This window comes from Dermacentor andersoni, chromosome 6 (assembly GCF_023375885.2).
Source record: "Dermacentor andersoni chromosome 6, qqDerAnde1_hic_scaffold, whole genome shotgun sequence".
Lineage (NCBI taxonomy): Eukaryota > Metazoa > Arthropoda > Arachnida > Ixodida > Ixodidae > Dermacentor > Dermacentor andersoni.
In genome coordinates this window covers 46332964-46390261 of record NC_092819.1, presented here as the reverse complement: position 1 = coordinate 46390261, position 57298 = coordinate 46332964, and the positions used below count along the sequence as shown (strand labels likewise).

At 44.8% G+C, this 57298-nt stretch overlaps 3 protein-coding genes across 3 annotated transcripts; 1 reads left to right on the top strand and 2 right to left on the bottom strand.

Annotated features, from left to right (window-relative positions):
• Positions 1-11706: 11706 nt before the first annotated feature.
• On the bottom strand, positions 11707-37250 carry LOC126522023 (protein arginine N-methyltransferase 6-like). The gene is made up of 13 exons (XM_050170796.2): positions 36951-37250; positions 36818-36865; positions 36610-36743; positions 36501-36542; positions 36322-36422; positions 34832-34879; positions 33430-33498; positions 31829-31902; positions 28964-29046; positions 28718-28827; positions 24276-24385; positions 21076-21183; positions 11707-16475 (listed from the first exon to the last, which is right to left on the bottom strand). The coding sequence occupies exons 1-13, from the start codon at positions 37019-37021 to the stop codon at positions 16391-16393; spliced, it is 1083 nt and encodes a 360-aa protein (XP_050026753.1). The 5' UTR covers positions 37022-37250; the 3' UTR covers positions 11707-16390.
• A 207-nt stretch (positions 37251-37457) lies between these two features.
• Positions 37458-45046, top strand: LOC126522025 (pre-mRNA-splicing factor ISY1 homolog). The gene is made up of 9 exons (XM_050170798.2): positions 37458-37631; positions 37750-37772; positions 37865-38031; positions 40091-40203; positions 40940-41001; positions 41916-41971; positions 42201-42448; positions 43914-44006; positions 44863-45046. Exons 1-9 carry the CDS (start codon positions 37629-37631, stop codon positions 44971-44973), a joined length of 876 nt encoding a protein of 291 aa, XP_050026755.1. The 5' UTR covers positions 37458-37628; the 3' UTR covers positions 44974-45046.
• Positions 45047-54519: 9473 nt separating this feature from the next.
• On the bottom strand, positions 54520-56847 carry SerRS-m (Seryl-tRNA synthetase, mitochondrial). The gene is made up of 2 exons (XM_050170795.2): positions 55901-56847; positions 54520-55516 (listed from the first exon to the last, which is right to left on the bottom strand). Exons 1-2 carry the CDS (start codon positions 56675-56677, stop codon positions 54995-54997), a joined length of 1299 nt encoding a protein of 432 aa, XP_050026752.1. The 5' UTR covers positions 56678-56847; the 3' UTR covers positions 54520-54994.
• Between the last annotated feature and the right edge of the window lie 451 nt (positions 56848-57298).

Genomic DNA, 57298 nt, shown 5'->3' with positions numbered 1-57298 from the left:
CTTAGACTTCAAGGCCTGGCTGACAACTAGGCCTCTCCTCTACAGAGACGGGGACTGGGGCTTTGTGTTTAGTGCAGTTATACTCACCTTACCGTGAGCAAGCCCCCCCCCCCCCCCCCCCCCCTCTATTGTCGGAAATGCAGAATTGAAAAGTTATAGAGATCATTCCTGTGGCTCAGTGACTATATACGGCGTTCCGCTGAGCACGTAGTCGCGGGTTCGACTCGAGCCCACGGTGGTCGCATTCCACTGGAGCAGAATGCAGATAAACTAGCGTGGCAAGATATGTCATAGTTGGTCAAAATTATTCCGGAGCGCATCACCACAGCATCCTCCCATATAGTGAAGGTGTTCACTGTAGTGCGCTATAAACCATCACTCCATGGTTCAATGAATATCATAACGCTGGAATCACACAGGATCCGTCTTATGAAGTCTCCCTGCTCGGCGGAATCGAGGAAGAGCTTAGACTCGAAGCTGGTCTGTGGCTACGGCTGTAAGGATCTATATCATTATCCTCTTTACAGTGATCTCGCGTTTCTTGCCCCGTGATGCCAACTAGTAGCGATGGTGAGAATGTTGTCAATAAAGTAAATGACCCTACAGGGATGTGTGTGATTCTTTTGTTTCTATCTCTGTTCGACTGCCTCCTATATGCCATGTTTAACAATGTATTCTATTTTAACGCTGTCACTTGGAAAGAAGTTAATGTACCGAAGGCGGCGGAATCAAATAATGCATGGTAGCATATTCCTTGACCAGTTACAGTCAAAGCATACGCTCAAAACCACATACATGACATGAATAAGATTAACTGTTCTCTGCTTCAAACTGCAAGGACAGAGACAGAGGTACCGTTGTACAAAGACGCGTCTGAAGCACATGAATTGGCATAGGATCAGTTTTATGAGAATGAAAAACATATACGCGGAAAGGAGACGAATAACGCACGAAGACACAAACGAGCTCAAATTTCAAATCCATCAAATTTCAAGCCCAGTAATGGATGAGCAGGCAAGAAAAATATAAGAGTGCGTAGTCCGACGACCATGACAACAGTTTGCTTTATCTGGATTACGTAGAATTATTGCTGGCGTCTTCCTCTGGTGCGCCCTGGCACTAATTCCGTTCATTAATCACTCGAGGTCACCTGAGCTCTGTAGCTTCGCGAACATTTAAGTTCACATGCAGTATAAAACCACACCCATCCAGCTCAATATCTTGGCATCCTTATAGCAATACATTGAAGGGGCTGGTGAACGCTTAAATTTAGCGCTAGGAAACTATGTCTAAACGTTCGAGCCGTTGGTGCCGCCACCGTCAGCGGAGTGCCCTCCCATTCGACGGAGTATGCGCGGTTCGCGCGCGAGGAGGGTTCGAAGGTCTTCAAGGACGTAGAGTGCGTGCGCTTGGTTGGAAAAAACGACGTAGCAAAAGGGACGCACCGCAAACGCTACGTTCAGTCACCTCGGTGGAAGAACCAAGCCAGGGAGCGTATGGCATGCTACGAAGCCAACGTTCTGCCTTCCGCTGTTGGCATACGCGTTGCGCATTGAGAGCGTCAGCAAGGCTTGACGCTGCGCTTGGACTCCTCTGACACGGTGCGACATCTTGGCGCGATCCAGCACGCAAGGCAAGGTGTTGTTGGATAATAGCTAAGGTTAAGCCCAGGATGCGAAGCATACTAGAGTAGAAGCACTTCCAGATACACTCGCAACTTCATCCTTTACCTCGGACTCTGTGGAGGAACGCTGCTGTTTAGCCGCATACTGTGCACGTCGCTTGGCAAGCCGAACTTCTCGTTCTTCGGCCGTTTCCGTGGCTCTTTGTAACTTGCGCTTTGCGGTCTGACGAGCGGTCCTTTCCTTTCCCGCCATCGCGCTATGCAACTGGCCTCGACGAGAGCGCACCGCTCTTTTATACAGCTGTTATGACGCCAGTGCCCTAGCGGGAGGAACGGGAGTTAGGCCGCAGCACCGGCTGTGCGACCGCAGGCGAGCGCAAGAGTTGAGCCCGGCTTGCAGCTGTTGTGACGTCAGTGCCCTAGCGGGAGGAGCGGGAGTTAGACCGCAGTACCATCTGTGCGACCGCAGGCGAGCGCACGAGCTGAGACCCGGCTATGTAGCTACGCGGCCGCAAGCGAGCGCACGAGTTGAGCCTCCACTTTTGCAGCTGTTATGACGTCATATGGTAGCTACGCTGCCGCGCGCGGCGCAGCAAGGAAGAGCGTGGTTGTGCGGCTAGTATGCTTCGCATAAAAGGAACAGCGACCTGGCAGCTACAAAACACCTCACAACGCTGGCGGGACGAAGAACGCGGTCTGTAGTGGCGCACACGTCGCATCTCGATGGCCCACGATATGCGCCAGCCCTACGGGAGAGGGGGAAGGGGGGGGAGAGCGGTCCGTTGTCCTCAGAGAAAGAGGTACAGGCACGGATTGCATACAATCGCGAACTGACATAATCTGCACATTGGCTCCTTTGATTTGTGCAAGCACCCTGCAGAATTCCCTGCACGGCGAGCGAATTGACATTCGTGCTGTCTTTCGCTTCAACGCGAACTAAGCGGCGAGAACACAGAGCGCACGAACCTATCAGCCCCTCAGCCCGCCAAGACTATGTACCCATCGCAGATCGCTTTCAATATGGGTAGGGCCAGCGCTCAGCCGAGCCGTGCGCAGCCGCCAGCAAAGAAAAACCTACCTCCCCCTCGCTCCCTGCTCTCGCTTTGCCTTGCCCGCGATTGAAGACGGCGCGCTTCGTCGCCGCCTTCCTCCCTTGCACGGACGAGATCGAGCCACCATTCTCAGCCTCACCCTCGCACGCCCTCGCTCGTACCCACAGCACGCGGCACGCGGCCACGATGTTATCGCGCTTGAACTTTGCGGCACGTATTGCAATTTACGAATTGTAGCCGTTGAAATTGTAAGACGTATCCAACTGAAATGAATCTCCAGGATGACACCATTTTCGAGATATTTCTCAAAGTGTGGGACGAAATACGCGAACGTTCCCGTTACTTTAGCGCTTTAATGCATAAAAAAGTGTTTTTTTAATTAAAAGATAAATGGAAAAACAGTGCATTATCACGGCGAGTTTTATGGCGCATATTTCCAAACTGGTGTCATTCTTGAAATTAATTCCTAGTGGACGCGTCTTGCAAACTCACCGGCTACAATTCGTAAATTGCAATATGTGCCGTAATTATCTAGAAAATAATTCGTGATATTTTTAATTAGATGAATATGTGTTTCGATATCTCGTGCAAGTGATCTCAGACTCTCTTAATAATCCTGCACAAGGACTATAGAATTATGTTATCTGCAACAGGCGATTCTTTAAAAAATTCCGGAAAACTTAAAGATGATAACCGCGTATAGTGGTATAAATAAATGTGTGTACTTATGTGCATTTAATATGTATTTTGTTCCTTTGATGTCATCAAACTTGCAGTGCACTTGCAGAGCTGCTACTGTGTTCTTGAAGATTGTTTGCTGTTGACGTTTCCAGTATGTAAACAAGGGTGAGGCTTTCTTCGTTTTCTTTTTTTCAGCCAACTTCTCTTCATTCTTTTCGATCGCGCTCCTTCCAGTTATAGACGACCATGATGGTATTTTAGGAGGAGGCCTGTAACGTGATAGGAAAACCAGATGTGAAAAACGCGATCATAACATGCTATGCACATGGGGCACTTGGCTTTCTCGGCACTGTTGGCACAAAGCGACGTACGGGGCTATTTAGAGACGTAATGCCTACTGGCGATCATCAACCATTCAAAGTTATGCTTGAGCAGGGTGTACGCTGTTTTCAAGAAAGCGTGAAAGGGCGCGCGAGCAGCGTGAACCGAACAGCTTACTTGAAGTGCGTTTACGTTGTTTTTAATGGCGCTAAGCATAGTGAGCCGCGCGAACCGAAGAGGTAAAGATTATCGGTCGCATGCGAGAAGTCCAGTCACGTGAGAGGTCCAGGTAACGGCGCGCAAGTAATTACTGAGCAAGAAATTGTGCAGAAATTCTCGATCATTATTTGAATATAAGCGAATAGCCCGAGAGAGAGAGAGAGAGAGAGAGCCCTTTAATGAAAGACAGATTTTAGCCGGTGTATAGACATCGCTGACATGTTACTCTGCGTGTGGAAGGGAACTGGGGAGAGAAAGAGAGAAGGAGACAGGCGAAAAAAAGGAATAAGTTAAAATAAAATTGGGCACTGAGTTTTCCGGCTCATGGCCAACGGCGTGCTATGGTAAAGTCCTTCAATGTATGCACCGTCCTATATTGAGGTGACAGAATTCGCTGCGTGAAAGGTGCATGAGGGTGACAGAGTACAACTAAAGTTTGTCGAGTTGACGAATGTTTTCTAAGTATGCGCATAAAAAGTTCATCGCACGCCTCTTCTGTGTGAGGCAGGCTAAAGGGCCAAAGACACAGTCAAATGGCAAAGGTATCTGTGTAAGCGAATGCATGAAATGTTCATAGAACGCACGTTCGTCGGCATATATATGCTTGATACTCAAACAGGATATGCTCCATGGTTTCAATTGAGCCACAGTTGTTGCAGTGTGGACTTGTCACTTGACCGAAGCGGTACCCGTAAGCCGTTTCCATAGGCGGTGTTCAGGCGAAGACGATGACACATAGTTTCCAAATGACGAGGAATGTTGGGAGTCGATCTGAGATTTGAGTCGATTTAGTAAAGGAAAGGGTAATGTTGGGTCGGCAAGCTCCACAGCCGATCCTTTTCTTCAGAAGCAAATCTTTTAGCTAGTTGGGAAGCATACTATCTAGCGAAATAAATCCGCCTATAGTTTTGGTGTTGAAGACCTTTGCGCACCGCTTCATCTGCTTTTTCGTTGGCCAGTACACCACAATGAGCCGGTAACCACTGAAATTTGATACTGTGACCTGATGCAATAACCAAGAGATGTAAGTACGCAATGTCGAAAGAAACAGGCTGATGTTTTTTTTTTTTTTTTTTTAACAGACTGCACAATGTTTGTAGTGCTCCTTTAGAGTCAGTGAACATCGCCCATTGATCAGGCGCTCGGCGCAGTATATAGAGGACAGTTTCTTTGATGCCGTGAAGCTCTGCTGTCGTTGAGGATGTCCTCCGCTGCAGCCAATAAGATAGCATTTGTCTTGTCGAGGGCACATAAAGACCACAGGAGGAAATCTCCCGAGTGGTTGAGGCATCAGTGTAGATGTGGGTGTGTTGAGTATATTTCTCGTCTAAGTCTAAATAGAGGAGAGTGGTCTGCAGCAGCGCGGCCTGTGGCATTCGACTCTGTCCCATTTACACCGGGTACAAACTGGTTTACATCTAGAGGGGAAAGTGTCCAGGGAGGAAAAGTCGGAGGCAGTAATTTCTGTGGCTGAATAGTCGGAAGAAGGTGCAAGATTTGCACAGCTTGGCCAAAGCCAGACTTACTGTGGGTTACGTGGACGCGGTACATGAAGTGCTTCTTTTCTTGGAGCCCATGCCGAAGATGGGTACTCATTGTTTCTTGGGAAGCAATGACATCTAGCGGTAGACATCCTGCTTCCGCTGCTGTTCCGGAGGCTGAAGAGCCCTTCAGGAGGCCCAGACAAATCCGCAGGCAGTTGTTCAGCGCGGCTTCCAGAGTCATCTTGTTTGCTGATGGTAATCTCTGGAGCACCGGTAGGCAATAGCGCAATGTACCTTCAATATAGGCTTTTTCAAGTAGTACCATTGAGCAGCAGTTGCAGCCCTATCGTGTTCCCGCCGTGAATGTGAAAACTTGCAATGCTGCAGCAATCCTCGCACGTAGTTTTTTAAAGCGAAAGCTTTACTGGCCGCGAACTTGCGATTTCGCCGTGGCGGTGCTCAGAGGAGGCACATAACGTCACAACGCCCCCCCTCCCCCCGCCTCACCGCGGATATTTCTCTCTCTCTCGCTCCCTAGTCACTACTGCGCAGCGCCGCGCCTTTCCGCTTCCGCCGTTTGGTATGACGTCACACCGCGTACCTCGTCGTTGCGCTCGTCTCCGCTCGCTTCGCCAGCTGCGTCGCATGCCTGATAACAGAACTCCCCCACCTGCTCATCCCTTCCCCGCAATTCGATTGCGCCAGCGTATGCGCCCTTTCCCTCGGCATCTTTGTATCGCAAGTCCTACCGCCGGCCACGCCAACCGCCGACAACCACGAAAACAAGCACCACGCACAACGTCGTTTTTGTTCGTCCTTCCTACATGCAATGCAACAAAATGTCTTTCCAAACTCCGTTCGGTTGAAGGCGCAGCGACCGGGCATAATACTGAGGTAATTTCTGGCGCCTGCGTTTGCACCAAGTTTAGGTCTATGACCTGCTTAGTTTGCACGTGTTGAATAAAGCGAGAAATTAAGAGTCCGTCCACGCTGCGTTTTCAACGTGCGTATACACATGGTATACACCGAAGACGCTTGGAAGGGATAGGGCGGCGAGAGGTCACGTGACACAAGCGACCCAATCACCGTGACGGCGGCGCGCGGAAAACTAATGCGATACTGATATTATATATATATATATATATATATATATATATATATATATATATATATATATATATATATATATATATATATATATATATATATATATATATATATATATATATATATTCTTTCTTTTCTTTTTTCAGTGATTATCAGGGAAGCGCAAAGGAGGAATCCCCGCTGCAGTATACACCTCATACATAACTTATCTCGACGGTGGAAATTCCTTGTGTCGCTATATTTATTCAATACGAGACGCGTTACCATCGACAGTCACCGTGAGATGGGTTCCGCCAATTTTTGAATACAAATAGCAAATATCGAATATCGAACAGTCAAATGCAGGCGCATATACGTATATATAGCAGGAATATTTATTCGGTTCTGTCAGGTACCGCGGTTGTATTGAGTAGAGCAAGAAAGACAGCTGTCACGGACAAGTGATCAATCTTAAACATGAGATCCTCACTAATTATCAATTGCACGAACAGCCAAACCTTAGAGCCTGGTTGCAAACAAGCTTTCCAATACCATTGAATTGTTGCCGAAAATGATTAGAAGTTGGGAAAAGGAAATATTTCACCGACGATTACGATACTCCGTAATGCGAATTTTGAGCGCAGCTGTTAGGGCGTTTTGAAATCGCGGTATATTAATTGTGGCAAAGAATTCGATTCCGAACGACAGCCTCTGCTCGGGCAGATCGTTTAGCAGCAGCGACAGGCGAAGCATTCAAACCGGTTGCATCGCTCAATGTTCAGAAAGAATAAAGAAAGCGTGAACACGGGAACGCGCGCGCCGCAGGCGAAGTAGCGCATGCGCTGTGGGTCTGAAGCCCGAGCCAGCGCTGTTTCCGCACTCGCCGCATGCCTGGTCGCCGCCGGCTCTCCGCTTTCCTTCTCACCCTTTCGCCATACCGTCCTCCGCTTTCCGCCTCATGGTCCCGCGGCATCCTCCTCTCAGCGTTCCTCCTTGCACCTATTCGCTCTCGCTGCTTTTTTCATCCCCCCGCTGGCGCCGTGTTCCCCCTCATCTTTCGCTACGCTCGTTCGCTCGGTTACAAGTGACGCCGACGCTAAAAGGACCCGTTGCAAGGAAAACATCACAGATTGTAGCGTGAAAGATAAAACTGCTACATTATTAGACTGGCAGAAACACTAAATGAGAGGCTACAAGGAAAATCACAGGTTGTCATGCATACGCGGCTTCCGCCGAGATACAAAAAAACAGAGCCTACATCGCGCATTTTGTCTCTGCATTGCTTCGAAAACTCTTGTCTTTAACTAACTTCTGATGACTTGCGACACTTTATTTAGTATAGGGAGAATACCTATGCTAAGTAGTAATCAGGCTAATTACCATTCGTTTGTTGCGATGTACCGGGCTTTCCACAATATGCCTTCGAAGTCGCTTGAAATTACGGAACCTGAGATAAGTATTTCCCCTTGATTACTTTTACCACAGAAGCGCACATTTGAAAATGATTCGGTGTAGTTAGACGATTATTCAGATCAGATTAGTTAACTTTCTAAACAAAATAGACATGCGATTGGTCCAAATCAAAAGCTTTTAGCGTGCCATCCGGGCATCTCGTATATATCGTTTCGAGAAATTAAAAAAAAAAAGTTGACGCCGCTAATTTTTACAGCGTAATCAACTCCGGTCGATTTCAAAAGCGATACCATGCAGCCGAAAAGCGCGACTGTCACGCCCTTAATAGACGACCATGCATGAGCGACCCGACTGCTTACGCCTTACCGTCGGGCGAGCACGAAGTCAGCGCGATTGAGGCTTGTTAAGGACTATTCTATATGTCAACGCGACGTTACAGTAACTGGCCAGTACGAGTTCAAGTTATCCTGTTTCACCTTTGTTTATATAGATAAGGGTTATCCTGTTTCCACGCCACCCAATGAAAATTTTTCTTTGCTTTCGGCACTTGCTCTATGGCACTATACTGACCTCTTGCATAATGCCGACAACCCGCGCTCACATCGGGTTTTCTTCACCGCCGTGAAGGGTAGGTGTGCGGGCGAGCGCACTCCGACGCGCGTAGCGAGTTTGTGGTCCAAGCGAGTTGTGATACAGGCCGTGCCGGCCGTTCGTCCGTATTTCACGCTAACTGCAACAGTCAAGTGCAATTGAAAGGAATGTGTAAAGCGCACACATGGCTAGTCCTGACACGGCACTAGCCGCGCGCGCGCGCGCGCGTGTGTGTGATTGCAACTGATGGAATCAGGAATGACGTTAAACTCGACAAAAGTTATAGCTCCTGCAGTCGAGGACACTTCGCGTCGCATTGTCAACGACAATGGCGCAAGCGCGGTAATATGCGAAAAATATATTTTACAAGCAGTGAACCGCGCTAAACAACAGGACGAAGAGAGGGATACAGACCACAGCGCTGTGGTCTGTGTCCCTCTATTCGTCCAGTTGATCAGAGCTGTTTACTGCTCGCAATCGTGAACCAACCAGCCCAAATGCGTATTCTTCTATATTGTACACCTATCCTGCTACGCTGAGCGAATCTTGCGATCGCGAGGATCTTTTATGCAGCGAACACGCTGTGTGTATGTCAGTGCACCGCAGCAAACACAATGAAACCAGCAGCAGAGCCTGCGCGGCTAACACACATGCGCGCGTTCTGCGCTAGCCCCGCTCACTGTAGTGGCGGGGAACCAGTGTGCGCAGTGGGTTGTCGGCATTATGCAGGATGTCTTCGACATATATAGCTGTTTCATTTTTCTTTTTTTCTTGGTGGGGGCGGGGGGCATTTCATCTGGCCCTGCGGTCGTGTTATTAGGCTTCTTTTCTGCTGCTTATTTTTTCCAGTTATGGTTCCTTAGATCGTTTCTTCCTACTTGGATAACTGTGGCAATTCTAGAGCTAATACATGCAGTGAGCCTGAACTCCTTTGGGCGACGGGTGCTTTTATTAGACCAAGATCGATCGGGTTTCGGCCCGTATTGTGTGGTGACTCTACATAACTTTGTGCTGATCGCATGGCCACGAGCCGGCGACGTTTCTTTCAAGTGTCTGCCTTATCAACTTTCGATGGTAGGTTACTTGCTTACCATGGTTGTTACGGGTAACGGAGAATTAGGGTTCGATTCCGGAGAGGGAGCCTGAGAAACGGCTACCACATCCAAGGAAGGCAGCAGGCGCGCAAATTACCCACTCCCGGCACGGGGAGGTAGTGACGAAAAATAACAATACGGGACTCTTTTGAGGCCCCGTAATTGAAATGAGTACACTCTAAATCCTTTAACGAGGATCAATTGGAGGGCAAGTCTGGTGCCAGCAGCCGCGGTAATTCCAGCTCCAATAGCGTATACTAAAGCTGCTGCGGTTAAAAAGCTCGTAGTTGGATCTCAGTTCCAGACGAGTAGTGCATCTACCCGATGCGACGGCTCGGACTGAACATCATGCCGGTCCTTTCTTGGTGCACTTCATTGTGTGCCTTGAGAAGGCCGGTGCTTTTACTTTGAAAAAATTAGAGTGCTCAACGCAGGCGAGTCGCCTGAATAAACTTCTGAATAAAGCCTGAATAAAGCTGCTACTAGATCTGCCGTTCTGTTGCTGGATCTGCTTGAGCCTGAACCACGGTGGCTTGGAGCCCGCCTGAATCACCTGGACTGCACTTTCTTTTTTTGCCGAAGTTATGTAGCAGTGTCCCTCTTGTACCGCAGCGCGTCATCTCCTTCAAAACGTTATCGTCTTCATCACACATAAAAATGACCAGCGTATTTTTTGGTTGGTGCTCCTAGAATGCATAGATGGTTCCCGAGTATTTTTGGCGCACCGTAATCCTTTCTTTTTTTTTTTTTCTTACGAATGTCGTGCACCCAGTGTGCGCTTCGAGAATGTTAACCAGCGAAACTTACGACCATGGTGGCGGACATGGAAATTTTTTTTTTCAACCGAAAGTATTGCATATTGAACACAGGGCGAAGCAAAACCATTACGACTTAGAAGCTCGTTCATCCGCGTTTGAAGGTATATTGCATCACCGTGGTTATCGCCCTCTTGCCCAAGTGCCAAATTATCGAATTGGAATGGCGATTTGTACTCGAAATTTCTAATGCATGCGTTCCTGTACTCACAATTCACGTTGCCCTATGATTTCACACCGCCTCCTCGCGAATCTTGAGCATATTGATATACATCATTGCACTGCAGTAATTATGCATATTTGTTAAACGAGTTTGCAGACTGACTTTGAACCTGTACATTAATATACCAAACGGGGCTCTTGCAATCGTTTTTTTTTTTTTTTTTCTGGGTTCTTCTGTCGTGCGAATAAGGGGGAGGGACAGATTGATACGGAAAAGTGCAATGTGGCTTACGGTGTGGGCCGTTCGCGCCGATCGACCGCCTGTTGCCGCAATCCAACTGGCCTTCACGAAGACTTCGCATGGGTACCCCAACATGGGCTAGCAGGCTTCTCTAGTCAACCATACCCGACGAAGCGTCCACCTCCTTGGCGGCCACGAAATCGAACTCGCAGCCACAGAACACGCGACACCGCAGCGAGCGCTTCGCGTGATACATCTCCGGTAGCCGATTCGACACCCCAGCGAGCGCAATTTAAACCGTACGCGTCCCGCAGCAAGCTGATGAAATTTCGGCGCATTCGATTGAGTCGAAAACTGTTACACGATTATTTATATCACACTGAACCATTGGCAACAATGACGGGTGACGAAATGAAGAGCGTTCTGCTTAGTCAACGTGCGCGCGTGGTTTCGTTTTCACATGTGCGAGTCTCGGCCCTCACCGCGAGATAGTTTCTGCAGGCGTTCCCTGGTTCGTGTCGTTTTTCTCACGCTAGTGAATGAAATGCGGGTGCAATGCAACGGTGACGCCATTGCTGTCATGCGAAGTCAGGACTCCGGTATCGCGCGGTGATGCTTTCGGAATGTTTCGGAGCAGACGACACAGCGGACCCGCACTTCTTCACGTCACACAAGTCATGCCACAATGGCGGTCGCCGTCGATTGGATGAGTTCAGAGGTTGCGACCTGAAATTGAAAATGTGCGCCAAGAGCCGAGTTTTTGCACGCGCGCCTGGCCATATTGCCTCATTTACTCTTAAGAGTAATAAACCGAGAATGGCTGGCCGGCTGTGTCATATGGCCCCTCTAGGCAGGCTACAAAAGAAACAAAAAGACAGGTAGGAGAGCCGTCGAAGTGGCTCTGGTGATTAACAGGGCAACTCTGTAGCCGACAAAATCGTGTTTATTCAGTATCTGTTCATATTCCACAATACAAATACGTCAGCCTTAACTTACCCAATTAAACTGCACATTGCAGACCAATTTCTCCTACCTTTTCCAAGATTGTACATTTCGCTACTTCACAAATAAAAAAATTCTGGTATTTTATGCGCCAAAATCGTGATATGATTATGAAGCTTGCTGTAGTGGGGAACTCCAGACTAATTTTGACCACGCGAGGTTCTTCAACCAATGCGGTATTTGCTTTTCGCCCCCATTGAAATGCCGGCGCCGTGGCCAAGATTCTATCCCGCGTCCTCGGGCTTAGGAGCGCAACACCGAAGCTACAACACCACCATGGCAGGTTCTTCACAAATTTGAGCAGATGCCTGGCATTGAGCAGCCTCATGCCAAACAGAAGATACTACATATATAATAAGATGCTACACAATTCCTGCACTAAAGAAAATATCCATCAACCTGTCTTTAACAATGTGCTAAAGATCTAGGCTAAGCAAAAGGCGTGCATATTAAAGTGTTAGGGGTGAGAGCATCTGCAAGAAACTTCTCAGACCTTTCTGGCTGGTTATGCTAAAATCCTGACCTCGGCCATTCTTTTTTTTTGAGGGGGGGGGGGGGGGGCATATTGGGATGCCAACTACAGCGCACAAAACTGCAAGTGGTCACAGAGTTATTAAAAACATAAAGAAAGGCTGGTCATTTGAATAGCTGTTTTGTTTTATTGTAACAAAGCATTAGTGTACATGAATGATAAAAGCCGCTATATGCTCTATGAAGTAAAAAAAAACTCTGGCCATGCAAGTTTGCAGGCTGAACCCTGCATAATCAAGTAAGGTACGAAAAAGGTTTAAAAGATCACTGTGCTTATGACATGTCACATACCGGAGGTAGCAATGCCATCAGTAAACGGCAACAGCAGCAGTAGCAAAAGCGCATGTTCTTACCCATTATATGGCACAATGCTATCAAAACACACCATAATTTGTATCTCTCGATGCTGCTTCACTCACATGATGAGGATAGGTTTAACTTTATACAACTCCAACATAAAATTGTTAAGAGGGTAACACTGACATTCTGAACTCAAGCTACAGCTGTATCAAAATATGTAAAAGTTGTCCAATGCAAGCACAGGAAAAAAGCAAGGCTCGAACCAGGCAGGCCTGTCAAAGATGCCCTAGTTCAACTTAATCTTCTGCAATAATAAACTACACTCATGCACCAATCTTTCAATTATGTACAAGGTGTCCCACTAAAATGCAGTCCAATAAAGTCAAACCTCAATAGAACGAAGTCACATCTGACACAAGTATACCCTTGTTATATCCAATGTTAATTACGTGCTGATATGGCAAAAAACAAAAAAAAAAACATTTTATAATGATTTATTATAACCATGCTAAATCAAGATTTGAAAGCAAACACAAATTCAATACAGTAAAGCTGAAACAAGTAGGAAACACATGCCCATGAAAAAAACAAAAATGGGGTATGATCATATGTTCTGAACATCACCTCCTAGGGTGTACAAATGCATTTGAACTTGGCCATCCACGTCTACGAAGGCAGCAGCAAGAATGTGAGAAGCTGTCATCTCGATTCTGCTCGAGTTTCATCCAAACTTCATCCATCAAGTCTCTACAGAGCCATTCCTTCAACACGCGTATGCAAGAGGAAAACACATTTTACTCCATAGACTACAAGATGGCACAATGTATGCATCTTCTCAAACACTAATACAGTAAAACCTGCCCATCATAAAAACTAGTTTTAGTTAATAAAAAAAATTAAATTATGGGGTTTTACGTGCCAAAACCAGTTTCTGATTATGAGGCACGCCGTAGTGGAGGACTCCGGAAATTTCACCCACCTGGGGTTTTTTAACGTGCACCTAAATCTAAGTACATGGGTGTTTTCGCATTTCGCCCCTATCGAAATGCAGCCGCCGTGGCCGGGATTAGTTTTAATGATACTTGGCTTACACTAAAATAAGGCAAGGCTTCTACTGAATTCTTTTGATCTCCATAACAGAAAACCTTGATGCAGTGAAGAGCCAGGCGCTATGGTCCCTCCCGTTGTAATAGACACTAGCATACTTACTCCTAGCCAGAGACACGTGCTCACAGCACAAATACAGGGCTCAAAACTGCACAGTTTTCGCTCCAGCTGCCAACACACCCTGAAATGTGCGGCAGACTTGTTGTGAACTTTACATTTAACTGTTGCCACAAGCCAAGTTTACAATTCGCTCCATTGCTTTAGGTACCAATGCGCCCCCGACGAATGCAGCAGTCTTTCGTTGAACCTCTTGCCCAACTGGCATTGCATGCCAAAATCGAAGGTCTGCTCCAATGCAGCCTCTCCGAATGCAGTGTAGATCAAATTGTGGACTATCTTGTTCGCTGATGTAGCAGTTTGAAATGACTCTGCCTTTATATTGAAACTCTATAGTAAACATTTTGCTCAGACATCACTGTTTTAATACAAAGTGTACACACCAATGTGCCATGCTTTTGTGGACAGCTCTGAAAACCTGCATGCTATCGCTATCTGCTTGTCTCTGGCAGCAGTGAGGAAGCTGTGAATAGATCAAATAATGGTAAACCTTCCCTCTCTATCTACCCAATAGCGGTTTATGTACGTGAGGTACCTCACCACAATTCAACATCATAACAAACTCGCATCTGACACGAAAATACTTGATTATATCCAATATTTATTATAAACTTACCGACATAGGCAAAAAAAAAAAACAATTATGAAATCTATGCAAGTGTAACGCCTCTAACTGATGGGTCAGCAAAAAGTTTCCTGCAAATTTTGATGGCCCGTTGGTTGCCTGCTGTGCTAACACGCGAAATAGGTACAACAATTACGTGTGCATGTTTTGTAATGCCACTAATATACAATCAGTGTGATCACATGAGATCGGCACTGTTTGACTGCAGGCTGCAGTTCAACCAAGCCAAGCTGTGGGCTGCAATGCACAAGTACCTTACTATCCGGACTATATTCACAGGCTACACAAGTTTAAAAGTAGAGAATTTGTGAGATGCAAACTATCTACAGGTGCCGACAATACATGACTATATTTTAAGGTAGGAAGCATGCTTGAAAAAACCACGTTCACAAACTGCCTACAAATATTTCCCGCACTACAATGCAGCGAAATCAGCTGCACAATCATCACGACTGAGCACAAGCAATACCATCTGAAGTCGTTGTCAACGGTTTTAAGAAAGCCAGACTGAAAACTGCCGTAACAGAGATGTCAGATTCTGAAGGCGATGAATACATTGAGGAGGTGTTTGTTGAATGCCACCTGCTCGACTTGTTTCGTTCTTACAGCGCCGATGAGTGTTTGATGGGCTTAAGGAATGGCTACTATATGAAGCGCAATAAAGCGCCCAGACTTTTAATGGATGAGAATGCATCTTTGCTTCTCAACTGCATGCTGGTTTATCCCTGCAGACCATACAATGGAGGCAGACTATCTAAAAAAACTTTTTATTTTAGACCCAAATCGGCCCCTTCGGACTACATATATACATAGTCAGGAAAATAGGGTATCCAGAATGTGCCGTTTGAAGTTGGTCTTGCTGAGCACATTTGCAGACCAACTTTTTGAGACACGGAGGGCGAAACACATGAACCCGACCTCCACTATTACGGCCATCAGTGTATTCGTCAGTCAAGCCTGTGCGTGCTGCAATCTCTTGCTTGATCACCGATGACTACTGGTGTGACATATTGACAGCAAGCGTCCACCAACGACACGTCACCAGCCACTCTGTGGCTGTCAACAAATTTTCGTCCCTGTCATACTGCCCAAAGTGCTAGGCGTAACCTGTGCTGCTTCAGCCAGCAGACAAAAATTCAGCTACAGTCAGCAATCAGCCAGCAAACAAAGTTGCAGCTTGGCGCCAAGTTGACGTAACAGCAACTCCGTTCACAACCATGTTTCCTGCATTGCGTACGCAGGTCACATAAAAAAATTTAGCAGCACCTGAAACTTTGGTTGCAATTACACATGAGCTCTAGGGGCAGGCAGAAGTGTCGTAGAGAAGTCTGAAAAATCAGGCATCTGTAAATTTGGTTGGCGACTGTACTCGACAATTTTTGCTAACAGAATGATATTTTGTGCCACTTGAAAACAAGAATTTGCTTCATTGTAATTAATAGCACATCAGATCACACATTCTTGGCTTTGTTATAATAAAGCACTTGATTGAAATAAGGCAATAAGAAGTCAATTTCTTATTTAATTTCATATAGTATTCGATAATTCATTATATGAGGCTTCGTTACATATTGACGTTTGACTGTATTAACCCCCTTCAGTTGCCATCTAATTTTCCTTCCCATTTGTCTCTGCAGCACAACACTGAAATGATAGTGCACTCCTCATATCAATAAATTAGGCAGAGATAAGCGCGGCAAGCTTTCAGTGGGACAGATCTTTTTCTTTCTGTGCAATGGCATTCAAACATAGACACAATGCAACTTCTGGATTTTTGGTGAAATGAAAGGTTAAACATATGTGGGTTTATTTCTGTGACATTGAAGGGTTGCCGCCTTCCACTGTACATGCCATGTAAAATAAATACACATGCTGAAACAGCACTGGCAAAAAAAGGAGGCCAGGAGAGTTTAAAATTCCAGCATTCAAGGACCGCACTCGCTCATTCGGTAGAGTTGCTTTCGTGCCTGCCTGCCATCCACGGTGAAGGCCAGCTCCACGTCCAACATTCTGTGCATAGTATGAATAAATATCATTGCATGATTTGCACTGTAAGAACGACTGTAAAGAAATGTATAGGGTTATTTGACTCCAGAAACAATGCCCAGCTACACAAATGATGAACATCAGCATCACCAGAGTTTGTTGGGACAATAGAAAGTCAAATGGCCAGTTCCGTTTAATACAAGCAGGCTTGCTGCCTTCACTGGGCAACTTGTCAACTTCTTCAAACACATTCTTTGTTGCTTTCCTGGGCTTTATTGCAATTGCGGGGCCTTTTAATTAATCTGACCCGAACCCTTTCATTCCTGAGTCACTTCGCTTGGTCATATTCCAGCTGGCATGCACTCGAGCATTTAGGTTGAACTGCAGCTCGTTCAAAGTGAGAGGAAGAACTAAACATTCGCTACAACCATTGTTTAAGCGCAAAGCAACACTGTTATACAAAAATTAATGATTTTTTAACAATGATTCTTTAATGTATGTAAGAAAATTAGCAACCCCCCAAATCATGTGTTATAACATTATGTACAGATCATTTTTTAAAATCAATTAGGTGGGACTTTCTAATACATAAATCAGATGAAATATTCTGCTGGTCTTGGTGTATTCTTGAACAAGGCACTCCACTTATACAGTCGAACCTCGATATATCGAACAGCGCGGTGATCGCAACATAGTTCGATATAGCCAGAATTCGATATATAAAATCAAGTAGAAAACGCGTTAAAAACTAGCACAAATCAATCAATGAACCAATCATGGCGCAATAGATGCTCACATGAAGCTTCAAACAAAGTATTTATTTCGTTCGCTGAAAGTACTGAAGCAGCGTAGCCTGCTTCATATTGGCAACCGCGTGCTTGACCACGGCGTCCTCAACATAGTCCAAACGGTCCACAAGAGACAGTCCAGTGCCTTTTATTGCGCCGCAGTAGCGGCGTACAACGGCCAAAGCAGCTACAGCCTCAGTTGCAGTCGGGAGCAGGGCAACATCAGCGCTTGCTGGATCAGCCTCGGCAGCGTCTCCGTTTTGGCCACTCAGCAGTCACTTCTGCCGCGATCTCCACGTCTGTTAACTCCGCCACTGTTCCACTGTTTAAAGGCACCTTTGCGCACCCCCCGCGCGCCTGAGTGCTGGTTCTGTTCCGCCTTGGCCTTTATGTCACTCTTGTTTATCAGCAGAGTGCTCAAAGTACTCCTTGGGATGTTGAAAGCTTCGGCGACGCTCGACTTCTTTTCTCCATTTTCAACGCGCTGTATCACTTCCAATTTCGCAGCAAATGTCAGGGACGTCCGCTTCTTCGCGTTTGCAGCCATCACACCAACCACGACAGGCCTAAGCCACACACACACACACACACACACACACACACACAAACACACGCACACACACACACACACACACACACACACAATGACTGGCGTAGCACAAGCGGCAGCACCGAGACGCATGTGTCGTTGACGTCAAACTAGCCAACCTGGCCAAGCCACGGCCGCGCCAAGCCGCCGTGTGCGTACGCCGCTACGTTCAAATGGCGCCCTCGGCGCAACCGATGTGGGCAGCTATCGTACGCAGCAGTCTGGAACGCCCATCGCGCCGCCGCTATCTTCAAGGGTGTTGCGGGAAAGCTCGCCTCCTGTCAACAGAGCGCACTTGGTCTGGGGCGGCGGAGTTCGATATATCCATTTTACATCCGGCCCCGTTCGAAATAAAAAATTAAAAATGCATGCGATTTTCCACGTGATATAGAAAGTGTTCGATATACGCAATAGTTCGATATATCCGTGTTCGATATATCGAGGTTTGACTGTACTATCTCTCTCCGGGAAAGCTAGCTACCACTTGTTTGTCCAGATTATCTGAACACTCTGAAGAGTACCAAGTTTAGAGACCGCGATTTAAGTGCATGCCGACAGTGACACTTGTTCTATTACGTACTTTCTCTGGAAGTTTGCAGGAAATTTAAGACTGATGTTTGACAAGACGTTGGCATGTGTGTGTGCCCTAGGTGATATGTTATGTCGGAAAGGCACAGGTAAGGTACCACAGCATTACCCAAGAAAATTAGTCTCACCTTTATATACAGGACTTCAGTTAACTTGTAAAGGCCCAAGAAAAAGTTATCTGCCAGATTTCATCAACTTTTGGTATGCAGCGGTCTTTTCACACTATAACTGCATTGTAAGTTTTATGAATTTCCCTTTATTATTACAAATGGTACAATGGTTTACTTTATAAAATATGCTGGCCTTCTTTATGGGAGAGAAACATGACGCAAGTCCTCAAAGGTGTGCTATTAGTTTGGAAATTCTTAAAACGAGAAGGTTTCCTTCAAATAGTCAAACTTTATACAAGGCCATATAGCTTTCTGATGGCAAAATTAGCATTTTAGTGAGTATTATCTTTGTTTAGGGTATTAGTACTACAATTCAAGGGTGTTATGAGAAGCCAACCAACAAATACACCAAGGACAACATAGGGGAAATTATCTGTACTTACTAATTGAATAAAGAAATGATAAATTAATGGCAATGAAAGTGGATGAAAAAACAACTAGCCGCAGGTGGGAAACGATCCAACGTCTTTGCATTACGCGTGCAATGCTCTAACTAAATTTGCTAGAGCATCGCACGCGTAATGCGAAAATGAGGGACTGTTCACCACCTGCAGCAAGTTGTTTTTTTCATCCACTTTCATAGCCATTAATTTATCATTTCTTCATTCAATTAGTAAGTACAAATAATTTCCCCTATGTTGTCCTTGGTGTCTTTTTTTGTTGGCTTTTCATGATATGATTAATAAAAATTGGGCCCCCCGGTTAACGCCCTTTCTTCTAATTCAAGTGTGTGACATACGATTACAGCAGCTAGCAGGAAAAAGCTTTGGTTTCATTTTCCAGATGAACACAGTGCTGATACCATATTTATTCCATTATAAGGCGGTCGCAATTATGAGGTGAGGGTGCAGTTAGGGAACCCAAGAAACAAAACTTAAGTACACAAACTAACATAAAGCAATATAGAGTAGCTGATGGATTATTCAGACTAAGTGAAGAGTGCCTAAAATACCAAATAACCAGAAGCTTCTGGAATAATCAGAATAATCCGTGAAGGTTATATGCAAATTTTGCCTTAAAGGGACACTAAAGGTTACTATTAAGTCAACATGGACTGTTGAAATACCATCCCAGAAACCTCGAAACGCTTGTTTCGTGCCAAGGAGAGACTTATTTTAAGAGAAAATGCGTTCTGAAGCGTCCGCGTACCTCTAGCGCAGTTCAAATTGCTCACCCTCCGATCGAGGAGTACTGACATCATGGTCTCATAGTGACGTTGCGCCATCGGTGAGTAGAATGGCGTCCGCAGGCGGCGCTACGGCTTTTCTGCGCAAAACGCAAACGCGCGGCCAGAAACAGAGCCAAGACAGAGCCGACAGCAGAGCGAAAGCGGGAGCATGGTGGCTAGCGGAAGGAGAAACGCGCGAAAGCTGGTACTTCATTCTATGACGCAAACTTCGACGCTCGTCGCAATGGACCCTGACAACGACAGATTGGCTCGCGATGCTGGGCTCAACTTCAGCGATTTGAGCACTGACGAGCGCGACCTGCTGCTGAGGGCTCGCGCTGCCGGCGTCGTTGCGTACTACGACGGCGGCCTCGACACCGGCTCTCCGGAGCGGGAAAGCAACGAGGGCTTCCCACGACATCACATGGACGTGGCATTCTCGCTGCTTGTTCCAAATGAAAGTTTCGCGAGCCAGCAGAGCCTGCACAGCACGACGCGATAACGAAACTACTGAAACTCCAAAGCGTGCGCGGCGCAGAGTCGAGCGCGCACAGTCCAGCGAAAACAAAACCTTTCGACCACCCATATACTGAAGGGTAACGTCAAAATGTTCGACCTGCTGCTGAGGGCTCACGCTGCCGGCGTCGTTGCGTACTACGACGGCGGCCTCGACACCGGCTCTCCGGAGCGGGAAAGCAACGAGGGCTTCCCACGACATCACATGGACGCGGCATTCTCGCTGCTTGTTCCAAATGAAAGTTTCGCGAGCCAGCAGAGCCCGCACAGCACGACGCGATAACGAAGCTACTGAAACTCCAAAGCGTGCGCGGCGCAGAGTCAAGCGCGCACAGTCCAGCGAAAACAAAACCTTTCGACCACCCATATACTGAAGGGTAACGTCAAAATGTTATTTTTTCTTAGAATCGAATAGACCTAGACAAGTAGCATTTTCTTCAGTCTTATAATCGAATTAAATGATATTTTTTAATACGAGTAGTTGAGTATTAGTAACACAAATTATGAGGAGTGCTTTCGTCATCGGGCTAGTACCGGAATGTCGCTGGGGGGTCTCAAATCGTGTCATGCATTTACCTCAATTTCTCGGTTACTAAAGCTCTGTTCGCGATTATATTGACGCCTTAGACGTTCTAGAACATTGCTCTACCACTTTAATTTGACTTTCTGGTAACCTTTAGTGTCCCTTTAAGGTGTAACTTCAGGGTAGTGTGAATTTCACCTTTGTGCCACTGTTAATAAAGAAAACAGACAATGAAGTGAATAAAAGCAGGTAAGCCAGGATAACTGCTAAGTTTTTACTTACCGATGGTGGTCAGCACTTGGATTGATTGTGACAGTTCCTCGAATCTCTGAGTCCTGCTTGACATCAACAGGGTTTATGTAGAGAACTGTCTGCTGCCAATGCGTCTCGCTGAAAATGGCACAGGGGAGAAGCATTTTTAAGCACCATGCATACCTGCATACGGGTGGGGCCGTAGAGCAAACATAAAATTGGAACTACGTTGTAGCTCCCCTGATATCCCATTGGTCTCGCTTTTTTTTGTGGTGCCATGCTTTGGTTCCCAATGTAAGTTGACCCCCCCACTTAAGATTTTAAAATTTTAAGAAAGAGGTCGACTTACAATCGTGCAAATACGGTACTAGAGTTTGCTTTTTTTTAATCATACCAACTCTACTGCTGCTAATTTCACCTGCTTCTGTGACTCGTCTAAAAGAAACTCACTCAAAGCAAGTACCCCCTCTAGTGTCTTTTCACAATAAGAAGACTTCCAAGGGTATGGTTGGACCATGGTGGACAAAACTTTTTTCCGAACAAAATTAATTTTTCGTAAACCAAGACACAACATTAATAAAATCACAGGACGAGCCCAAATTCGTAAAATTCAGGAGGGTTGCAAGGTATGGCAATGCACTTTTATTCTCAGAACTGGCATCACCTCAAAATTTGCATCACAATATCTGCTGCACACGCAGGCGTGATTCTTGCATGAGCCAAATAAGCCATCAAAACTGTGGAAAAGTAAAATGCACATTGTCCTTCCCAATCATTGAGCGCTGAATTTGGAAGCTCAGTAATTTCTCACTTTGATTCTCACTGCATTTATATATACATCATATTTTGGTGACTATATAATCCACACTAAAATTCCTAAACATTTTGTGTAAACAGGAGGTTATAATGACAACTTTGCCTTCCTGTGCGACTTCACAGCAATGCACTCTGTGCTGCCATGAAGGAACACTGTGACTGGTGACCGAACATACGAGAAAACAACACTGTTTCTTGCGTTTTGCTTCATGCCAACGACTGTGCTGGGTCACTCTACAACCCTTTTCAAAAGTTTGTCAGATGAATGCACGGAAATAAGTTAAGCTCTTTTTACACATTTAATGCCAGTAATGCACAAAGACTGCTGGAGAGGACAAGGTTGGTCAGACAAATTCGAGGCTCTATTCAACCCTTGGTAACAAGTAATAACAGCAGCTTCTCAAAGTTTCCGTGTTAGATAAATGGCTGTTTGCTGTCTATGTAGTTTTTACAAACTGCAAAATTGCAAGCAATTGCGTCAACTCCTCGTACACTCTGCTACACTACGTACGTAGATGATGAAACGACACACGGCAATCAGATATGCTGACAAACTCACATTTGCACGAATTCCAACGCATGGGACTGGAAGTTTAACTGAAACTCCAGGGCATGTACAGTTGGCATCAACTGTTTATGGCACGTGAATCTCATTAAAAAATGTGGAGTTTCCCAGCAGTTTCTACCAGCAGGCAGTAAAACCATACCACACAAAGTTGTTCAAATAGTACAGTAAAACCTCATAAATTCAGATTTCACAAGACCAAAATAAATTTCCAAATTAACTGAATGTCGAACTATTGTAGGTATCCAGAGAACAAAAAAAAAAAGGCTTACTGCATCAACACATTTGTATTTACTGAACAAATCAGCTAATTCTGTTTCTATTCTGCACAAGGCAGTATGGAAGCTGCAAGTCTCGTAACCTTGCGACTGATTGGCGCTCACAACGGCGAAGGCCTTGCGACTTCCTTCACAGTGTTGCCGTAGCATAAGACTTATGTATTCATCTGAGATATGCTTTTCACTAGCGTGCACATGTCCTGATTATTTTTTCACCAGTAAATTGGTCACCAACATATCATCCATCCAACTGCCTTGCCTAGGCAAATTTTCACGCCTATAAGGGTAGCTCACAATGTCTGATTAGGGTGTTTACCTAATTTTAATGTGCGCTTTCTTTTCCTAAGAAAAGTGAGCCAAAAAGACTTTCGAATGCACTGCAGCATAACACAGCTGTATTGCAGCAAAGCTGACTAAAAGTGCAGCTGAGTTAAGAAAACCGGCCGCAACTGCGTAACACATATTAGACCCTTGCCCATTTTTCTCGGTAGAAAATCTGGTGCACGTTCGATTTCCACTTTATTTAGGAGCTTCAATGTTATCTCTACATTAGTTTTACACTTTGGACATACAGAAAGTAGATGCGCTTTCAGTGGGGGACATGTTAAAATCGGGCAAGTACTGTCAAATAAGTTAAGTTCTTTTTACATATTTAATGCCAATAAAGCCAGCAATGTGTTTTGATGTTTATTTTTTTTTTTACATCTTCTTTAATTCAACCTGTCGGATATTTCGACCAATTTCGATGGTCCCATCAGGGTTGAATTAATATAAGTCGACTGTGCACGGTTTCCAGGTAAGCTAAAAAAAAATATATTTTTGTTCGAATTAAGCAGGTGCAAACTATCCAAAAAATGTTTATTTTAATCCCAAATTGGCCCCTGTGGATATCAGGTGCAGGCTATAGTTCCGAAAATATGGCACTAATACAGACTAGAAATCTGAATACCAAGCTGTGTGCCCAAGCTGCAGAAATATTCAGCTTCTCCACTGATTCCAAGGACTGAAAACTTTTAACACCAACTGCAAGTGTACCTCTGAACTGATCCATATTCTGTTTGTCTGTGGATTGCACCAAACACCCTAAACTTCTCCTTTTCAGTTTGTACCAAGCCCTCGTGTTTAGTTTTTCAACTAAAGGTTCCATATTCCTGATGGTGCACTTGACTAACAAGAACTGAACAGCCGCGCTCTCAAATTTCTCAATAAACAAATCAGTGCTAGTATTAAAGTGCATAATGATTACAAGAAAGAGAATTGTGTAAACCGAATTGAGCATCTTAGAAACGCTCCTAGAAACAAACATTTTCACTCACCACACAATCTGATGAACACAAAACAATTAAAAATCAGTTATACTAATAGAAATGACATATAACAAACCAAAAGTGCCAGTTTTGATCCCAGCCAGTCACTTGACCCTATTTTAAAGCCTTGGTTAAGAAAACTCGCAGTGACACATAGAATAAAAGATCCACTGAGGTCTCTAAATATTTACTATTAACTAGTGAAGCACACAACAAAAGATCCAGACATTCACTACTGACTACAAGATAAGCCAAGTAACTCACGAGTCATAAGGTGATGTGGAAAGAATCACATCCCGAGGAAATTCCACCGAAAACCAAATGACAAAGGCGTGAACCCTGCCATGGCCATAGCAACAACACATGAAGTTTTCCTGCATTAAAAAGGGGGAAAATGAAATTATAGGATTCATTCAAAAACAGTAAATACCATTAACCCCACTGAAAACATTGCATTGCAAATCAAAACGTGAAAATACAGCGCTTTTGCGCAGTTGGCGCAAATGGCACTGGAGTGGGCGCAGCCAGGAGCAGGCAAGTCGAACTGTAGCAAAATGACACAAATGGGGTAGTTGGATCACCACTGCATTCAAGAGACTGCACACTGGCTGCACATAGTCAATAAATATAATTCAGCCTGCTTTATGCGCATCAATGAGGCATTTGGCATTAAATGTTCCATACTACTGCAGTTTCTATAGTATGTAATTTAATCACTTTCCCTGTGCACATATCATGGTATAAAGCTGCTTCTACCATTTTGACTTGTAACAAACACATTCGTGTTCAAAGCACTTCAAGCGAGCAAGAAAAATAAAAGCAAGAAAGAAATTGTGAAATAAGGACATGTAAGAAAGACAACGCCCTTGGACGTGCACTACTAAATTGAATTTGCAGTTAGGATGGCATTAGTTGTAGCTAACATGCAAAATCTCTCCTGCATAACTGTGCCTTGGGTCACGTAAAAGCTGTTTAATCTACAACTATGGAATCTGCTCTTCTAATTGTGCAGGGTTGGTTGCAGGAGAAGTCCCCCTAAGATGCAAATATGTGTCAGTGGTTCAGCCCGCATATTACAAGGCATATGTATAAAGTCGCCAACAACTATGCTAAACAATGTTAGACTGGATATTATACGAGGCTTCTTTTGGTCCGGCAGCCCCCTTGAGCGAGCTCCGTGCCACATTAGTACAAGAAGTACACAACTGCAGCACCAATGGCACAGGTAACAACTGCACAGTGGCAGTACACTGCAGCCTACGCTGAAGAGAAATGCGAAAACTGGCTTAAACAGCGAATGGAGGAACGACGACATTGGCTATATCCATCGGCTATGGCGCTCCATTAACTTCCAGGGTGAAGATGATGATGATAGTGCACGTAAGGTTTTGCTTGCAGTTCTACCAGCGCGGCAGCATCAACGAAATGAGGCCTTTGTTCTTATGCATTCTTTGGCGCAGGCGTGAGGCAGAGGACTGCTCTTGGCCGCAATTGGCACAGCTTTTTCCACCCCTGCCTGCAGAATTTGATAACTCTTGTTGCTTATTATGTCCCAAAGAAGTGTTTCTTCACACTTTATTTAAAGAGGGCAACGTAATGTACAGCCCCCATCACAGCTGTCTGGAGCAAGGAAGCATTGGACTTCTAAGACCCTTAGTGCCATGTACCGGTGGAAGATGGAGTGACATAGTTTCTTCTGAACATGCGCTGCCAGGTGGACAGGGCTTCGCCACTAACTGTCATATCCATGTCCTTCGTGCGGTTACCCCTTTCTGATAATTTTGCATGATAACATGGGGAGTCCGGGTACGCACCAGCAATGCCAGGCGGCAGGAGCGGGTCTTTATCGGTGTGCATTCTGGCATGGCAATGCAACCACTCATTACGTGAAAAAAAAAAAAAAAAAAATTAATGCACACTCGTGCATCTTGTCATAGGGCAGAACTATCAATCACATGATCTATATCCCCCTCCTATCTTGACCCTGTAAGGGAGTGATAGTATCATGTATAAAATAAAACAGAAAAAGGGAGCTGCATAAGGGGTCATGGCTAAGACAGTAAGTGGTGAAGTTCTGTCCACCGGGCAGCATATGCCCAGAGGCAACTATGTCGTTCCACCTTGCTCCTATAGGGGTGTGAAGGGTCTTGGAAGTGTACCGTGCAGCGCTATAGACAGCCGTGATGGGACTGTACAAAGTAACATTTGTTGCGAGTGACTCTCAATAAACTTGGAGTGATGAGCAGCAGTTCAACAAGAAATGTCACTGAAATCAACATTTCTACAAGGGGACTTGTCTTCGTAAGGGCAGCAACTGCTTTTCTTAGCAGCATATTTATGTGCGCGTAGCTCACTCTACACCCTCCCCCATCAATAGGGGAGGGGAGGAAGGGAATAGGCCCGTGTGTGGTGTGCGATGGCTGATGTCAAAGAACAAAAAAAGAAAAGAAGAGGGGGGGAAGAAAAGACGAATCAGAAATGAAAGCGATAGGGACAAAGGGCAGTATGTAGATAAAGCTTCAGCTATTACAGGTAAAACTGGATTTGATTTCATTTTACCTGCGCTAGCTCAAACTCCATCTACATGCTGGAATGTACACTGTCACAAACAATACATTGGCAAAAGAAGACAGTCAATGAATGTTAGACTTGAACGGGACACAGCCAAGAAACTTCCTAAAACAGTGACACAGCACTTTAGCCTGTCAGCACACAATTTTGATGATGTTAAACTCTATATTCTAGTCAAACTTTCAGTCACCAGGATAAAAAACATATAGAGTAACTTATCCACAAGTTCAATACACTCCAACCAACAGGCGTAAATGCTTCAAAGGGAGCTCTTGAATGTATTTGCTTTACTATGACAGAAATATAACCAGTAGCCCTTAATTATTTCTTATTATATTTGCCCAGTCTTGCACCTGGTTAGGCCAGAGCTGTTTATAACACCAACACTGATATATTTCTCTTTTTCACATGTACAATTCTTTGCACTTTCTCACAAGCCACCCTCTACTAATTTACTATCATACCCAGTTTCACCCTTTTGTTCATTTTTATTTATTATTCATAAAAAATTTTTAGCTCCTGTAGTCTATAATGAATCTCCCGTTTTCTTTTTGTTTTGTTTTTATATCTTGGGACGGCAAGCGTACGTAGGCGTACATTTTCTTCCAGTTCAAATCTGTACTCTTAACTAAATACAGGTTATTAGAACTCTGTTTGACCAGGCCCTTTTCTTGCCACTCTTTCCATTTGTTACGTTTGCCTTCCAAGTTATATCGAAAAACGCGACACGGCACACCACCGATGGGGCATAATCATCCACAGGCAGCACTTGTTACCGTATTTACTTGCGTAGTGATCGCACGCCTGAATTTTGTCACCAAAATTCTATTTTTTTTTTCCCCGTGCAATGATAACACCTCGAACTTGACACATCGATATGTCGTGTGCCAAGTCTAGCTAATGATTATTGTGCTTACCATCTGTCGAATGCTACGCGAATGACTCTTCAAGACATACCAAGCAGTCTGCACGCACCAAACATTCTTAAGCAGATGCCCCATTTCATTCCTTTCATCACTTTCCACACTTCCATAAAAAAAAAGAAAGCTACAACCAAACTTGCCTTGGCATTATTATTTGTAGGCTTTATAATGGCTGTGATCAACAACAACAAAAAAGGTTCCTTTTTATTCCTCTTGTCTGCACTCATCGGCACGCAACAAATCGCGAGTGGCAACAATAGTAGCCACGTTTACACTGATACGTTGGAAGTGTATACTATTCATACGCCGACGCTTGCAACACAGCTACGATAATCGCACACCCTTAGCAGAAACGTGTCATATTAGGATAGTAGTGAAGACAAATACCGCAGTTTTCGTAGCATGCCGGCCATGTTTCTATCTCACTGGTAGCTAAGCGCGCCCATCTCTGTTTCTGTCCCTTGAAAGTGGACATGGCTACATTATTGCCGCAAACTTGCCAATATTAACAATATTATTCATTGCTGATATGGAAGAAACTGTTTCAATGTGCGTGATGTACTCAAGAGAAGAAAAAAAATTGCATTTGGCACGTTTGGCTTGCTCCGCCGGCCACCATTTTTGTTTTGGTGTCCTGCACTGTTACAGCGGCAGCTGCCTGTTTGTCGACATGTCGTCCAGCAGCAAATGCGGGATGAAAAAAAAAATTTTTTTTTCTTTTCGCAGGAAATTTAATCCACGTAATGATTGCACCCCTGAATTTGCGCCAATTTTTTTGACGAAAGGTGGGATCATTATGCGAGTAGATACGGTAAAAGCCACTGTGACTGACTTTGACACCTTGCGTGGTTACTTCAACGTTCACGGCTATGCAGCAACATTCTTACCTCATTATCTGATGTTTTGCTTTCCTGAATCATGCACTCATTTCCCACGGCCCCCTAAGAAATGTATAAAAGAGGTTCTACTATACCCACAAAACACATACATGACACTTTATTATAATAAAGACAGCTGAACTGATGACCACTGAGGATAACAACTTTTGCCTTGACGTGTGGCTGGCATCCATCTTGACCACTGCTGCGTCTGGCTTTGTAAATTCAGTCTGTAGCTAGACTCCAGCACTTTATTTCAGTGTAACAACATGAGCTATTATATTTTAAGTGTGCGAGAGAGCTCTCAAGAGATGGTCATGAGCGAGCAACTCACTTTAATGCACTGGAGGTCTTCAGACTTGACAGTGTAGAGGTCCAGCTCGAGAAAGCAAGTGCCTCTTGAGATCACATTCTCTGCATCTACAGTTTTCACCGTAATGTGTTCTGGAGAGATTGAAAAAGAACGAAAAAAGAAAGAAGAAAGTTTTTTTTAGAACCGTGAAATTTTACTTGAGAAAAGCGCTTAGAAAGAGAAAAGAACATACGTTCACATCTTCAAAGATAAAATTGAGATGCTTACTGTACATCTCGGCCTTTGCGAACTCAGTGACACAAGACATGTCCACGTGAAAGTTGTCCTTCACCATCTTCCAGAAATCGATCCTGCAGGAAAGAGCAAGACCACAGCACTCTAAACAAGCAGAATTTTCAGTAGCGTTACAAGACAAAATCCGTAAGAACTTCCAGAATCGATATAACATCAGCATTTTGTTTGTCTTGAACGCGAAATTGTAAACGAGTGTAATAGTGGTTCAAAAACTGAGGTAACAAGCCCTGTTAGAGATTAATATGCCATTGAAATTCAAATCTACAATAAATGGACACAGCTCTGGAACACCTTGGTTCCAAAAGGTGCAGATGGGAGAAAAAGTAACTTGAAAGAAAAAGAAAAGAAAGAATTGTATTAACGACAAGGACCCAGTGAAGGCCATAATAAAAGGCATAACCACCTGAATGAAGACAAAAATGACAAATAAATAAATATTATTATTTCTAAAGTTGCTTTATGTATCATTACTGCTATGTTATTCATGCTATGAGCACAAAGAAGATGGCACTAATTAAACCACCAAACGCTCTTTCACACTTCAGTGAAATGTCAGTACATGAGGTGCTTCAGTTTGGCCAACTAAATCACAGCTGCTAAGGAAAAGCAAATCTGTAATACAGTACTCTACTGGGCATGTATGATGCTTCAGTGATAAAGTCAACAAAGCTGGTCGTCACTGCGCTGGCAAAAAAGAAATGTTGGAGCAAAAGATGCCCTGATGCCACTGCCATATAAGGGTTACACTGTCTTAACAGCGTTTTTGAATAGGGGCCCCAAATATTTTGGGGCCCCAAAGGAATAACATTGGCACCACTGTACATGCATCAGACGCAAAGGGCGTTAAGATTGCGTCGGGTACGCTATTTCTCAGATATAGTATGCTGCCCCAAAGTTGTCCTAAAAGCTTTACGTCAACGAACATGGCAGCAACCATCAAAGTGATGGCTCCCACCTTATTCCAACTTCGACTTGATTCTTGGTAACTTGTAAAGTTCTAAGAAACAAGCGGTGATTTAGGCTATCGCTTTGTCTCATCTCACGTAACAGAGTAAGATTGATCGATGAAACAATGCTATTTTCAAGTTTGTTTGCCGATTTGAGAGGTGGTAGGCGTAAATGGGAAATGTTTGGGCTAGGCGAATACAGTCAGTCGAATCTTGTAGTGAAGCCAAGCTTCTGGCCAAACGCAGCCAAATCATGTTGTAGCCAAAGCTTGATGATTATTTTCAAAGTGCTGGTACCAGGGAGGGCAGCAACTCAACGAATGCAACTTTGCCATGACGATGACATCATGTTGTTAGGTGTCTACATGTTCTAAAGCAATAGTTTTCTTTGTTTCTTTGGCACTATAAATGCATGGCACAAGGCATAGCAAAATATTTCTTATAAAAAGTGAGCCCAGGCTTCTTGGTGGCAATGAAGAAAGAAGTTACACGAGATCGGTTGTCCCTGAAACTCAATCCGTGTTTTTTGTGCTATTGTGGCACATTTCTGCGAAGTGACAGCCACACTGGAAGGCTAGAGCACTGTGCTAGTGTTCCAGCGTGGCTGTGGTCAAGCACATCGTGTTTTTTTATTCTACATATTTTAATACGTACTGAATAAAAGTACTGTTTTCGCTCCAAGGTTCACCACTGTGGCTTCTCATTCCCTAGCCAAATCTAAACATAAACCGAGAAGCCTCTTTGTCTACTTCTTCAATGTTGCACAGGCCATTCAATGACTAACCCTGCCAGGGCATGCGCTCTCAATATATGTACAAGAAAAATCTCTTTCAGGTCACTCCAACTGATGTCTAAATAAAGTAAAGATAAAAATATGGGTAATCAGCTCATATTTGGCATGGAAGATAACGTGAAGCTGTAACTATGCATTGTAACAAAGGCAAAAGCCATGAATGTCACTATGAGTGCATGTGCAATTGACCTCTTGGATTAACTTGGATGGTGATGACAAATAATATAGTCACAAAAGCTAAATGCAACCAGTTGCTTGCTGGTAATAGATGAACATAAAAATTTTAATTAAGCACCAAATTAAGCAAGCCAAAACTGCATCCTTCATCATATGTCATGTTATTATTTATTGCAACTTTGCTCTGACACTACAGTGACGCTCCAAGTGCAAGACGTAATCCGTAAGCGCAAAACCCTATTCTAAAATTCTTCCGGCCTGCATACCCTAAAACCGGCTCACGCAAAACTTTTTGGAGCCACTATTCTAAAACTCTCTAATAAAGCCTCAATGCAAGTGATCCAACTGGAGAAATGTCACTCAGCACTTCGTAGCTAACTGCACAACTGAGATTAAAATGTTATAACTGTTACAACAGAACAGCACAATCTGCAACAGTGCTGCCCACATCAACAATCACGCAAGGCTGAAAGTAATTGTCAACTATTGTATTTGCAGCTACAGTAATGTTGGCAGAGTATGCAAGAAGCACACGTGTTAAAACCTCATGTTTTTCCTTACGTGCAATACCAGTGTGTCGTGGATCCTTTGATAAACACCTTCCTAGCTGCAACATTTGAAAAACAAGCATTCAGAGGTATAAAGGCTGGCACTTCTAATCAAAGAGCTTCACATGTCCAATTAAAGAAGAAAAAACAGATGTACAAAACTTGGTGGCTTGGGGACATCGCACCATGACTTTTCAATGAATCAGACAATCTTGCCTATCTAATATAAGGAAATTATCGCATGTATAACTTTGTGTGTTTTCGTAATGTGAGGCTGCCAATGCATGATACAGAACAAGAAGTGACAGCTGCCAAGTGGCGACAAAGCACTTATTGATAGTAATACAAAATTGACTCAATACTGCGCACTTGCCTCTCAAAGCCTTCGTCCGGGTCAGTCAGAGGAGCAATAAACATACGAGCTTTTTCTGGAAGGAGAACACCATCCTGCAAGAAACAAAGCAAAGAAAAAAAAAATTTCATGATCACCTGTTCTCTTCTCATACTCTCAACATCAACAGATAAGAAGAAATGCTGCAGCAACATAAGCCTAGAGTAGACATAATAGCACAGACTGAGATGATCACATTAGAGAAGGGCTGTCTCAATTTGCCGTCTAATGTCTTCCCTACACATGAACCAGCCGGCCTAGCTAAGAGTTCTATTAAACAGCCATTCTCACAATGTCAGCTGGATGATTAGTACTCATCTTACATTAAGTAAGTTCTGCATTATGGGGGGACACAGGTTTTAGAGGCCAAAAAAATCACAAAAAAATCGATATTTTGAAAATGGTATTTTCGGAATTTCCAACTATTATTTTACCATTATTTTATCCTGTAGCAAGTTCACACACTAATGCAAAGCTAAGATGCACCCATCTAACATACCGTAGCGTAATGAATGCATATGAAGGAGATAATGCAGCCAGGGCAGGATTTCATAGTGACATGCCAAATGGAGGTTAATCGAAAGGGGGAGGTTGGTTACCACACATTCACGCAAACGGCTGGCACAACAAATGAGGCACGAATGAGAAATTGTGCACTTGCTATTGTGTGCTCTCTGCTGCTCCTACCCACACTGCTTTTTAGAGTGAAACAATCATGTCTGTAGTGGCAACTCATGATACATGGTACTACCACCACTTTTGCAAAAGATTTGGTGGGCCATGCATGCAGGAGTATGCTGAACTGGGCTGGTTGATGCATGTTAAGGAGGATCAAACAATGCAAAAGACAGGACAAGGTGTCTGTCATCTACACTTCACTCCATTTTTTGTGCTGTTTGATCCTCTTCAATGTACCAAGCATGAGCAGCACTACACTGTCTTAATGAAATACACTGAGCATACATGACACACGCACATCATGGTCATAACAGGTCACCAACGGGTGAGCCCACTATATATCCGAGCTGTCACGCATCAGTACTGGAGTAACATTACCTAGCAAAAAATAAAAAATTTAAAAATAATAGAAAATGAAAATAAAAACAAAACAACTCGAGGACACCTAAGCACTTCTTATGAGTTGTGAATGTGAAAGAATTAATGTCCAATCGAACGCCGCTGAGTGGCTCTTCGAGTTATGAACTCCTTGCGGGCAAGCGAGCCCATTGAGACGCTTGGTGCATTTTGATTTCACCCTACTGAGGCACAGTTAGAATACAATCAAGAGCTTGCGTGGACAAGGAACGTGCCAATAACACAGGCTTCGAAGAGCAAGAGTGACATAGCATCGCGGCGATGGCCTCTCTGCTCGTGCACTTGTGCCGTGGGGTTGCAGCCAATGGGAACTCCATTGAGGCATGCTCATGACGTGGCATCGCAGCCAATGGGAATTTAGGCTGCTACAGATGCTGGATGCCAGCTGTTTCACTCAATGAGCCATTTGATGCTTTCGCATTAAGTTTCAGTGGCATTAACGGCACCATGAAAGCTTCAATTGTCTAATAGAAAGGAAAACAGTCTACCTTGTTCAGCCACTTGTCTCTGGCAAATATCACTGACTGAAGCATGGACTCGTAGAGGAGCATGTAACCCTGTATTAGGAAGAAGAAAATGCCAACATCTTAGTCCAGAGGTAAACAAGACTACCCCTCAAACATCTCAACTAAGGAATGGAAGTTTCTTATGTCAGTAAGTACAAGCAAATGTCTAGAGCGCTTGAGTGCTGCCCTGCATAGCAATGAGCAATAACACAGCAGCAGCTAGGTATAAAGAAACATTAAAGGCAACTATTAAGCCACGCTAAAGTGATAGATTAGTGCTCGAGGACGTCCAAGGCGTCAATATTATCGCGAACAGAGCTTCAGTAACCAAGAAATGGGGGTAAATGCAGGACACAATTAGAGACTCCCCCAGGACATTCAAGTGCTTGCCCGTTGACAAAGGCACTCCTCATTACAATTCTGTCACTAGCGCTCGACCACATGTTATAAAAAGACCACTGTATTGCACTATAATATTTAAAAAAATACTGTTTGTACAGTTCCATTTGATTAAAAGGAAACTAATTCCGTTTACCCTTTACAACAACGCAGGCTGACGAATGGTTTTGTTTTCTCCGCTTTGTGCCACCCACACTTTCTCGTTTCAGTAATTTCATTATTGCGTAGTGCTGCACTAGTTTTGCTGTCTCGCGAATCTTGCACAAACTGCAAGTAGCAGAGAATGCCCCGTTCATCTGATGTTGTGAGATTCCCGAACGGTCCACAGCACTTGACCAAGAGCAGCTGCAGTGGCAAATCCAACGCTATGTTTGGGCTCGATTTCTTCATTGCCGCATGTTTGCGTTTTGCACAAAAAACTGTAGCATTATCTGTCAGGTGCTGTTTTAGTAACAGATCACAGTAAATGGCAGTGATGGTGTCTGCAGTGTCACCCTTCTCCGTTCGGGGGCGGGTGATTTGAATGGCACAAAAGGTACGAGGACCCTTCAGATGCTATTTTCTTGTAAACTAAGTATTTTTGGCACTAAACAAGCGCTGTGAGGTTTCTGGAATGGTATTTCAACAGTCCATGTCGACTTAATATTTGCCTTTAGTGCCCCTTTAAGGTACCAGACTATATACTAAAGAGAGAGAGATGGAAATGAGAGAAAGGCAGGGAGGACTAGTTGCCTGGATATCCTAGCGGCTTCTGCTGGTCGCAAGCATAGTCTCTCAAACTGGCCAGAAATGCTCAGATGTCAATTTCTTTGTAACAAAGCACACGCCAGTTAAGTGCTCCAGATATAAGTGTGGACGACTGTAAGACTGTTCTCTGCATAAAATCAATCATTTAAGTTATGTGGAAGCTCCAAGTCAAGGCACCTGCTTGAGCCTTACAAATCAAAAAGTTTGCATGCAGTAGTGGGAGAGGGAATACAATTACCATCCATTCACTGACAATAACATCAACTTTCTCAGGCAGAGTTGCTTCCTGCAAAAAGGAACAAAGAAATATATGTATGAGTGCACGCACGAGCCGGCACTGTTACATCGGTCAAAATCAAGCCACAGTGCCATATAGCCAGGAAGCTACTCTTGGGACAAAAAAGCATCCGGAAATTCAGGGCCGAACCCCAACCTCTCTGCAATGCAACCTTTCTTTTGAATGCTTGCCGCTTCACTGGCTTGACAACGTCAAACTACCTCCCATTTCACCTTAGGAACTATAGGCAAGACTCAAGAAAGAATGTGATTCAGTGAGCTCAGATCGCTTAAAAAACTGCTGCCAAACATAAAACAAGTTTTCAGTGGTCGAACAGGAGAAGAAATACCATGGTCATGCAGGTGCATTCTTACGACAGAGTATCGGCAAAGTTACAGGGCTCTTGTGAAGTCCTTTACACATTATTTTTATGCCCGCAAGAACTATGAAAAGCAGACAGTGTTTATTACCATGTTATGACAATGGTTGATCGGTATGATTACTAGCAACAGAATGTCTTGGCGACATTCTTATGTCAATTTTCTTTTCTTTTTAGGAACTGCATAGATATTGTACGGTATGTATCTCTGTACCTTCTTACTTGTACATTTTCGACACTGAACGTGTTGTACACATTCAATCTTCCCATCTAATTCCTATGTTATCCTCTTTTAGTCTGCTGTCACTATTTAGTTGCCAATAATGATGTGCCTAATGGAAAGTCCCTCTGACAGTTTTATAACTGCAGGACCTCCTTTTATACTTATACTCAACAAATAAAAAGTGGCACTTAGTGTCACAACCTTCCTCTTGCTGCTCTCGGAACAAGAAGAACGTCCCCTTCAAATAACTAGAATCCCTACTCCAGTTCTCCTACTGAAAACTCATGGCAACCAGGGATGCAATCATGTAACGGTCCAAAAAACTAACCATCACATAAGACTGAACTGCTGATTGCAGATGGTGAACCCTTCCACAAGGTTGCACCAAGCAAGTGGTAAAGCATAACCTTTGTTAACACGAAGTTTAGACAAGGCAACTTAGCAACTATTCTTGCTTGAACATTTCAAAAATGATTTCGTGCTTCTTTTTATTAACAATGTGCTTTCGCTTTTGAATCCACAGCGGTGAAAGTACATTTAAGTTCTGTGCTCTGTTATAAGGCACTTCCTTAAAACAACCCTGATCGCTTTAACTGCTGCTCTACCGCGCAACGCATGCCCAGATACCACCCGGCACGCGCAGCAATAGCGAAGAGGTAATGGTATTAACAGTAACACTCATAACTTCAACAATTGGGCCAGTGCCGCACTAATTCATTCGAAACAAGACATCCGCGTACAGCTGACGACAGCGAAGAAAAACAGCACGTTCTCCGAGATGATATCATCGCCGCGCCACTGTATTACAGCCATACATGAAGGAAAACGATTCGCTTCGCTGCCTCTTACCTCTACTTTGCTCTGAACCACCACGACTTGGTCTTCAACTTTGTTTGACGACACAACCTTTCTCGCTACCTCGGCCACACCACTGGCCTCAACGGCATAGACTGCAGGCAAGGGGCATCGTTACAGCACAAGGCATCGCCGGCGAAATCGACCTTCAATAAGACAGAGAATAAGCTTGCCTTTTCTGGCTCCCGCTTGAGCGCAGAACATACTAAGGATGCCTGCAATGAAATGAAGTGGGCACGTATTTAGGCAGATGCCTAAGTATGCTTACAGCTTCTTGCAAACCTGTGCCGGCTCCTAGGTCCAAGACGGACCGCTGGTAGATGCAGTTGTAGTTGTTCAATATCGCCTTCCTATACGTAAACGTCCTCGCAAAATCACCGATCATCTCTCTGTGAATGTCCAGTCCGGCGTAGCACCTTCGATGGGGATAAGACAAATAATTTCGTTAGATACAACACATTCATTCAGCGTAACACTATGCACGACTCACTTGAAGTATTCATTGTCATGTTTTGTCCTCAACTTGAGCGATTCTTCGCTGAAATTTATTATCAAAAATCTCGTCAGAGCGTGCACCAAAGACCCTTCGAGTAAAACGCGACGATGCTTTCAATGAGGGGCACCTTTGCTCTTCAGCGTCGGAACGTTTTCGCTTCAACTCTGGCTGCAGGGATCCGTTGCTGACAGCGTCCATTTTCTTACGAGACCTTGGGAAGCGACTAGCGATTACAGTGGTAAGATCCAATAGTTAACACGTTCAGGAAGCACTTGTACGTTTACATTGACATAATAAGTTCTAATGACGGACGCAAAACCACTTTGGCAAGGTTCCATACAAAAGTTGCGGCGGATAAATGATACCATGCGGGTACTCCTCGAGACGCGCACTTGTCAAGCAGCGCATACCCGCTTCCAGTTTGACAGTTTCGTAGACAACCGATACAACTGACAAAAACAAAGAACGTACTTCGCATTCTTACAGTAACTACAAAGTGCACTCGCAGAACACTATCAATTACAAAATAGCACTAAAATTAAGTTATTTGTTTATATTATAACTTTTTTGACAACGTGTAGTTTACAACAAGTTTACCATCTTTACAACAAAGCTAGAAACAAGTCACGGCCAGGTCAAGCATCCAGCCAAAGCAGCCGAAATCGCGAAGGCGCATCGGTCAAGCAGGCGAATCGTGTTGTTTACGTCGTGCTTACTGCGCCGTCTCTCGCTGTTACACCTGGAGAAGTGTAATTGCATCGTAATCCTCATCTGAATTCTTGAGCTTCCGTCATACTTTGCCACAATGGTAAGCGACATTTGTTCCCGATTAAACATTTCTTGAAGTCTCGTGTATGGACCGTTTACCTCGTTCAAACGTCGCCTTGTTGTTAATGCACGATGTTTTCTCTTACGCACTGTTCTAGGCGAGAAATGCTGAAAAGGCCATGTAAGTAGTGGCTAGATTGTATCTTTGCCCTCACAGCGTACTTCTTTTTCGCGTGCGACTTCAAATGAGCGTCTTATTTCTCCTTTTTCTAGGACGACGCTGGCTCGCTGGAGAGCCGCTCAGTTGGCCGAACAAGGCAAGGGTGTCCAGGAAAGACGACCTTTCCTCGCATCCAATTGTCACAACCTGAGGAAATGCGAGAAATGGAGGATGCAGGTTATTCGCGAGATCGCGAAGAAAGTCGCCCAGATACAGAACGGCAAGTGAACTCTTGACATAGTCCGTCAGGCTTTGCTTGTACGTTTGCAGGCGGATTTTTTACCGCGAAGCTGTATATGCCTAGCCGATTTGTCCGTCCGTCTGTCGGTTCCCTGCGCGCTGAAAACTCCTCCGGCGCAACCTCATGCCTATGCGTACAAAAAGAAAAAAAGAAAGAAAGAAAGGAAGGTGCACAATTAGCGAACACCACCTACATAGCACAAGGCCTGTTGTCATGATGTCACGCTACCTAGCCCAAAATTTACATTGACAAGGCTGGCGTGATGAAAGCGGTGACGTCAAAATCACTGTTGCCTACACGGGAGCATCCCCATTGATTCTATGGCAGTCGGGCCAGGTAACATCCCATCATGGATCAGAGTCAAAAGGCCTTGTGCTATGTAGGTAATGTTGGGATTAGCTGTGCCAGTAGTGACGTCATTGCTCTCCCTTTCACACACGTGTGCTGAAATTTAGGTGCACGTTAAAGAACACCAGGTGGTCGAAATTTCTGGAGTCCTCCACTACGGCGTGCCTCATAATCGGAAAGTGGTTTTGGCACGTAAAACCCCATAATTTTTTTCCTCTCCCTTTCAGCCGAGCACACGCACAGCAGTTTCTGGCTCCAGAATGGGTTGGCCATGTGTCATACATACTCACGTACTCCTTAGAAGCAGGCAGCTTTCGTTCAGCAATGTCGCAAGCAGAAATGGGAACAAGCTTGCCAACGCCATGCTGATGCTGCAGCCCGGGCACAATAACAGGCTCATGCAGCCGAGCTCAAGCAGCAACTGCATACTCAGGATCCGGCAGCCTACCCAGCCATTGTTTAATGAACCGTCGGGATTAACCCAGTGATAAACACCGGGGCCACACGTTTCAGGTTCGCTGGTTAACCATCTGTACGGAGTGCTTGGATGGCGATTATTTATTTTTTTCCTTGAAGTGGTGAAGAAGGTGACATATGTAAGCGATAATGGTTCAAACCAGTTAGGGCTTTATTTAGTACAATAGTAGTGCTATCATGGACAAATTTTCTATCTTCTCCCCAAAACATTCCAATTGTGAGGGCTACAGTATCGGAAGCTTCCGAGCTGTAGGGGATGACCATTTCACACAAAGAGCAAATACAGCCTCATATGTTGCTAAGTAACTATGCAAGTGTTAGTTAAATCATGTACATGCCATGCCAGATACGGCATATCATAGCATGCTTTTGGCTCATTTGTGGCCTCCACATCGAGAGTTGTAGTGCCACTACAAAACTGCAGTGTTCGTAATGCGTATGCCATGTTCAGCACACAGCATAATTCCCTTTATGCTGTAGGCTTCCTTGACTGTTCTGTTCAGGTGGTGCAGACAGCAGCGTATCATTGTTACGAAGTGTCCCAGCCTATGATACAGGAACCGAAAAGAAAAGTGAACTTTATCATTGACTATGTAGAGTCAGATTGGCAGATGCTTTCTTTTCTTGTGTTCACATCAATGATGGTACTTTTACTTTTGGGAGTCTTCATGTGCAGTTTATGGGGACATTCATGTGCAAGCTTTTGTAGGCAGTAGGGCATAAACACTTGTCTTGAGGCAAGTATATAATTGCTATAATTGTCATAGCATAATAAGTTGTACTGTTTATTATTTTCTTGCAAACTGTAGAGCTTCACCCAAGCAAATTTTGAAAATTGTCATTATAATGACCTCTTTCATGGTTTCTTGCACATATTTCTATTTTACATGCCTATCACAGTATTTTGTGTTGAATGACGACAATATCTGATTATTTCCTTAGAACTCATATTAATGTACATGTTGCATTCTGATACACTTATGTAGTGTTATTTTCACTGGTGCAAATATTGCAAAACACTGTAGAGCTCCTTTTGAAGCCCCTTGCTATTTACAGTGGAAGTAAACATATATCTATTTCTTTATAATTGATGCATTTCATCTTTGACAATGAAGCATGGTGTGTGTGTTCTCTACAGCTATAAAATTGCTCACTAAATTGGTTTTGACTCACTGTCACATACATTAACCTGCCTGTCCATTTTGTTTGACAGCTGGCCTGGGAGAGTTTCGTATTCGAGATCTCAATGATGAGATTAACAAGTTGCTTCGAGAAAAAGGGCACTGGGAGGACCGGATCAAAGAGCTAGGAGGTCCTGATTATGCCGTAAGTGTGCGAACACTTGGTCACGGGCCACTTGCGTTATGAGTCTAGACGTGAGAAAGCTCACAGAGCCTTTCTTTTGTTTTTGAAGGTGACGCATTTGTAGTGCTTCCAATTACATTCGAAGCATTCTGGCCAATGATGCAGCCTAGTTTTTTGTGAACTTGTGGAGCATCTGCCAAGCATTGAGTGCCGCATTGTGTGATGCTGATGCATGCCTCATTCAGTGTCTCCATCTTCATCTTTCTTTTTTAATTCTCTCCTATTGTTCACTCACTACTCTTTCTCAATGTACCTTTTTCTTCTAGAGTAGGCAGGCAGTTGCCAGCTTGCTCTTTTTTCTTTCTCCTCTCTGTTATTGTTTTTATGCATACAAGCATATCAATAATGTCTGATATCAAAGATTGAACAATAACCAGTGAGACAGGCAGCATAGGTCACTAATTCACACAGTACTTTTTTACAATTTTGCACCCAGCAGCAGTGTCCGGCAACTTCTTTTTTTTCCTAATTGCAATACGCAGAGAGTCACATTAAGATCCACAGATATGCATTTGGAAGCAATACTCTTTCCCACAACAATCAAATACTGGGTGCCATTAAACTCTAGATCAGTCTATAACATTGGCACCAGCCTAATATGTATTGGATTCAATGTGCAGTGATTGAATTGTGAGTGATGAACTAGGAAGCTGCCAGGAACGCTCACAGTGTGTTTTTGCTCTCATGCTCATTCCAGAAAGTTGGTCCGAAGATGCTCGATCAAGAAGGTAGAGAGGTGCCTGGAAATCGAGGCTATAAGTGAGTGTCGCCAGTGTTTCGGCCTAAGGCACTTTTACCACTGGCTTTTGCTGTGCATGTCATTGGCTGTGTTAAAAAAAGTATGTGGAATGTAAAGTAGAGGTGGATTCATTACGGTGCTATCAGCGCTTGATGTTTTGCCACCAGGAGAAATATACACACAAACATTGTCACCATTCCATGCACTGCAGTTGTGGCGCTAGTTTGCCACCAGCGTTTGTGGAAGAAAATAGTGAAAAGAAAAATGCCTTAACAGTGAGAACAGAGCTGCAGCTCTTGCATCGCAAAACAGCATCTTTCTCTCGATTGCGCTTGACAAATGTTAATGTGTCGGTACACTCGAGCCTTAGTGTACCGACACTGTGTCATGAAATGTAAGATGTTTCACACTGATAATACTAGTATGTTATCAACATAATCTTACAACAAATATTTAATATAACAAAGGCATTCTTGTGTCTGATGCAACTTTCTTGTTAACAGGATTACACTGTAAACAGTGGATCATCAGCTGCTTTAAATTACGGACAGAAAGTACCTCCAAATCTTGGGGTAAAACAAATCAGTTGACCTGTTTGCAGAACAGTCGAGGCACAAGAGTTCCAGTGGTTTACATTTAATTTCCAAGACAATGCTAATTCACAATAATTCTGAGTCAGCACTCGACTTGTTCTCCCCCCTCTCTAACCGCCCTCTCAAGTAGAAATGCGATTGCAAACAGACAAAGAATTTGCTAGTAGGACATGCTGAAGTGAAGACACACACAGTCATCGTGTCTAGGGCCAATTACATGTCGGTGAAATAGGGAGCTTAGTGGTGCTGCATTGTTTGCAAAAGTGTTGCTAGTTAACAGAAAGTGAGTATGGATATTGGCATTTTTCTGAATACTCTTGTGGTTATTTTCCGTGATTCAGATACTTTGGTGCTGCAAAAGACCTTCCAGGAGTTCGGGAGCTGTTCGAACAAGAACGTAAGTAGCAGTTGAACCAGAACTTAGTTAGAAAAAAGTACAATTCAGTAGCTCTATTAGTTATAATGTTGTGTGCTTCATATCATACAGTGCTGTCCATTGATAGTACTGTTCATAAAACTGAATAATACCATTGCTAGCAACTTATTATCATTACAATCTGGAATGGCATTCAGAACGTCCATCCTCTTACATACACAATTCTAAATATATAATTGATATGTTGCAGCGCCACCTCCCCCAAGACGTACAAGGGCAGAAATCATGCGGGACATAGATGCAGACTACTACGGTTACCGAGATGACGATGATGGTGTCTTGGTGCCCCTGGAGCAGGAACAAGAGAAGGTAGCCATAGCCAAGGCCGCCCGCCAGTGGAAAGCACAAAAGAAAGGAGTGAAGTCTGCCGCTGAAGGTGACAAAGCCACTGCTAGTAGTGCGAAAGATGAAGAGGACATCTATGCTGTAGAGCCCGAGGTATATCTGAAACTGCTTTTTATTAATTTGGTACTTTCAACATGCATTACAAGAGGTACAGCCTTTGTCGAAGTATACAGGCTACTCCGCGCTTTCACATTCGTCTTTCAACTGTGTGGTGCTATCCTCGTGGTGCTTCCATTTCAGACTCTGGATGGCGAGTACAAAAGTTTTCTGAATTCCCCAGGGCATTGGAACTTGTGCCATACCATGGGAACTCTATTAAACAGCCTGTTGTCAGCCTCGCAGTCACAGGCAATGTAGCCTGTATACTTTTGACAAAGACTATGTGTTAACACCGATCAGTATTTGCAACTGCATTACATGTACACAGAAAAGAAAGTACAAACAAAACTTCACGTTACATACCATACCAAGCAGTTGTTATATCCAGGTACTGGCATAAGGAGAAGTTGACATTTGAAAGTGGTGCTTTCTTTCATTATATATTACATTCTGAGTGAGCTGGCATGCCAAGGATAGCTGGCTACTTGAGAATGAATACTATCCCACTAAGGGGGTTGAAACATGCAAAGCCAGCAGAACAGACATTCAATGTGCGTGTTGCAGTTCACACGGCAAATTGTTTCCTTCATTTGTAACACTTGTATCAGTTTTGAGCCGCTTCACACAGCGTGATTATCTCCAAGGCATTGTTACAGGAACATCTAATGGTGTTCGAATGGCGAAAAATATTTTAAGCAGATTGAATATGAATATTATTCAAGTAAAGGAACCTTCAAATATTGAATACTCCCAATTCTTGAAAAATTAAAATGAAAAGTTTTGTGGAGTTTGTTCGGCAACAAAATGCTTGTTTACATATTTTGGTACATGTAATGCTATTAACAACTGCATGTCTGGTCAGTGGAGAACAAAGGAAAGTATGATCGTACCTGGTGCGCATTGGTAATGCCAGTAATAAAGAAAAAAGAAACAGCACATCACCAGATGCATGTAGTAGAGTGTGGTGGTCCCTGATTGAGCAAAGGGCAGTATTAGAGCACAGTGCATAATTTTCAAGGAATCCAAACATGCTGACATTGGCCAAATGAAAAATTGCTTTGTCCAAATAGAGAGCAATTTCATAGGCTACCCAAGGCAAGACATGCTTACTCAATAGCTGGCAACTATTTTGTGTAAGTGACCTCCATGCGTTTGTTGAGGAACTGGATCGTCTGCGCAACAACTGTGCCTGTCCTGATCTATGCAGAATCATTCACACAAGCCCCACTTGCATCAGTCTTTTTCCCGATAGACTGCAAGAACTGTTTTTTTTCCTTATAATAGTCAAACGAAATGTATATTAAAAATTTGCTATAGTGAACTCTCAAGTCAAATACGAATTGAATAGCAAAGACTATTTGATTCATATTCGAAAAATTGCGCACCCCTAGGAACAGCATGTCACAGTAGTCATGAAGGGCTTACGCTTTTGTTACTTGTTTTTTGCATATCTATTTAGAGTGACGAAGAAATGGATGACGAGCCTGCCACAGAGAGTGCCGAAGAACAAGCCAGGTTTATTGCTCATGTCCCAGTGCCTTCACAGAAAGAGGTGAGCTATCATTTATTGCAGATGTAACACATGGATCAAAGTATCATAACGATTCTGTTCCTTTCCCACTTCTTTTTGTCATTGACACAAGTGTATCCCTTTGGTGTTGCAGTAGATCCTGGATATATCAAAGCGGATCTCGCAGTAGTTCGATACATCAATAACTTGAAATATAGAATTTACCTATCTGAAGCTTATCTGAAGACTCCGCACATCTGAGTCTCCCGAGATCATGAATAGCGGGAATGTACCGATTTGTTTTTCCAAGGCTGCATTGCATGCATAAAAGTGTACTTATGTTAGTTTATTTTTGGAGACGAATGTTGCAGGTAGCTCGTGCCATGGTATGGTCTTTGATAAACTGAAAAGCTGGCGTCACTTGGCTAAGAGATCGCCATGTACTTCACGCGTATCAAAGTGCTTGTTGCGCACTTTGACACAACAAGGATAATTCAGGATAACATAGAAACGGACACAGCGAGGAAATAAACCATCCAGTATGGATAGGTGCTGTGCCACCATCAACACACCTTTACTGTAAATCACAGGTGAGCGTGCCTGACCAAGTGTCCATTACAATTCACTGCTTGAACAGACAATTGTCATACGTTGGCAACGAGTCACCCAGGCAGATGCTTAGATACTAAAGTGACTTGCAGCCACTTTACCATGCAGCGTCTTTTCTAAGTAACTGAATTTAGTACGTGGCCGTTCTGGTAAAAATTTTGCCACAATGTGGTCATTCGCACACGTAATGCATAGAACAGTCAAGATTCAGGGTCTGTCAGCATGGTTGTTTGTTCTTTTGTTGTCCATTCTATACGTTCATGTCTACAAAAGGCCCGGTTTCATGCAGGTTGAAGAGGCGCTGGTACGAAGAAAAAAGATGGAGCTCCTCGAGAAGTATGCCAGTGACGTTCTTCAGCAGGAAGCTGAGGAAGTGAAGGAGATGTTGGGGTTGCAGTAGCGTACTGTGACAAGAACTGTACAGTGTTAATTTCGTTTTATAATAAAGCCACACATCATTGTGCGCACCTGCATCATTACTAGCCTGTGTCGTGTAGACATCCACTCAAACCTTTCATATCAAAGTATACTGTTACGTCCCTACAGCAGTGGTTGGCTGCTGACGATTTATTAACTCAAGGAAACAGGTACATAGTAGCAGGCAGTAGCTCAGGCGTAGGAGCCAGCACTGGAGAGGCATTCGTTCCACGAAACGCACTCATGCCCAAAACCGCCAGTGCCTTCGCACGCACACTTCATCGTGGTCATCTTCTGGCAACATATCAGTTGTTGCTCCCTTAGACAAAATCTCCATTGCAGTCTGGAGGCTGCCTGACCTCTGGTGGCTGCAGTTGCCGGGTGGTGCCTGCTCGTGACGGTGAGGTCGAGAAGTGACGAGAGGAAGTAGTGTATTGCGTATTGAGCGAGTCCGGTACCAGAGGAACAGCAGAAGTTGTTTCTTTTGGCAGTGCATCCGATAATTCATCTGCTATGCTCCAATCCATCAACGCTTCGGTTGCTTGCCTAGTCTGACTAGTTCTTTTTATGTGGATGAGGTGACGCCGAACTTTTCCGAGAACGCTTTTTATAAGCCAGGATGCAGTATTTCACCTTCAATCCAGTCTGGCTTTTTAAAAAACTGACGGATAAGCACTTTTTCCCCTACTGAGAAGTGACGTGATTGCTTCAGTGTCTCCTGGTACTCGTGGATCTGGTCCCGTCTCCATCCCGAGTAGGTCAAGGGGACACAAAGGTTCTCGTCGCTCTCGCAGGTGTCGTCGCAAACCATTGTTTTTGTAGGTGTCATTCCTATAACTGTGTGAGCCGTCGTGTGTTGCTGATACAGGAACCTCACAAGTCGACACTGTATGGACCACTTTGTGTTCGTCAGGAGCACTCTCTTCAGTTCTGCCACACAGCATTCCGCCACGCCATTTGTTGCAGGGTGATACACTGATGATGTGATGGCATGTATGCCATTTGATGCCACAGAACTGCTTTATCTTGCTAGAAATAAAGGCTCTTCTATTGTCGGAGATGAGTTTTCGGAGAATGCCGAAAGTAGCTAAGAGACTTGTTACATCGATGACAACTGTGGATGTTGGTTGTGTCACGTGACGGACTTCCACCCACCTTGTGTATGCGTCCACAACTAAGTAGGTGCGTTCGTGTAGTGGCCCCACAAAATCAATGTGCACTGTGTTCCACAATGTCAGTGGACAGTCCCAGGCGGGAATAGTAACTTTGGGTGGACTCTTCTGCATTGACTGGCATTTACAGCAATGTCGTATTGTTTCTTCGATAACCTTGTCGATTCCGGGCCGCCATACATAGCTTCTTGCACACTTCTTTATGGCTACCATTCCTCAGTGACCAGCATGTAGAAGTTCCAGAACGTGAGAGAGCGCCGAGCTTGGTATAATCACCCGTGACCCAATCGTGAGGCAGTCACGATGAACTGCCAGTGCGGTCGCTCTTTGTCGGTAAGGAGTGAAGTCATCTCCAGTGAGTTTCTCCACTGTGCCATCATGCACTGGCTTGTACAGCCTTTGCAGGATATTGTCTTGTCAGACGTTCTATCTCTATGGCTGTAAACGGTGGTCTCGACAACGCTTCAAACAATAGCACGTCGCCAGGTAGCCATGGCTCATCAGTGCATTCTGCTAATGGCAATCGGCCCAATGCGTCTACGTTTTGATGGTTCTTGCCATGCCTTTAGACAATGTTGTAGTCACGCTCAGATAACTTGATACACCATCTGGTCATTCGTTGTGAGAAGACTTGAGTCGTTGGTTTCTCCGGACCCAGTATACGAAGCAGTGCTTCGTGGTCAGTGACAAAAGTTACCTTTATTCCCGCAACATATTTGTCGACCTTATGAGCTGCGAACACTACAGCAAGGCCTCTATGCAACTGCGCATAGTTCCGTTCTGCCGGCCCAAAAGTCCTAGATACAAATGCGATCGGTGCTTCTCTATTCTGGTCATCATGTTGAGACAAAACAGCTCCTATGGTGAAGCGTCGCATGAGACAAGAAGCTCCTTCCATTCGTCGTAGTGTGCCAGTACGGTCTGACTGAGAAGCAATGTGTTAAGTTTGTCAAACCCTTCTTGATGCTGAGTTTCCCATCTCTACATGGCATCCCGCTGAAGGAGCTGGTAGAGACAGCTGGCAATAGTTGCCCTGTTCTTCAAGAATCTGTCGTAGAAAGCCAGCATTCCTAGAAATGACTGCAGCACTTGCTTTCAATCTGGTGTGGGAGCCTCAGAGATAGCTTGAACTTTCTCTTTGCAGGTGTGAACTCCTGTTTCGTCAATTCGGCATTCTAGAAAAGAAACGTGTCTCACTAAAAAATGGCACTTGTCTTTTCCGAGGCACAGATTGTACATGTGCAGCCTCTTGAGGACTTCTTTCAATCTGATGGCGCATACCGTGGTGTCCTTTCCACTGATGACCACGTCATCTAAGTATGCACAAATGCCTGCGATGCCAGAAAGCATAGTCTCCATGAACTGTTGAAAAATGGCTGGTGCTGCAGAGATTCCAAAAGGCAACCGTTCGACCTTGTAGAGCCCTTTCAGCATGTTGTGGGTCAATATCTCTGATGTCTGTGGTGCCACATGAAGTTGCTGGTAAGACTGAACTAAATCCATAGTGCTGAAGACCTTGCTGCCCCTCAAGTGCCTGATGACCTCATCTGTTGTGGGAAGTGGGTAATCTGCCTTCTTCGATACCCAATCCACTGTACAATGGTAGTCGCCACATATTCGTAATGAGCCGTTCTTCTTTTGAATGAGTACCGAGAGCCGTTGCCCAATCCGAATGCTGCGCAGGATGATGACGTTCGTCTGAAGCCGTAGTGGGTCATGTGTCCATGTTGCTTTGAATGTGACCTCACCGATGAGAGTGCAGGCTGTACCTAAGCCGACCTCAAAATCCAAGGATTTGCCACGAGAGTCTGATACTAATGCATGCTATCTATCCAGACATATATACTACAGATAGATGCAAAGTGTGTGACACCAGAGCCATGCTAGAACACATGTTATGGGAATGCCAGGGGCTAATACAGGACAATGAGAGCAAAGTCTCCATTGACAACCTCTGCGCGCGATGGCGGGCTGCACAGCGAGCCAAGGAAGCTGCCGAGAGGCAAGAACTCTTGGCCGTAACCTCAGCGGGTGCCCCAGCCCACTAACTCACTGGACGCGAATCGTTTCGATTCGAAATAAAGTTTTCTCACTCACTCACTCCCATTCCAGGATCTCCAGGAGCCAGAGCTGCCACTGAATTCGGGTAGCCGACCAAAGTCGGATGTCGCCATGTTAGACCTTGACGTCGGTGAAGTGCCAGCGAGTCCAGAGTTTTCCTCGTCGCCAAGTGTTACGTCTCTACAGCTGTGGTTGGCTGTCGACGATTCATTAACTCAAGGAAACAGGTTCATATTAGCAGACAGTAGTTTAGGCGCAGGAGCCAGCACTGGTGAGGCTTTCGTTCCGTGACGCACGCTCATGTCTAAAACCACTAGTGCCTTCGCATGCACACTTCATTGTTGTCATCTTCTGGTGACATATCATATACTAATGCAAAAATTACATTGTCAGTATTGCCACTGATCCCATGATGACACCTGGTCAACAGATACGTCAAAACTAAGATGTATAACTCTCATACTGGCTCATTTTAAAACTTTGTTCCATTGTTTATCCATTTATCATGACAAATAGCATTGATTTGAAAATGGGTGCAGCCAAAAATTTTGTACAGGCAACATTCAACTATGTGACACATGTATGTCAGAAGTTGTGAAATGAGGGAGGAGACTAGACTTCAATGTCAACAAGGAGGTTGAGGCATGGTTGCTGGAAACAGTCGAAGTAACGTCTTCTGAGAGCACCTTAACCACAAGGGACAAGGTTCAGCAACGTCATCAAATCCGATTTGACAATGCGGTGAAATCAAACCTTGTTAGCTCATTTGCCCTGCGTCACGGAAATGGACTCTTGCAGTGAATGCCTTAGCCATTCTAAGCAGCGCAGAAGTAAACAAAAGGCACCACATTTACTAATTGCCAACGGTTGTGCAATACATTTACTAACATTCACTCGCTTTTTACAGTTTAGAGCAGGCCACACAGCGATCTTTAACTCGAGCAGCAGTGCCTTTAGTATTGTGCATTGGCAAATGCTGCGGCTACATTTCAAGGCTTCCTTGGTCTTTCCTGCACAAGGAAGTAGATAAAGAAATGCAAGCAAGATGGTACCAGTTGCATGGCTACTTGATGGAATGGTGCACTTTTCCATCGAGTGGCCATGCTAGCACCGAGCATGACATTGCTTACAAGCTGCGCTCTTTGGCAGTGCATGGACAGTTTAGCATATATAGCTTAGTGGCTAATAGTGACTAATAAAAATCGGGCTCCTCGGTTAACCCCCTTCCTTCTCGTTTATTACAAAACGAGGGTCTCGAATCCGGCAACATTTCTTATCATAGTGGCTACCATGTGATACATGTAGTACACCCGTTCCAATAGCCCAGTTAAAACTCAATTTCACACAAAACTTATTAATATCTCGAGTACTCCTCCACATTTTTGCAGAACGTCAACTTTACAAACGTGTACTGACAGAGCACCCTCCCCTTGGTAAACCCTGCAGACCTCTGTAATGCACCAGATTTGAGGGGCCCTGCACCAGGTCTGGCTATTTCAAGCCGACAAGCGCAGTGCATACAATGTGCACTAACAACCGTGCCTGCTAAGTATTACATCCCTACGTGCTGCGGAAAGAGCTTAAATTTTAAACCAAACGCCATTTGCCCTTCTCCTTGAGGGCACCGTGTCCCCAGCAGAAGAGTCTACGTAATTGATAACCGCTCTTACGGCATACATCAACAAATGCTGGCAAGCAGGTCGCATCCCAGAGGCGTGGAAACGCTCTAAAGCAGTCCTGATACCGAAGCCAGGCAAGCCGTCCAGCCTCGATCACTTGCGGCCCGTTTCCCTCACATCCTGCGTTGGCAAGGTGATGGAGCACGCGTTCCTCTCCCGCATCAACCACCACTTCGAGGACACTGGAGCCTACCCACCCACTATGGTGGGCTTCCGGTCACACCTCTCCACTCAAGACGTCATGCTCCAGCTCTACCACCAGATTATCAATGACCCAACTAGTGGCAACCGGGCCATCCTCGTCCTAGATCTGGAAACGGCATTTGACAATGTAGCACATGCAGCAATCCTGAGCAGCATAACCAAGCTCAACTTGGGTGAGCGAAGCTACAACTACGTCAGAGACTTCCTGTCGTGCCGCACAGTCACCCTCGCGGTCGGCAGCATGACATCTGACGAACATACACTAGGAAGCACCGGCACTCCTCAAGGATCGGTCATATCCCCACTCCTTTTCAACCTCGTGATGCTGGGTCTCCCGGCCTACCTCGATGAGATCGATGGCCTCCATCACGCCTTGTATGCAGATGACATCACCCTGTGGGTCAACAAGGGCAGTGACAGTCAGATAGAATGCACCTTACAAGCAGCGGTCTCTGCAGTCGAAACCTACCTCTAAGACACAGGTCTCCGACTATCTCCACTGAAATCGGAGCTGCTCGTCTACCGCCCGCGCCGCCGGCCCAAGCCTACAGCCGAATTGCACCAACGTGACGACATAATCCTCTATACGCAAGACGGCTCCTGCATTCCCCGAGCCCCGAAGATACGCATCCTAGGCATGCATATAACAGCCAACGGGTCAAACATGGAAGCTATTCGCAAAATCGAAGGCAAGGTTACAGCGGCTACCCGCCTGATCAAACGCATTACAAACAAGTACACGGGCATGAAGGAGGACAGTGTCATGCGCCTCATACACTCTTTCGCAATCAGTCACATCACTTATGTGGCTGCCTTCCACAACTGGAATGTCACTGAAAGGGAGAAAATCAACACCCTTATACACAAGACTTACAAGATCGCCCTTGGCCTACCGGAGTCCACAAGCACTGCTCGTCTGCTACAGCTGGGGATATACAACACGCTTGAGAAAATCGTGGATGCACAAAGAACCTCTCAACTCGAACGCATGTCTCTGACAGCCACGGGCCGGTACATCCTGCAGAAACTCGGCTTCAACTACCACGTCCAACACGGTCAGAAACAGGTCATTCCACCCGACCTCAGTGACATGCTGATTGTCGCCCCTATACCTCGAAACATGCACCCCGAATTTAATCGGGGCCGACGCCAGGCCCGTGCCAAGGCACTGCTGTGCTCCTTGGGTGGAAAGAGGACTACGCGCTTTGTAGACGCCGCAGAATACACACAAGAACACCGGTTCACGGCGGTAGTCGTAGACGTTAGCTCCTGGCTTACGCACGCGTGTAGTGTCGCAACGGAATATCCTGAAACAGCAGAAGAGGTAGCGATAGCGCTTGTGCTTACCGACCCCCTCTGCGAGGTAGTTTTTAGCGACTCACAATCCGCAGTTTGCAACTACGCACGGGGGCGCATTTCCTCCGAAGCTCTCCAGATTCTAAGGAAAGCTGGTCGACAGCACTTCGATAACACCGCGATCATATGGTTTCCAGCGCACGTCGCCGCCCCCACCGATGAGGGCCTCATTAACTTGAACGAGGTAGCACACCGCTCTGCGCAAAAACTGACCCGCCGCACAGAATCGGAGACCACCTCTTTGAGTTCGGAACTCCTGGTTCAAAACACGCGAGAACGCCTGGTCAGGTACAATGACATCACCAAGCACTACCAGCTAGGCAGGCGGTTGCTGCCGCCACCTCACCCCATGCTGAAACGTCGCCAGGCAGTCATCTGGCGGGAATTGCAAACACAAACATTCCCCAGTCCGGTGCGATTGCAGCACATTTTCCCCGCGCAATACCCGACTGCTCTTTGCAAATTATGTCAGGAAACTAGAGTGACACTGTCACACATGTTGTGGGAGCGTTGGGTTACATCAGCTACAATGGCAGTAGCTCCGGAGGCACTTGCATCGAAGTGGGCCGCCGCTCTGCGCAACTCCAACCTCAAGACACAAGAGTGGGCTGTCCAGCAAGCCCGAGAGGCGGCGACGAGGCAAGGCCTCGAAGTCCCCTCATGGGAGACCTGAGCCCGGGTCGTCAAATTTGCTGGATTCAAAATAATGTTGTTTCCATCCATCCCATTGCATAAGTACGCCTACGTACATGGCAGTGCTGAGACATCGCTCAGAGTGACTTTGAGAATTATTCAAGGCAGCTTCAGTTATTTGTTTAACCTGTTACTTCAATATTGAGACCAATTAGAGAAATAATAAAACATACAAACTGAATGTCTGCGTGTTTTTGTTTTACTTCGTACCGTAGCAAGACAGGCATACTTCCGTTTCGTCTGGATGTTCTCACGCTTGCGTGCACAGAATGAAACTTTGTCATTTTCTACCGTGTTCCAGTGCTGCGATCACACTCTTTCATCCTCTCATGCCAGCCTCAGTGCTTGTGACAGCGGCACAGATAATCGGATTTTCTTGTGCAGAGCGCGCAAAATTGTCTGCGGTGAGGAACAAGACAAACACAGCAGCTCGCGCACGAAGCTGTGACCAAACGTGCACTTTTCGCAAAAACCCGAAAAAAAATATAAAAAATAAAGGAAGACGGGCCCATGACATATTTGTGACACGATCCTGCAGCTCCTGTATGGGAGAATGCGGGGAAGGAATTTCGCTGGCACAGGCTAGACGGGGAAAATGGAGAAAGTGTAGATGTTAGCGGTGATGCTTGCCTCCTGAAATCGGGTTTGCGGCACTTCAAATATATCTATCTCTGCCATTAATGAACTAATTTGAATAATTCTTGCAGTAGAACACTCTTTAGAAGGTGCGTAACAATGTCCAGCATATAACCAAAATTTGCTATGTGGACTGGTGAGGCGCCCTTTAGAGGACCCCTCACCAAGTCTGGGTGCTGCAAGTAAGCAAGCCTGATGTATAGATCATGCAGTGACGAGTGTCTACAAAATATTGCAACAATGTATTCCACGGAAAGAACAAGAAACTCAAAGGAAAGCCTGTGAATCCTTAACCTCAGAGTAGCCAGTCACCTCGCCAGCAGAGATAATCTTGCTGGTTTTGCCTATCACATCACAGGTCTCGGTTACAATGCACAAATAGCCAGCAACAATGTAAACACAGGTATTTGCATGAAATGCAAAGCACATGAAACCGCCACCATAAGTGTGCTTCGCGCAGCAAGAACAGAAGAGAGAAAGAAAAAGACTGAGGCAGAATGTGTGATGTAAACATCACCAACATATAGATTTGGGCTAGTTGGCCCAGATTCACATAGTATTTTAACACCATCTACTTCTTTAACATCTGGTGTCATCTGCTTTCTTGCCTCGTGTCTTTTCCTGTTAAAATAGAATGCCTGCCAACTTGAGAACATTAAAGTTTGTCAATCATGCACACAACACCTTCATGAGCTTGAAACAAGACTTCTAAGGGTATGGTAAGAGACTTATGAGAGAAACTTTGTGAGCAGATTTCTTTTAATTGAGAAAACATTAGTAAAATTCTACAACGAGCCCAAATTCATAAACTTTATGAAATAATCTCAAGAGTTCGCAGGTGTGAAGTACTACGTAAATGTCATGCAAACCCTTCAATAAAGAAGACAAGACGAGGAATATTGCTTGAGGATGCTGATCAAGGAAATGGGAGACAGCCTCACCTGCTGCTGTGTAGGTAAACTCTTGCATCATCACTTTGCAAATTTTAATTAAATTATGGGGTTTTACGTGCCAAAACGACTTTCTGATTATGAGGCACGCAGTAGTAGAAGACTCCGGAAATTTCGACCACCTGGGGTTCTTTAACGTGTACCTAAATCTAAGCACACAGGTGCTTTCGCATTTCGCCTCTATCGAAATGTGGCCACCGAGGCTGGGTTTTGATCCCGCGACCTCGTGCTCAGCAGCCCAACACCATAGCCACTGAGCAACCATGGTGGGTAAAATATTAATTTGCTTGTTACCTCCACTATTAGTAAACCCTTTTTAATATTTTTGCAGTAAGATGCTCCATGGACACCACTCTGCAGCATCTAGTATGTGCCCAAAATTTCTGACAGGACCTGATGAAGTACCCTATAATTGTGCTTATTATGGTCACTGCACAGTGGCCGACCACAGCTGTCCACTTTCCATATGAAACCACACATACGAGATCGTGCGTGCCAATGAGATGTAATGACTGGATGGGAGAAGTGCAGTAGCCACATGTTTATTACTCATTGTATTTGGCATGCCTTCATGCTTAGTTCATGTACATTTTCTGCCTAAACACTGGATGCCGAATTTGTCTACATCTTATGATGAATCATGAGCATCATATAAGATAGGCAAATGGTTTTGAATATGACTCTATGTGCCTTCTTTTACCATTTCAGTGGCAACACTTTTCATGATGCACACTGTGTGGCTACAGACACCATTAAGCACACAAGAAGCTTGCCCAAATAAACAATTTGAGTAATTTTTAATCACAACATCATAACACCGCCCACAAGGTGCTTGCATGAACTTAAAACAACCTCCACTGGAAACTATACAGAGATAACCTCCAAATGGTCCCTGCATACCCCATTTGGTTAAAGCATGAGTTGAATGTGCTGTTTCACTCAAGGACTCGCATGCATTCAAGTGTCAAGTGGCTAGATCTTTCCACACTGGTTTCAATAAGGAGCATTCAGCAACGAAATGTAGCTGAAAAAAGTCTGACACTATTTGTGTGAGCGCACAGTGTCGAGTACAGATTGACAAAAGATGACACGCGTTCTGAATGATTGTGCCACAAGCTTACGCACTGTCCATAGACTTTTGTCTACCAGTCTTTTTTTTTTTTTCAGAAGCACACACACCACACGAAGAACCCATCTGAAGCAGTAAACAAAAGTCAACAACATGACTGCTGCAAAGATAGGGACCTCCAGTGCTACCTGTTTTCCATAAAATAAAATGGCACTGGTCGTGGTATTCGTTCCGTGCCATATGGTTCCATAAGTGCTTTATCATCCATATACCTTCTCAATGCATCAGGGATGACCACGGAATGGTCCTTCTGCTGGTAGTTCTCCACAATAGCTGTAAGCATCCTCGGAACTGCACAGGCCGTGCCGTTAGTTGTAAACACATAGGATGGCGCCTCCCCCAGAGTTTGTCGACAAGTGATGCCGAGCCTGCGGCTCTGGTAATCGGTGCAGTCTGAAGCACTGCTGATCTCACCATACCGTCGGCTACCTGGCATCCAAGCTTCCATATCTAGCTTACGGTAAGCTGGCAGCCCAAGGTCAATGGGGGGCATGTCTGAAAGCTGCACGTGGAGGTTGAGGTCTCGGCAAATCTCCTTCTGGATCTCAACAAACTCCTTACGCAGTTCAGCACTCTGGCCGGGTGGAGCAAAACCAAACATTTCCACCTTGTTGAACTGGTGGACCCGGTAGATGCCTTTCTCTTGCTGGAAGAAATAAGAATCGATAAGAAACAAACAAAATACCTTTTTAAATTTTTTATAGACCCACATAAAATAAACTCTCGCTGCAAATCGGGAAACTGAGTATGAGGCTACTATCCTAAAACAAGAAGCAGTCAAACTGAATCGCCGCGCTTATCATCTGTGACACGCAAATCACTGTTGCGTATTGTTAGCAATTTTTTAAAAAAGAAAAGAAATGCCGGGCTCCGGAGAGAATACGAGAAGCAAACAGATCAGGCTCGTTATTTGTGCTTGACACTACAAATTAAAACATGGTGATAGCCATTACGTAACCCGAAACTGGCAATGTTTAGCGGGATAGTTGGGGTGGTTTACAGTCCTTGCCCCTGATCAACCACCTCTCACCTTCGTCGACGATATCTCAGCCCGATAACAGCGGCTGACCGCCATCAGTCGTTGGGGCAGGTCAGACATCTCTAAGCATTGGTCGCGGTACATGTTCGCCAAGCCCATCTCTGCTGTGCCAGAGAGGCACACCTCGGTTCCCCAGTTAGTCCTGAGGCGATACACCTGGTTCCTCAGTCCAGTCGTGAGCATGCCACAGGCTTCCAAGTGCGCGGGATGCAGTAAGTCCGGGACGTACACTGGAGTGAAGCCTTTCTTCAAAAGCTTGTCAGCAGTGAAATCAATGAGAGCTTGTTCCATACGGGCTAGGTCGCCGCGGAAGAAGTACGTCCGCTCGCCGCACATGACGTTGTAGTTCGGATCTGCCTGAAGCAAGCCCATCCTTGCCATGAGATATTCGAACCGCCTGGGGACAAAGTCCATTTGCCGCTTTTCGCCAATAACGTCCACGACGACTGGTTCGTCGCTTTCCCTTCCCAGCACGTCCGGGTGTGTCATGTTAGGCAGCCTGGCGATGGCACGCATCAGGTCGATCCGCATTTGTTCGTTTTTGTGTCTCACCTTGAGCTCTTCCCACAGCGTCCTAATTTCGTCTAAGTCTGCGACGCATCCCCTCCTTGTAAGATTCTTCGTGATAAGGTCGTGGTTTGCGAAGTCCGCGTAGAATTCGACGTCGAGGTCGAAAAGGCGCTGCGTACCTCCTCTGAAGTGTCGAGCGGGAGCAAAGACTTGTTTTCCAAGCCTTGTGAAAGGTAGTAACTGTCTTATAAATAGCATGGTAGTGTTTATAATTTACGCAGAAGAAGAGCTTATAACGCAACTTGCATTCTATCGCTTCCCCGGTGTAATTACCAAGTTTCGCATTAAACTACTGCGTGAATATGCGGATCGGTGCATGTGCACTTGCCTGTGGAAGCAGACATATTGTCGTCATGGTTTGCAGACTGCCAAAGGCAAAATAACCGAAACCAACCGAAACAGCCTCCGCGAAGGCGGGCAGATATACGCTGTTGCCGGCTGTTGCTAAAAGAGCAATCATTGTGTACAATCGTTGTGTACAATCGTGTGCAATGTCGGAATGGTACGTGCTGTCGGGGTCCGAACCCTGTAGCATTTTGCGATATACGCCGCATGACATAAGTTCTATTTCAAGATCACAACGTCAGACTCGTCGGAGTCTCTTTATTTATATTTGACACTTTGCTTTTCGGTGGGTGAAAGCCATCTTTTTTATCGTGAAGGTCTTCGATCTCGAAATCGTAGAAAAAAAAATGATGGTAATAAGCCCCAGACCACTCTAAATAATTTACTATAATACTATCTATAGTTTTCATACCACTCGATTTCGGTCTCGTTTCCCACAAGGAAGGAAGGAAATGAACTTTATTCAAGGTCCTG

Coding starts and splice junctions, on each gene's coding strand:
- LOC126522023 (XM_050170796.2), bottom strand. CDS start 37,021: ATGGACGCTGTCAGCAACGGATCCCTGCAGCCAGAGTTGAAGCGAAAA. Junction 29,047..31,828: donor CCGGACGAAGGCTTTGAGAG/GCAAGTGCGCAG, acceptor TCTTTCCTGCAG/GATCGATTTCTGGAAGATGG. Junction 24,386..28,717: donor AAGACCTCCAGTGCATTAAA/GTGAGTTGCTCG, acceptor TTTTTAATGCAG/GAAAACTTCATGTGTTGTTG.
- LOC126522025 (XM_050170798.2), top strand. Junction 40,204..40,939: donor TAGGAGGTCCTGATTATGCC/GTAAGTGTGCGA, acceptor TGCTCATTCCAG/AAAGTTGGTCCGAAGATGCT. Junction 44,007..44,862: donor CAGTGCCTTCACAGAAAGAG/GTGAGCTATCAT, acceptor GGTTTCATGCAG/GTTGAAGAGGCGCTGGTACG.
- SerRS-m (XM_050170795.2), bottom strand. CDS start 56,677: ATGCTATTTATAAGACAGTTACTACCTTTCACAAGGCTTGGAAAACAA. Junction 55,517..55,900: donor CTGAGATATCGTCGACGAAG/GTGAGAGGTGGT, acceptor TATTTCTTCCAG/CAAGAGAAAGGCATCTACCG.